Source organism: Oryza sativa, chromosome 4 (genome assembly GCF_034140825.1).
Source record: "Oryza sativa Japonica Group chromosome 4, ASM3414082v1".
Taxonomy (NCBI): domain Eukaryota; kingdom Viridiplantae; phylum Streptophyta; class Magnoliopsida; order Poales; family Poaceae; genus Oryza; species Oryza sativa.
Window position 1 is genome coordinate 2359824 of NC_089038.1, and position 72089 is coordinate 2431912.

At 46.7% G+C, this 72089-nt stretch overlaps 2 protein-coding genes and 1 pseudogene across 2 annotated transcripts; 1 reads left to right on the top strand and 2 right to left on the bottom strand.

Moving 5' to 3' along the window:
* Nucleotides 1–7734: 7734 nt before the first annotated feature.
* Nucleotides 7735–10910, bottom strand: LOC4335005 (peroxidase 5). The gene is made up of 2 exons (XM_015778864.3): nt 10661–10910; nt 7735–8559 (listed from the first exon to the last, which is right to left on the bottom strand). The coding sequence occupies exons 1-2, from the start codon at nt 10850–10852 to the stop codon at nt 7735–7737; spliced, it is 1017 nt and encodes a 338-aa protein (XP_015634350.1). The 5' UTR covers nt 10853–10910.
* Nucleotides 10911–17868: 6958 nt separating this feature from the next.
* Nucleotides 17869–28770, top strand: LOC107277043 (L-type lectin-domain containing receptor kinase IX.1). The gene is made up of 3 exons (XM_026025176.2): nt 17869–18778; nt 26469–27003; nt 27912–28770. The coding sequence occupies exons 1-3, from the start codon at nt 17911–17913 to the stop codon at nt 28561–28563; spliced, it is 2055 nt and encodes a 684-aa protein (XP_025880961.1). The 5' UTR covers nt 17869–17910; the 3' UTR covers nt 28564–28770.
* Nucleotides 21262–21918, bottom strand: LOC136356024 (growth-regulating factor 1-like; annotated as a pseudogene).
* Nucleotides 28771–72089: the final 43319 nt, after the last annotated feature.

A 72089-nucleotide genomic window follows, 5' to 3' on the forward strand; every position in this document is an offset into this window, starting at 1 on the left:
TCCACCGAGCGCCGCCCCTCCTCGACGCACGCCCACGCCGCGTCGAGCTCCGCCCGCTCTGCCTGCAGGACCTCCATCTGGATGCTTAACCCGTCCAGCACCGTGGTGTTCGCAGCGGCCAAGGCCTGCAGGAGGGGCTCCGCGCTCAGCGGGGCAGCGGACGGCAGAGGGGAGAGCCGCCTCGGTGTGGGTGCCGCGCGGCTCGGCCCGCCGATCGACGTGCCGGACTCGGGGGCGTCCCCCGAAGCTGGCTCATCCTGAGCGTCGCCCGAGGGGTGGCTTCGGAAGTCGTCGTTGCCTCGGGTGGAGTCGGGTCGGAGGTTTGGCAGGCCGCCTGGCGTGCGCGAGCCGCCTCCGTCTCCCGGACGGACTCCTTGGCCCGGCGGAGTCTGGCCTCCTCCCGAGCGGCCTCCTCAGCTTGGCGAACCCAGACGGCCTCCTGGGCAGCCTCCTCGGCTTCCCGGAGGCGGTCCGCGGCTTCTCGCCGGTCAGCTTCCCGCCTCCGGGCCTCCGCGGTCACCGTCCCCTCGGCCTCAGACCGGCCGGACTTGGAATGGCGAGGGGGGCACGACGGGATCTCGCTGAGGCAGAAGAAAAACCAGAAGACAAAGAAACTGGTGAGTGAAAACTCGCCTTGGCAGATGGGAGAATGAATACGGCCGCGTGGGCGCGGGGACGAACCTGCGGGGAGGTCGGTTAAACGACCACCTCGGGGGCGAGATGAGGTTCCCCCGGCATGACTCGGTCCCCCCCATCTTGCGGAGCCGTTTCTTCTTTCGCTCCCCCTCGGGCTGCGGCGTTGGCACGGCACTCTCCGGGCGCCTGCTGCTGGCACGCACCGCCCCTTCCCCGGGACATCGGCAGGGCGGCTGCCCCCCGGGCCCCCGTCGCGGGGCCCAGAAGCACGACCCCCTCCCGAGGTAGATTGTTCCCCCCTGCGGCTCCCGCCCGCGCCATCGTGGCCTCAGAGGGCCCGCTCCCCCACGCCCCGACCGCCTGCATGATGGTCAGCATGTTGGCGCGGTCTGGATCACAGCAGAGGGGGAGGACCCCTTGGGGGATGAGGGATGCCTCCACGGAGCTGAGATTCAGCACCCGTTGGACCACCATCCTGAAGTCCTCAGGGACCCAGTCCCATTTGCGCCCCTGATGGGTCCTCATGTGGTCCTCGGGCCCGGTGTACTCCCAGGCGCCCGGGCGCGCCGCTGGAGCGGCGCGATCCGGCGACGAAGGTAGTCGCCGAACACCATGGCCCTCGTAAGCCCCTGGGATCGCAGACCCGCCAGGCGGTCAAGAACGGCGTTGTAGTCGTCTCCCAGATCTACCGTCGCCCGCCAGCTGCAGGCCTGCGCCGGGGGCTGGCTCGGAAGTCGGAGGCGCGCTTCGTCGGTGAGGGGGTGTAGAACCAATCGCTCTTCCAGTCGTCCCACTTCTTGCGGAGGACGCAGGGAATGTAGCAGTGCAGCACTTGCCCCCGCGGCTGGAAGTAGCAGCCACCGACTACCGTCGGCGGCGACACCGGCTGTACGGTGAAGAACCACCAGAACAGCCGGAGAGATGGGCGCACCCCGATAAACATCTCGCACAGGTGCGCGAAGATGGCCAACGTCATTATTGCGTTGGGGGTGAGGTGCGCCATCTGGAGATCGTAAAACTCCAGAATATCCATGAAAAAAGAAGAGAATGGCGGGACCAGCCCTGCCATTGCGAAAGAGAGGAAGAAGGCGGACCGCCCCGGGTAGTGTGGCGCCGGGCGTCCCTCGCCCAGCGCGACCACCTCCCGGCCGGTGGCAGATTCCGGCATGAATCGGCGTGGCAGCCCGGCCTGCCTCTCGCTCACGATGCGGGAAGGCGGCAGCACGCTACCGTCGAGCGGTGCGGAGCTCCGTGCCATGACGCCGGCGGAGGAGGAGCTTGAGAGCGAGTGAGTGCGGCAAGGGTAGGGCACAGGAAACGAAGAGTTAGAGCTCAAGTGGCGAAGGCAAGGGGAAGAATGGCGAGAGGAAGGAAACGAATCTCTTCCTCGGCGTCTTTATACCCTTACCAACGCTATTCCCGGCTCCTCGTTTCCCGCGCCCACTACCTTGCCCCCTCGTTTCTCGCTCCCACGCCTCCACTAACCCAACTCGCCCGTTTGCGGCGCACGAGGCAGATGTGTGGCCGTAGCAGTTGAGATGGGACAGATCGTGCGCGCATTAACCATGCTCGCCAAACGCGAAAAGCGCCATCGTCACGTCTCCAGGCGAAGCGAACCGGCTCGTCCCGATTCGCGCGCTACTCGAGTGATGTAGCGGTCTTGAAGAGGCCGCTCATTATTGTCGGTCGGTTTTCCATTGCCGATGCGCGCGACTTGCGACCACTGGGTTCCTGCCCGCCTGTAGGGACTGGCCCCACCTGTCACCGGGCCTAAGGAGTGGCGTCACGCCCGAGCGCTTCCCTCGAAGGGGGCAATCGCCCTGGCATAACGCCGGGGGCTACTGTCGGTGACATGAGGCCGAGGGTATCATGACAGAGGCTTGGGTAGCCGCGGTCACCCATGTGGCCCGACTCCCTCGGGGGGGTCGGGCCCGAGGATGATTTGGCCACCCCTCCCTCTGTCTCCCCGAGCGCTTCCCTCGAAGGGGGCAATCGCCCTGGCATAACGCCGGGGGCTACTGTCGGTGACATGAGGCCGAGGGTATCGTGACAGAGGCTTGGGTAGCCGCGGTCACCCATGTGGCCCTACTCCCTCGGGGGGGTCGGGCCCGAGGATGATTTGGCCACCCCTCCCTCTGTCTCCCCGAGGGGTCGGGCCGCCCCTGTTTCGGCCCCGAGGGCTGGGGCGCCCCGACCCCCTGTGATTTTGGCGCCACGCGTATGGGTTAGGTGAACACAGCAGGGCTCACCTAACCGCATTTATTGCGGGTTGGACGAGCGCGCCATGCCGCATTTAATGCAGCGCAGCGCACGCTTATCCGGTCCATGATCGGTCGCAGTGTGTGACCGGTCACAGACCGGTCAGATCGCGGGTTAGGTGGCAACAGGCGGTCTGTCACACGCCTCGCCCCGTCCCGTCGGAGTGATGAGAGCCTCTAGGCACTCGTCCCTAGCCGGAGCCGGCGTGCTAACTCCTGGAGTTGGTATGTCAGTCCCGGCCAGATACGTACCAGGCTTCATCGCAACCATGGCAAGGAAGTCATTGTATGAAGAAGGGCAGACGTGCGGCATGCTAAACTGACGCGTGGTGGACAAGAATGACCGGTTTGTGACTGGTCTGACGCCGGTCACGTCGTTGGCAGACAACCGTGCTCCCACGTTGCATCTGCTTCCGGCGGAGTGGAGGTAGGTATGACCCATCCCATCGGAGGGTCATTCGGACGGCGGCCATTGCAAATCTCCGCCCATTAATGAAGGAATGACAGGGCTATCCCCTGTGTCAGGCGAGTAACGGCGCTGGGCCTCACTCAAGGACAAGCTGTGATTTAGCTTCCAGGCAAAGGCGCGAGCCAAGTTTTGGTCAAGATACGGTGGGTCCCCACCCAAAAGAAGAGTAGGTAGAAGTGGTGCATGTGGTATCCCCTTGAGATATAAAAGGAGGACCTTGCCCACCAAAGAAAAGGAGGAGAAGAAAAAGGGGAAGAAAAAAAAGAGGAGAAGAAAAAAAAAGGAGGAAGGGGAGGGGATTCTCAGACGACACTGAGATTACCTGAACTCTCTTGCTCTCTGGCTCTCTGTAATTCTTTCACACACAGATCCACCAGAACACAGGAGTAGGGTATTACGCTTCTCAGTGGCCCGAACCTGTCTACATCGCCCGTGTCTTGTGCATTTGCTCTCTTGCGCACATTCCACAGATCGAGGGTGAAGAACCTCACTTAGCGCCCCCGGCCGAACCGGCAAAGGGGGGCCTGCGCGGTCTCCCGGTGAGGAGCCCCACGCTCCGTCACTCCCAAACCGGACCTTAACTGTCATGATCACGACCATCAAAACTATGTGCTCACAACCTACTATTATTAAGTTTTAGTTGGCAATTAATTAATTAACCAATCACGATTTACCTTCGTGAGTTACCATTAAATATCCATCATCGAATAATAATGAAACATTACTAATGTTTCTAAACATGGCTAAGCAATTATATCTAATATATCTAGTTGAACCATTATATAAATCCAACTAGTCCAATTATAACCAAGGTATCAAGGAATAGGGTAATTAATGCAAAGTGGCCATAACAAAGTAATAGGTTCCCACCACCCGGTGACATTCAAAAATAAATGCACATTCGAAATAAATGGATAATTTAAATATAGGATCAACATGCTCAAAGGAATTTTGTTTGGGATATATGTGACTTGTCTTGCAATAATCGGTCTTCAATTAATCTTCTAGACACTTCCGACGTACTCACGAACCTTGCAAACGACGAAAACGACAAGTTAACACGCAAAACGTGGAAAAGAACTAATAAAAACCAAATAAATAGTACATTAAAAAGTAAACAAACATGTAGATATTGATTTTAGATGAATTTAGAGACATGAACGGCCTCATTCCGATTTCATATGAATTAATTACGAATTTTACAAGATTTAATTCCAATTAAACCTATTAAAGAAAAGACTATTCCAAATTAATTAAACAATTTACAAATAATTTATAACTAAGATAAAAGATTAGAGATCCTCCAGAATTATATCATAATTAGTGATGACATATATTAAAAAGGAATAAAATGTCATTGAAATGAGGGAAAAGATCTATATTGATTTTGGACGGCTAAAATTGATCTTGATGGAGAGTTGACTGAGATACAACAGATTATATTGAATCCGATCTAAGGTTTGGGTAGATATGGCACAGCACAGACAACAAGGTGGCTAGGTGGCAGCAGAGATACAACGACGTGGCAAGGACAAGTCAGCCACGCGAGTTCACTGGACGGCGGACACGGGAACGACGATCGCCGGCGAAATACGAAGCGACGGCGAAAAGGGAGGAGACTGGGAGAAGGAGCGCGAGGCGAAGGTCCTTACCAACATGAAGAAACTGGGAGAGGGAGCGCGTGGCGATGGTCCTTACCAACACTTACGCGATGACAGAAGATGGCTGGCGTCGAACTCCGAAGGGCAGCGATGTACTGGTCCACGGCGGCGATGCCTTTCCGGCGACGAGCGGCGGCAACAGAGGGGTGGCCGGGCTTCTCCTCGGCGCTGCGATCCCGGTGGTAGCAACGTCACATAGCGGAGGCGACCGAGGCGATGACGAGGTGCGGCTGGAGCAGGGGCCGGCGGTGGCGAAGCTTGGATTCACGTCGGCGAGGTACTTTCGGAGGTCTTCGGCTTCGCGGAAGGGGAGGCCGGGCTTGCTTTCTTCGCTGCGGTGCCGAAGGAAGTGGCAGCGCTGGACGAAGGCAACCAGGGAAGACGGCAACAGCGGCTGAAACGGCGGCTGGTGGCGGAGAGAGAAGGTGGCTGCGGGGAGAAGGTTTGCAGTGACGGCGGAGCGAGGGAGAGGTTGCAGCCGAAAGAGGAGAGGGAAGGGGCCCTATATATAGGAACAGGAGATCAGGATCGAGCCCACATCGACAGGAAAAACTCTGGGAAACTTTAGGGTTTTCGCCGGAAAAATGAAAGATTGATCCGCGAAATTGGAAAGAATTTCCACATAAATTTTTAGGGATTTCTTGGGGAAACGAAGAGGAGATTGAGAGGATTCCATCCCCGCAACTAATTTTGAAAGAGGAGGAACGGGGAGGCCGGATCCGAGGGAGGAGTCGGCGGCTGCATAGCACACGCACGCGAGAGAGGCGGCTGGAGGTTGAACATGGAGTACTGTAGCGAGGGATGAGAATTAGACGTTATGACTGGGCCGGAAGGGAGCAGCAAAGGACTTTTCCAATTTAAATTAACCAATTAAATAATCTTTGAATTGTTTAAAATACTTCCAATGGTCAAATAATTATTTCAATAAAAATCCTGAAAATACTTGGGCACTCAAAGTATTTAACAATATTAAAACCAGATCATTTAATGATTAATTTATTATTTAAATAATTGCTGAAATGTTCTTTGTATTATTAAAATTAGTAATTGAGTTATGAAAAATCCAAGAAAATTAGTAATTCATCGCTCTGTTTTACGTGTGGAGGGGAGGGATTCCCAACCCCTCCAAAAGAACACAACCTAGTGCAATGACGAAGCCACGAGGTATTGGGGTGTGCTTTTTTCTACATAATGGAATTTATTCCAGTTTTGCTTTGAGAAAAGCTGTATCTAATTACTCCCTCTATCCCAATTTGATCATTACCTAAGACTTTTGAGCTTTTCCCAAATTGATCATCATCTAACAAATTGTATTTTTGTTTATTGTGTAAAGAGTAAATGTGCATCGTGAAATGTCCCAGCATACATGCCTGCAACTAATGATCAATATTTGTAAATGAATTATTCTTGGATACGAAACGATGGAACACCTTGATCAATGAGAATTAATTTTAGAATAATAGATGCCTTGGGTGTTCTTAGTCTTTGGTATCCTTTGCTTAGAGGATGATAAAATTGGTATGGAGGAAGTATTATATAGGTTTTAGAATGATTGTGAATTACAAAATCACAGCTTGACTAAAGATGTGAAAACTACTTGAAATACCACCTCAAAGACAGATTTTTCATCAATAGTGTTGATAAGGATCTGTAAAACCATTATTTTCCCAATGGCGTATACAAGCTAATATATATTCCTTGTGTTTCCTCAAACTGTACTGCTGGTCAAGTTCGATAGATGTAACCGTTGACGACTAATGTCGAATTGAAGAGGAATATGGTATTGCAGAGTAACTTAGTAGTAAACAGTCAATCGCTAGATCTTGTCATCGCCTATATATCCATCGAAGTCCATCAAATAGGGACAATCATCAAGGATGCCTGGTATTCCTAGAATGGTGAACGAACAATCTTAATTTAAATGTGAAATCTAACGCTAAAGCTATCAAGCAATGATTTCGTCGCTTTGCTCAAGACTGAAGGGAGGCCATCAAGGAAGAGCTGACTAAACTTCTGACTGCTAGATTCAATAAGGAAGTCTACCACTCGGATTGGCTGGCTAATCCAGTTCTGGTTCGGTAGAAGATGGGACAATGTCACATATGTATAGACTACACATATCTCAACGAGGCTTGTCCCGAGGACCCTTTTGGGTTATCTCGCATTGACTAAGTCGTCGATTCAACTATCAGTTGTGAACTTATCAGCTTTCTCGACTGGTATTTGGGATATCATTAGATCAGCTGGCGTATATTGCTACATCACTATGCGTTTTGGATTAAAGAACGCTGGGGCCACATAACAATGCATGATTCAAAGATGTTTGCAATCACAACTCAGACGCAAACATGGACCCGGTTTCGCATGATGTTGCACTAGCCGCATGAAAAAAAAAAGTGATTTTCACAGACACCTGAGTGCAGGCGGGCCGCCCAGCCACTTACGAAAATCAATTTTGACCGTATGCAAAAACGATTTTCGTAGTAGTGGTTGAACTGGTATTCTCATTTATTTATTTTCATTATTTCATGGAGTTTGCTTGCCACACGTTTTAATTGAGTACGTATAGAACACTCCAAATAGCATACATATATTTTGGCGAGGTATTAATTAAACCAATGAGAAATACCGTACGTACGCTAGTATAAGTAGAGACCGTACGTGCATGCCTCTACTGTACTAGTATACGTATATATACTCGTATTTTAATTTAGTTGGTAGCCCTGCAGCTCTTCCTCATCTCGAAACGGGTCCCCTCCGCGGGGAGCACGCTGAGCTTGGCCATGGCGGCGGCGAACTCCATCTCCCACACGGTGGCGTTCTCCCTGAACGCGAACAGGCTGTCGCCGAGCGACGGATCGGTGCCATTCCTCAGCTCCCAGTCGGACCTGAGCAGCACCATGTTCTGCAGGTTGGCGTGGTAGAAGCTGTTGTCGAGCACGCCCACAGCCGCCATGTCCACGCCGGCGGCGTCGAACCCCGACGCGTTCCGGAACCCGGCGTCCATGTCGCGGATGTTGAACTTCTCGATTGGGTCCGTCGCGTTCTGCCGCCCCTTCAGGGTCTCGACGTCGCCGGCGAGCGCCGCCTGGTACCTCGGGTTGATCGGGGTCTCGGTGGTGGCGTTGATGCGGTCGCGGAAGGAGGAGAGGTGGCTGACGCCGACGGCGTGCGCGCCGGCGAGGGCGACGAGCTCCTCCGCGGTGAAGTTCTTCCGGGCGAAGTTGCCCGTGAGCTGGTCGATGTCGAAGGTGGACTCCGGGAGGGTGGCGTCGGCGGCGGCGGCGGACGACACGACGCCGTCCTTGCGGCCGGTCTCGACGGCGTAGGTGATCCTGCCGCGGCTCAGGATGGTGGTGGCGTCGCGCCCGGCGAGCACGACAATGTCGGCGCAGGAGACGGCGTCGCCGAGCTTGGCCTTGATGGCGTCGATCACGTCGAAGCCGCGGAGGCCGATGTTGTTCGCCGCCGCCTTCTCGACGCCGGCGCTGCTGTTGAACGGCGTCGTGTCCAAGAGCACGGACCCGTCACATCCCTGCATTTTTCATTACGCTAGTTATATGCATGTATATTGTAACGAGTTAGACCTATATATATTTAAAAATAGACTAAAGCAGGGATCTACTAGCTATATTTATGGCGTCATATTTTTCATCAAAAAATAGTCGGTATGTATTTACATTGTAAATCTCTAAATTACATATGTAATTTTAGTATATTTACAATGTAAGTCCTAAAATTACATATAATTACATATATAGGTCTTAAAATTACATATGTAAGTGATGTGTAAGTGGAGTGTAACTAGTATGTAAATTTGTATAAATACATAATTACAACAACAAAATTGACTGCTACAAACCCATAGCAATTCCGGATCAACAAATAAAGTAAAAAAATTGCAAAGGGATAAACAGGTGGAGAAACGGATGTGCATCGTGCACACGATGTCCAGCGCAGTGCATCCCAGCCGTTAAAATTCGACTGTACTCAGCCACATAATGTGGCGACACTTTTTCAGCAAATCCATCTTAGTTTCGGTAGAACCGAAATTTCGGGATTTTAGGCACTTTTCTAAAATTTTAACACAATGTAATTGAATTTGATTAAATTTTGACCAAATATAGAAAAATTTCGGTCGAGATATAGTGACTTGCACGGGTCTAAAATTTCTTAAATTTCGGACCGAAATTGTAATCACTAGACCAAACACACATAATTATGTAGCGACAATGGTTGTTTTTTGCGTACAAGCACACGCTGTGCATGTTAGGAGGGAAATGGAAAGGGGATATATCTGCTTTTAATATATATATAGTAGAGATAAACTGTGTTGTTAAGCAAACTATGGATGGGCCATAAATTAATTTAGGTCAGATTTTCGGCCCATCTATGAGAATGGGCCGGTTTGCTCTAAACCAGAAAACTCATGCATATGCTTTCTCGATTGCATGATGTGTCATATTCATCCATGACAAACGCTAAAACAAACTAAGGTGCTGTTCTTTTGTCCTGAAGATGAAGATAAAAATTAAGTTTTTTACGCAAGACGAGGTGGTATTAACGTATGATTGATTAAGTTTTAATTATTACAAACTTGAAAAATAGATTAATATGATATTTTAGACCAACTTTCATATATAAAGTACTTGCACGAAACACACCGTATAGTAGTTTGAAAAGCGTATCACGAAAATCTTAATCTTAATCCAACTCTTGTTGGAGAAAAAAACAAGACCTAATTGCGCTCCACCACTGTTTATCGTTGCATTTCTAGGATTAGTGCAAGTCATTTATCAACCAAAACTGAAGAACTCACATTTTCTTTATCATTTTAATCACGTGAAACAACAATGCATCCATCAAGCTACTTGAAAAGAAAAGCTATATAATTCAGTGAACCGTACGAATATGAAAACAATTATAATGTACCTAAGCATATGCTTGAGGTTCATAGGCATATATAACTAAAATTATAGTTCATAAAACTCCACATATTATGGTTTAAGTTACACAAAAACCATAAGAATTTTAACACATATTACATAACCCCTAATACTATGATCCTAAAGTTTCACAAAACCAGGGAAAATATGTAGTGTGAACTACATATGCACTGGGAATATAAAAACCACCATTGGATCCAAATATGAAATCTGAGATATGTCTATGTCACTAAGAGTAAAAGTTCACTCCTACATTTAATCATGAATTAAAGTAAAATATTTATCCTTGGTAACGTGGACAAATCTCAAACGTCCATTTTTTTATCTAACGATAGTTTCTAGGTTTCCATTATATTTATGGTTTGCATTATATATTTTTCCTCAAATGATACCGTTAACCATTTTGACATACTCATATATCAAAATTTAAAAGCAAACGTAGCATTTATACGATGGATGAAATCCTTATAAATTTAAGATACGATCGTAGAACTCAAAAGTGTGGTAAACCAAAATCAAAATGATCGTGTGACTTTGTAAAACTTTAGGATGATAATACCCGAGGTTACGTGCCACATAACAAAATTCCTGTGATTTTGTGTAACTTGGACTATAACAGATAGGGCGTTTTACGAAAATTACTCATCAAACCAAAAATTAATTTAAAGGAAAAACGGAAACACTACATACATTGACCCAGCAGTCGTGGAACACCAAGCGAATGAGGGCGGGGCCAACGCTGGGATCGGCTCTGATGGCCTTCACCACCTCCTTCCTCACCGTGCTCTCCACCTTGCCGCCGGCCGCCGCCGCCGGCTGCACGGCGAGCAACAAGCATAGTGATAGCACGGCGGCGCCGGCCAACGCGCGAGTAAGCTTCATCGCAATCGACAGAGATCACTAGCTACCTCCTCCAAATTGTTAATTTGATCAAGGTAAATTGGCTTAGCTAGAGAGGAATTGTTGTGCTTAATTAGGATAGATGAACTGTGGCTGTGTCGTCCAGGGGTATATATAATAGTGCTGGAGGTGATGATCACCAGCTTGTATATATTCAGACAAGCGTTTAATTATATTATTGGTAAAGTACTTATGTATACATATGTAAGAGATGAATGAATGCTTTTGCTTAACAACCAAGCATATGCATGCAGTTGCTGGACTGGATAAACTTCGATATCATCGTTTGACCATGTTCAAACATACAAGGTTACAGACTAGTACTAGTTAATTATGAAAGCATTATAGGTTGTGTACATCCTTTGTGTGTAGAGGCCGGTTTAATTCATTATCTAAAATTATAAAAGCATTAATTGTATATAGCTTCTTGCTTATTTTCTCCTTAATTACATGGAACACATATGGAGGTTAAATGCTAGCTCAAACAGATGGAGGTTAAGTACTCCCTCTGTTTCAAATTTACTTTGTTGTTTAGGTTAGTCCTATTTTTAACATGTATTTCTTTGAGCATTGATTTTTAGAATTCCATGTAGTTTAACAATATGTAAATCATATATTATAAAAATATTTCTCATGATGAATCTAAAATTATATATTTTATGATGTTAAACTATATGATTTTAGAGAAACTAATGGTGAAATAAAAAAATATTTGGCATCCTTAAAAATGTATGCTTCTTGAAAGCGTACAACCATATACATGCTCAATTTAGCCATCCGAGTGTAGACCCTGCTCGGTAGTCATATTCATCATACGTTTATTCGATACGAATTCAGTTTAATTTATTTGCTCGAGTATAGACTCTTACAATACAACAATTAAATTGCAATTAACCAACAAAAAGTTAATCCGTCGCCGACTTTCTCTTATATATGCTTCTTGGTTTCACCGAGCCGGCGAAGGCCGATGAAATTATTAAGGCAGGACAACAAAGTACATCAACAAAGTGCATACTATGCTGGAAAACAAAAGGAAAACAACAAGAATTTGACACTGCCAGCTCCGCTGAACATCTCTGATGATGAAACTACGACGTACTTTCACATATGTAGTAAGAGACTTCAGACTTGCAGGGCCCATTTCGATCAGACTGCAGGCTCGCCATATGGCCAGATCGAAATTAACCTTTGCTTGCCTGTGTGTTTCTTGTTAATTTCCGAGTCCCCCCGGCCGTTTCATTTGGATTTATGTGCGCGATGCTTATTATGATCTGTTAATGAGCTTGACATGAACTGTATTACAATGCTTTGTGCATGTCCTCTACTCACTCTGTTCCAATATTTAAAAACTATTCGGGAAAATTTGGGGGCGAGAGGGAATGTATAAATTTGCCTTCTTCCATTTTCACGGATTAAATTTGTTATTTTGTATTTTTTAAAAGTGAGCTTATATATAATAAATATGGACGATTGTTAAGAACTTCAATTTCCTAGCTAGATTATATTCTTGCTACCGTGTGATCGATCAAGCTTTATTAGCGTTTTAATTCTTCGTTCTGACAATAGCTAGAAAAAAAATCCCAAGTACATAGAAGGCCCAATTTTTAATTACTTGCTGCAATTTTTTCACACCAACTGCACTTAACAAACAAAAAAAACAATTAAGGCAACAAGTTGGCATGAATTAAATGAAGAAAGAAAAAAAATGCTTTGAAGAAAAATTCAATTTACAAACAACATATTACTACTAAATTAAACTTCCACGACTACAAATTTCACTTAGAAATTTTTGAATTTTCGGAAACTTCAGACCCGTCACAAAACGATTTTATCCAAAATTTTCAACTTTTTAATTCAGTAAAAAATACAAAATTGTGTGAAATTTTTGAGACCTCGGAAATTTCGGTGCCCTCAATGTAAATATACAAAACGAAGTTACAAACTCTGCTTCCATCCATGCTGGTCCATATGTGTCGACCAATGATATCAACATGATCGATCCAACAAAACTGTTACGAACTTGAAGGATGAAACGGGAAAGAAGAAGCAAGCAGCAGAGAAACAAATATTCAACTTGGGCGAGAAGAAGAAGGACTGAACTGGGGAATAGTCGTGTCCTCCTTCTCTCTCTGTACTCGGAATTTATAACCCATGCTGTTACACTTACAGCCCATTCCGGCTCACTCGCAACGAGCACTCGGCCTACCGAATGCCATTGTCAGGATTTGATACAGCAGACTGCTGCGGCGTAACATCCATACAATTTTTTCCCAAGTACATACAAGGCCCAAAAATTTTAATTACTTGCTGCAATTTCTTCACACCAAGTGCACTTAATTAACAACCAGTTGGCACGAACGTTAAATGATGAAAGAAAAAATTCTTTGAAGAAACAAAATCAGTTTAGAAACAACATATTACTACTAATTAAACTTCCACGACTTTCCACACAGTGATTCAAATTTCAGTTCAAATCTTTCAAAATTTCAGTAACTTCATACCTCGATCGACACAAAACCGAAGTTTTCGATTTTTTGAATTCAGTGAAAAACACACAAATTTTGTTTGAAATATTTGATCGAGATCTCAGAAATTTCGGTGCCCTCAATGGAAATATACAAAACGAAGTTACAGACTCTACTTCCAACCATGTTTGTGTGTTGACCAATGATATCAACAGGATGAATCGAACCAAACCGCACACACGTACATGATCATTATTTAGATAATAGGCCCACTACATTTCAAATGCAGTGGTCTGTATACAGATTAATTTTATTCTTCACACAAATACATAGTATAGAAGGCACGCACGTATTCATACCCGCTAAATACGTATAACGACCGTACACACATATGGATTCACGCACGTATACGCGTAATTGAAGTCCTCCCATTAAATTAGTTAATTTTATCAACAACAATCACCGTGCTTTTCCAGGAGCGTCACGTATTTCTTGTCCAGGTTTGTGTATTTGGCTTCCATCGCCTTGTATTTCTTGTCCTGGTCGGTGTGTCTGATTTCCAACGCTTTGAATTTCTTCTCCAGCTCACAGTAGTCTCTGTTCCTGTTCTGCCAGTACTTGTCCAGGGCTTGTATCTTCATCTGAAGGGCCGAGATTTGCTGGTTCAAACCGGCGATTTGGGCCTCGTACGATTTGTTCTTCACGTTTAGCCGCCTTGATGCTGCGTGTGTAAGTGCCTGCGCATGTGCGTCGAAATTCCGAAATTTCAGAAAATAAAAAGGGAATTTCAGAGAAGAATTAAACTGTTTTTTGCACAATTCAAACATGGTTGAAATTTCCAGGCAAAAGACCATCACTATATATGTATCATAAAATAGGACAACACAGCCGGGGTTCAAAATGGCTGTATCAATGATGACGGTTTTTGATTTGATAGTAGCTAGGTTGGCAACCGTGTTACCTGAGAGCAACACTCACTACTACAACAACGCACAAAATAGCTAGTATGTACTATAGGTACCAAAAATGCTATCCCTCGAGCGCTAATGACCGGTTCCTAACTAGGACCGTTGATGTTTTCCGTAGTAGTGGATTATCGAATACCGAACACGCACTGTTGTTTGGTGGTCTAATCCGGTAGCATCAATCTTTGACGGTTCACCTCCCGAACTGCCAGTGCTAACTAGCTAGTACCACCGACTGTTCTATGTGTTTTGGGTGGGAAATTTACTAGCTACTGACGGTTATATGTGGTCTGGGTAGGAAATCACGGTGAACCAGCGTACTCCCTCCATCCCAGAAAAAACTCAACCTCATACTACGACGTGACACATCCTAGGACAACGAATCTGGATATACTCTTTGTCCAGATTCGTTGTAATAGGATGTATCATATCCTAGTACTAGGTTGTCTTTTTTAGGGACGGAGGGAGTAGTGAATTAGTGATGGCTTACCAGTGTTGGCATGTATTGTATGTGGTAAGTTATTTCATACCAGGAGCCACTAGTAAACCCAAAATTTATATTTTCTTTCCTAAAATTGTGAAATGAGAACCCTAATCGATCGTGCCGATTGTGTATCTACATATTGATCAATGATTTAATTTGAGAGAGAGATGAGAAGAGTAATACCATTATAATGTGAGATCAGTAGTAGTTGAGTTGCACACAGCTCTTGCGCTAAGATCCCGGTCTTGAAATACCTTGGGTACTCTCGTTAACCTTTAGTTAGTGTTGTTCACTTGCTAAGATCCCGGCCGGCCGGACATCGCTTAAATATACAATGCAGAACGATTTCCAGTGTCTAATTAATTAATACGTGTTATGTTCTCCATTACAATATAATGTTCTGCTTTTTTGGACGGATTCGTCCTCAGCCCTTTCCAACAATAATATCTAGTTTTATAAAATGCATGCACTCTAACATATAATCGTTATAACAGAAAGGTAATATACGTATCATACATACATATACAAGTTTTACATACTCATGGCCGGCGCACAGCAGTCACAAAAAAATATAAAAAAGTTCTACTGCTATTCTCAGTCAAGAATTGATTGTATTTTACCCGTAATAAGAGAAAAAAATTGACAATTCTATGAGTATAAATTCATTAGAATTTTCTATTCCCCGCTGCTCTTTATGTGATGAATTACTACTCCATCTGTCTATACATTTATAAAAGATATTCTATAATAGTATTTCCCCCAACTAATTATCACCCCTCATTTAGTTTCCACCCAATATACCCCAACCATATATCATTCCATCCCCCATCCTTAATCCTAATCTCTCAAAAATTCCTAGGTCCATATATATATATTTGTAGAAGAAGATCAGAGTCACTACTAGAAAAATAATTTTTCCAGATGATGATATTTTTTTCTAGGCAGGTAGGGCTCTCGGAGCTAAATAACCGCCTGCGAAAATTACAACCGTGGGGTGAAATCGTTATCCGCCTGCAAAAATCTATTTTCGCAGGCGGACCACTTAAGCGATCCGCCTGCAAAAATACCTTTATTTTACAGGTGGACCTCTTAAGTGGTCCGCCTATGAAATTGGCGTGGCATATAAATAGACGCGACATCAATAATAGTTTTTCTAAGTCCTATCCTCTCTTCTCCCCTAGCTCTCCTCTCTTCCTCGGCCCTCAGCTCCCCTCTCCCTCAGCCCCTCAGCGACCGTGGGCATTCCGGGGGCAGCGACGGCAAGGTGCGGGGTCGGCGGACAACGGCGAGGCGTGAGGTCGGTGATGGCGAGGCATGGGGTGGGCGACGGCGATGCGCGGGGGCGGCGGCATCCACCCTCGGCGCGGCTCCTCTCCCCTCCCTTCTAGATGTGGCCGAAGAGGGGAGGGGAGAGCGGTGGTGGCTGCGGTTCCACTCCCTCCGAGATCCAGCCGGACGGAACGGGGAGGGCGGCATCGGCGGCGGTTCCCCTCCCTCCCAGGTTTGGCCGGAAGGAGGGGGGAGGGCGACGGCGGTTCCCTGTCCTCTCAGGTCCGGCCGGTAGGAGGGGGAGGGTGGTGGCGAGCGGCTCCCCTCACCTCTACTTCCTCTCCCTCTCCCTCCCAAAACCCTAACCTAGATCGGCCGGAGGTGGGTAGGGGCTTGGGTGGGGGTAGGCCCATAAGTTTGTGTACCCAAGCACTATATATATTTCACTAATTATCCTTGCCAACTCTTATCTAACTTGTGGCTAAGGATTACATAGTCAGATAAATTGTGACATGTCACACCTTAGTTGTAAAAGTTTGGTAAATTAAAACAAGCTTTCAAACAGCCCCTTCTTCAACAAAAATATTTCGTAGAGGCATTTAATTATTAGCCCTGTAGAATATCGAAAACTACAATTTCAATACAATGGAAAGTACATTTGTAGTTTGCTCTGTTTTATATTTTTACATTAATCTAGATGTATTGTTATGATTTTAAAAAGAAAATCATAATCTCATATTGGTAACAGTTTACAACAAGTAAACATTTTTTCCACTTTTAGGTTAGAACATTATTCGCTTCACCATAAGAATAGAGACATACAAGTGTGAGTTGTTTGTATTGATTTGGTGTTAAATAAATGATTGATAGATAAGAAAAATATTAGCCACTTGACAAGTAGACTCCCCCTTAGAATATTTAATTAACTAGATATGTTAAATATTATTTTATATTTAACTGTGCAAGCTCGAATAATTCGTAGCACCATAAAGCTATCCCTCATTATGGTAGCAACGCAAGAGTGCATTCATGTGCATCCCTCATAGTGGTTAGTTGTTGCTAGCTAGTTGCTGCATTCATGTGATTTGTTTGTGCTCTACATGTCTTACCAAGTTGAGGGTGAAACTAACATATGCTCCTATATCATATTAATTAGTATTATATATGTGGCTGGCTGATTGTATATTGGCATCATGGCCTGTATTGTCCCCTGTAACATGGCATTTGCATAATGCTTGGATCAACTTGGATTAGTGGATGCAAGTAGCTCAGGAAGCCAAATTATATCCCTGTGATTAACTTATGTTGTTGGTGCATGTTTCTCCACCACGAATTGGCTTCATCGTTTTTTTTTGTTGCTTTAAATTATAAATGTGTGTAATATTTGTATTTATACATACATATATATATACATATATATATATATATATATATATGTATTCTATACACATGCATAATATATATATTACAATGCATATATAAACAGGGCAATGCAAATAAAAAAAATGGTACATAGATCTTTAGTCCCGGTTATTTCACTCGGGACTAAAGATTGCTATCTTTAGTCCCGGATTCGTAGTCCCGGTCGGACAACCGGGACTAAAGGGGGTTACGAACCGGGACTACAGACGATTTCTCCACCAGTGTCATCGCTCTAGAATCCTTATACTGTGATATTTCAAACGGTTAGAATTATATTTGTGGACATGAGTGTTTGTGGCCTTTTTTTTCCCCCACTTAGTCGAGTTGGTATATCTACCTTAACTAATTGCTGCTATTTCGTATATATAAGTCCGTACTATTCATGATCGTCATATATGCGTACCTCGGCCAGCCTGCTTAATTAGTTCACACATCATGTTTGTTGTGACAATGTTGCAGCTTCTCCTCCTACTCCTCCTACTCCTCTCCATTTCGCTTGATGTTTCACACCTCATTGCTGAAGCAGCAGCAGCAGCAAAGCCACCTGTGTCCTTCAGCTTCAACTTCTCTGATCCATCCACCTACAGCCTAGATGACCTCCTGTTCGAAGGCGACGCGGCCAAGCCGAAAGACGGGCTGGTCGACCTCAACGCCGGCCGCAGTTGTTATCCCTATTGCCCCGCCGGCCGGATGTCGTACGCTCACCCGGTGCAGCTCTACGACGACACCACCGGCGGCGAAAAGGTGGTGGTGGCCAGCTTCTCCACGAGGTTCACCTTCACAATCAGACCCATCGACGACGGTATCAGAGGGGATGGTCTGGCTTTCTTCCTGGCCAGTTACCCATCTAAGCTGCCGGCCAACTCGTTCGGCGGCAACCTTGGACTCATCCCTGAAGGGACGACCACCGCCTTCGGTTCGGACCGGTTCATCGCCGTCGAGTTCGACACATACAACAACACTTTCGACCCCAAGAGCATCGACCACATTGGCATCGACATCAACTCCGTCGTCAGTTCCTTCAACACCACAATCTTGCCCAACTTCAGTCTGAACGGGACAATGACAGCCCACATCGAATTCAACGGCACAACGCGGATGCTGGTCGCCTCACTGTTGCTCGCTGGCCGTCCATGGTCTGCAGCGCCTGATTATCAGGTGAGTTTACGACTGCCAGATCCGATCACATCGTTGCTCCTGCCGCAGGTGGCCGTGGGTTTTACTGCATCCACCGCGGAATACAAGGAGCTCAACCGGATAATGTTATGGTCATTCAACTCAACTCTTACGCTAGTAAACCAAGGTACCTGACCATATCCCTACTGTTATAAAAAATTAAGATATTTTTGTCTATACTTTCATATGTCATTCGTATTTGAGTCAGTTTTACAGATTGTTTACTTTTGAAATCATTTTTAAAATACTGCATGCTAACTTGTGATGAGAATCGGACTCCTAATTGTTTTAGTATTCCTGCCAAGCCATTGAAAAGCAATGTACGTGATATGGCCAACATCCCAACCGGGATTCTGAATTACATATCAATACTTTCTTTAAATAAAAAATACCATATACTTTTTAGACAAAATAATCTACCAATAATATGTAAAATAGTATGCAATGTGTGTATATGTATATGATTCAGTTTTTCCTGTGCTAATGTCTTTCTTATCTTGTACTATTTTATTGTTTCCTTATTTTAAATACCATCTTTTTATTGTCTACTAGATTTTATGTAAATATGAGGTTTTTTTAAAAGAAAACAGAAATGTTAATGTCTAGACCAAGTGGGTCCTCGTTTGGCCAGATTCCATAGTTCGAAAGCCATGTCGTCAGAGCCTACTTATAGAGATGTAATTGGGTAGTCCTGTTACATATATAAAAATCTACTTGATAGTTTATTTTCTATATGATAGTACAAAATTTGGATGAAAAACGAATTAGAAGTGGAATAAGCGGATAAAAAAACCGCTTGTCCACCCCGCTTCCATCCCCCTATTTGTGGGCCAGCAGCCCAGCACCTCCCTGGCCTATGCCAGATTCAAGACACAGGGACGTCCATCCTCCATCCAGAAATACATTTTCAGAAAGCCCAAAAGTTTACACTTTGGTCGAGTCAACCGACCCTAGTCGAGGTCGTGCCTCCAAAGCTACTCGGAGGCAACCTTTCCTCTGCGCTGACGCATGGAGAATAAGTTCATTTGAAGTCCCTTAACTTGTCAACGAACTAAATTTTCGTCCTTCAACCTGAAAATCAGATACAACGGATTCCTCAACTATTAAAACCAGTACAAATGAGGTCCCTCGGTGATTTGGATGGCGGTTTTGGCTGACGTGGCGCTTACGTGGCTAATTTGACTCGGTTTTCATCTAATGTGGCGCTTACGTGGCAATTCAAACCGGAAAAATAAAAAAACCATGTGGGACCCACATGTTAGTGTCACACCCAAGTTAATAAAAATTTGGTGGGGCCCATATGTCATTCCCACTCTTCTTCCTCCTCCTCTCTCCCCATTTCCCCTCTCCTCTCTTCAGGCACGATGGAGAATCAGCAGCCCGGGGGGGGGGGGGGGGGGGGGGGGGGGGGGATATCAGCACCACCACCACCTCGCGATGTCGAGAAGGCGGCGGCGATCCCGACGAGGAACCAGATCCCGGCGTGCGGTACGACCCGCCGCTCTCGTCTGCAGATTGCACAAGACCAAACAAGAAGCAAATTGGATCATCAGCATGGCTTGCCATAAGAATCAAGAAACGGTTTTGATCAGTGGAGACGAAGGTTAGTACGTACCATTGTGGTAGCGAAGGTAGTGGTGATCGGGAGGTCGTTGGCGGCCATGGGGATGGACATGAACAGCTGTGTCTCACGTTCAAGCCCCATCCAGGCACTAGTAGAAAACTAATCTTTGCAGGCGGCCAAAACTAATCTTCGCAGGCGGGAGGGATGTCCGCCTGCATCACAACGACTGCGAAAATCGGGCAACGGCCCGCCTGCGAAAATGCAAAAAAAGAACAAAAAAAAATCGCCGCACGCGGCTCGCCGCTGTCCTCCCCCGGCCGGATCTGAGAGGGGAGGGGAGCCACCGCCGTCATCGTCGTCGCCGCCGCTCCATGCCGTTGTCGCCCCGCGCCTTCATCGCCGCCGCCGCCCCCTCCGGCCTCCCCCTTCCCTCCTCCGGCCAAATCTGCGAGGGAGGGAGGGAGGGGAGACGCCGCCGGCCGCCCCGCGCCGTCGTCGCCGCCGTCGCCCCCGCCGGCCTCCCCCCTCCCTCCTCCGGCCAAATCTGGGAGGGAGGGCGAGAGGGGAGCCGCCGCCGTCACCCCCGCCGGTCTCCCCCTCCCTCCTCCGGCTAGATCTGGGAGGGAGGGGGGAGGGGAGTCGCTGCCGCCGCCCGGCCCACGCCGCCGCCGCCCGGACTTCGGCCGCGCCTCCTCGCCGCTGCCGCCCTCCGCCGTCACCGCCCGCCGCCGGGGAGAGTAGAAGTAAGGGGAGGGGAGAGGAGGAGAGGGGAGGGGAGGGGAAAGGCCGGTGAGGAAGGGAGGAGAGGTGTGGAGTGAGGGGAGGACTGAGAGGTGTGAGGACATAGAAAAAAATTAGGGCCCGCAAGTCTATTTATATTCAAGTCTATTTTCACAGTCGGACCACTTAAGCAGCGCCTGCGAAAATAAGTGGTCCGCCTGCGAAAATCTATTTTCGCAAGCGGGCATCAAATTTCACCCCGATTTATATTTTTGTAGGCGGTCATTTGGCTCTAAGGGTCATGTCCGCCTACGAAAATAAGGCCCTCACGTTGGGAAAAATGCTTTTTCTAGTAGTGAGGAGCCCTTGCTGCTCTTCTCATGCGGCCACTCGTCGAAGAAGTGGCGGAGAGGTTTCTGCGCCACCGCCACGGCGCCGCATGGTCGTAGCCCGCTGGCTTCTCCAGCCGGAGGTCAGCGCCCAGGAGGCAGCAGTGCTGCTACTGTCGCCTCTCTTTCTCACCGTCCTCTTCTTTGGAAAGATAAGTGGCGTACGGCGACGCAGCGGTGTTGCCACAACTGGCGCCCTGGAAGAGCAGCGTGGTGTTCTGCTTGCGCTCCATGCCGAGCGGCTTGAACTGCCACTGGCCGTGTCCAGGCGTCGGCATGGTGGTGCTCCCTCTCGGTGCCGTCGGAGAAGAAGGCGTGCTCGCCATGCACCTCCTTGGTGGCGTGCCTCTACGCGTACTCCTTGTGGTCCATGGAGTAGTAGGACGGCGGCGGGTGAGGGTGGCTGGTGTCGAGGTGAAGGTGGAACGGGCTCACCTACGCGTGGTACGCCGCGGCGGCAGTGGGGGTGCGCGTGGTGGCCACGGCGTAGGGCCCGCCGCAGTAGGGCACTACGTCGTGCGCCGCCAGGCGGTCGTAGGACAATGCCGGGGAGGAGATGGTGGTGGTGGGGACGACGAGGACGACAGCGGTGGGTCATACCGCACACCGGGGTTCAGCTACTCATCGAGATCGCCGCCGACACCGCCGCACGGGAATACCAGCGCAGCCGCCGCCGCCTTCTCGCCGTCACATGGTGGTGGTGGTGCTGATTCCCCGGACGCTGACTCTCCATCATGTTTGGATAGAGGGGAGGGGAGATGGGGAGAGAGGAGGAAGAAGAAGAGGAGTGGGAATGACATGTGGGGCACATGTGAGCCCCACCATTTTTTTATTAAGTTGGGTGTGACACTAACATGTGGGTCTCATGTGGTTTATTATTTTTCCGGTTCGAATTGCCACGTAAGGGCCACACGGATGGACCTCGTCTGTTTTATGCATCTTTTGATTTAGCTTTTTCGATACCTCATTCACTTCAAGGGCACCCCATTGCAACTAATGAATAATGAATTTGTTGTCTTCTATCTGGGCCGACGCCGGGATTCACCAGAACCCTTTGTTGTATTCTTGAAGTCAATCCATAGTCATGAGTTTTGATTAAAGAAAGCAAGCCATACATACATCAGTGTGCTGAGAAGCAAACAGTTCCGCCGCCACTCCATGCTATATTTCCTGCATTGACCCTATCAAGCAAGAGAAGAGGGTTGGGGTGTGCTGTGATGGTCCTACTGATATAGAGCCCTTCCCTCATTGAAAAGAAAGATGCCCTTACCCGATAGTTCTTCTTGCTTTAGCTTGGATACCGGATAAGTTGATCTGATTCAAGATATCTTAGAACACAGCACATTCAGTGCATAGGCCGGCCATCATCTCTCTCCTCCATTTACTGCAAAAAAGTCGTCAGTCAAAACCGCCATCCAAGCCACCGAGGGACCTCATTTGCACTGGTTTTGACAGTTGAGGAACCCGTTGTATCTGGTTCAAGGACGAAAATCGGATTCGTTAACGAGTTAAGGGACCTCTGATGAACTTATTCATACGCATGGGACTGGTTGATCTGGCCACCCGGGAGCTAGGTCATGGCGCCATTATGGGATAGGGGCCCATGATCTAGGCTACCCAGGAACTGCTTGGTGCAACTTAACCATAACAGAAGCAGAGTAGGTAGTTCATCTCTTCCCAGAGCACGCCATATGGTTATGCTCGGAAAGGTGTCGGATCCCACACCCCAAGCATCATCTTGCGAGAACCCCTTGCTGACCCAGGAAGGATTATGTGGCGTCCTCGCAGGTCAGAGAAGGGTGGACGAATATCTGGTTGGATACCATGGCACCCCAAGATGTGGTACGTCAGCTGCAGAGCCTCGCATTAACTCCACATTCTCTTAGGGTGTGTTTAGTTCACGACAAAATTAGAAGTTTGATTGAAATTGGAAAGATGTGACGGTAAAGTTGGAAGTTTGAAGAAAAAGTTTGGAACTAAACTCGACCTTAGGATATTTCATAGCATTAACTCACTGGGATAGTGGGATACACCATATCGGAGTCCCTGTTTCACACGAACTGCACGCCGTGGGGTATGGAGCAGGAGGACTAGGAGACTACATATGGGCCCGGCGTAGAGACACGTCACATCCAGACCTAATTAGCAGGTAGCCTATGTGGCATATAAGTGTTGTGTGCACTTTATTGGTATCACCTTACTAGTTGAGCAAACATATAAGGCCTTATTAGGGTTGGCAACGGTTCAGGTTTGGGGTGAGTTGGGCTGGAGCGCCCCTAACCCCGACCCCCCTCCCCTCCCCCAAACTTCTCCATCCGCCCGTGTCCTGAGGTGAGATATCCGGGGTCAAAACACCTCATGGCTCTACCCCCGCAGGGGATCTGGTGGGTGAGCGGGCCCCGTATCACCTGAGTGCTCGTTTGGGATCAAGAGCTTCGTGGTGGCGACGTGTCACCGAGAGCGAACCATCAATTAGGAGATAGCAGGGAGTATAAGCAGCGGCACCAGGCCCTTCCTCAACTAGGTGGGCAGGGGGGCGGGGGGCAGAGGGGGAAACGAGGCAAGTGACGAAAAGAGGAGAGGGGAAAAGCAGTTGGCAGTGGAGAGGACGGCGAGTATGCGAGAGCGGGTGACATGAGCGTTGGCACCGCGCGAGTGCATGACTGTAAGGGCATTCATAGTGCGCCATATGCATTTGCTGTGCCTCACACGCCAGCTAGACCAGAAACAATGTTTAGCTACATGTACCATAGTGCAAGTGGCTTATTAGTGGGTCCCACAAGTACCAACTTTATCACTTTACCAGCTTTTCTTTATCCCCCTCTCTCACTACTTTTCCCCACCACATAGCGCCAAGTCGGGCCGAGCTCCTCCGCCGCCGACAAAAGGGGTGGCGGGGCTTGGAGAGCTCGCCGGTGCACCACCCTCCTCTCCCTCCTCCACCCCCTCCCCGAACCAACGGCAAAGTCGGCACTCGGAAGCGGGCGGCGGAGGAGCTCGGCGTCGGCTGGCGAGGGTGCCGTCGCTTCACCACCTCCGCGGGCTAGCTCCTCTCATCGCCGCCGGATGGGATGGCAAGCTCGGCGCGGATCTGGCTCGGATTCAGCGCCCCTACTCCTCTCCCTCTCTGGCGAGCTTCTTCGGCGCGGAAGTGACTTCTTTGGCGAGCTTCTTCACTCTCTCTCCTGCTCTGTGGCATGTGTGTTTCTCTGACAAAATTTGCTCAAGTTCTCGGAGCCAAAACAAGCCACACGAACCTGGTGAAAATATGGGCCCCACCTCCTTCTCTCCTCCACGCACACATTGTGCTTACATGGATAGACTTTGCCAGACGCCACGTGTGTGCACTGTGAACGCCCTAAGAGTTTATGTTGCTTATGTCGCGATGATGTCAACATGGTAGTACTGCCATACCTTGATGTCAGTACAACGTCAGCACGCAAAGTATTTTGTCGTTCCCGAATTTCTGCAATTCCATCTATGTCAATCCGGCGAGGGTTTCCCCTGTGGCTGTTTCGCTTGACTGAAGTATATACTACTGCTCGTTCAAAAATAATTCTAATAATTTATATGTGCAGATAGACGCAATAAGGCACTGCTTTTTGGAGGACTGATCATGGGAGGAGCTGTTGCATTGGCGTTAGTGCTGTGGTTCTTGATCTCTTGTTTGATGCAGAAGAGGGTACGTAATACCTTTGGAAAGGGCACAGGCGGCGCAGGCGATTCGAATACGACGATTTGGCCGTCGCGACTGGCAATTTCTCTGATGATCGCAAGCTCGGAGAGGGGGCCTTTGGGGTAGTGTACAGCGGATTCCTGAAGCGGTTGGAGCGTGAAGTTGCTGTGAAGAAAATAGTGAGGGAGTCCAACGAAGAGCACAAAGACTTCTTCGCCGAAGCCGCATCCGCATATACTTTAGAGCCTATGAAAATCGGCTATTTATACAGGTGCAGACTCAACTGCCCGTGGAGGGACCTCACACTGGTGGAGAAATTATCGATCTTTGGTCAGTCGGCTGAAATCCACAGTCCCGGTTCCACTAAAAACCGGGACTAAAGATGATCTCTCCTTAAAAAAAGGGTAGAAACTGCAAAACAAATCTCTCCCATTATATGAGAGATAACAGCACGAAGGTTTTAAGAACAACCAAAAAAAAAGAAAAAGACTAGGCTTCCAATCTTCTTCTAAGGTTCTAGCCATACACAGAGAAGAACTCCAACACACGCTTCTCCAGTAGCTTGCAATAGCTCTTAACTATTTCTTCGTCGACTCCTTTAAGAAGCAAAGACCAAGTCCTTGCCCAATGCGTTCCTATGAAAATAACATGCAAGAAAAATATAAGACTGGAGCCATTAAAGACCACATCGTTCCTATATAACCAAATTGCCCAAAGAATTAATGCAGCTATGCCCACAAACAATATTCTCTAGAGCCTAGGTTCAACACAATTCAGCCAATTCTCAAACATTTGAGACATGCTACATGGTTTCCTAATCCCAAATGTAGAAAGGAGCGCACTCCAAATATACGGCCATTGAACAATCAATCAACATTTGAGACATGCTACTGGGCTATATATAGAAGTGCTACTTTGTGACTAATTTACTTAAGTCATGTTAGCTAGGGAATGGATCGACGTTGATTTATGGCTGGATAGTTCTTGCTGTATTTTGGTAGCAATGATGGATGAACATCAATTTAAGGTTGGATAGCTTTTGTGGAATTTTGTTGTCAGAAGCAAATTCTAGGAACATTTGAACTGTAACTATGTGATGAATGCATGATTGCTTATAGCACTTTTTAGCTAGAAAGATGAGCAATCTTAATTATATATGTTGAACTTATGCTGGTTATTGTAACTAGCTAAGATTTCCATGCCATGTACACAATTTTCCCTACCATCCCAATTCCTAGGGAACCTTTGTATCCCTATGATTTTACAAAAGAAAACCTAGGGCACTTTCTATTTCCCCGCACATTGTTTTCCCTTGGAATTGTTTCCTACGAATCTCTCTAGGGGAACAAACTTCCTACGGTTTATTGCCCTTTCCCGAGTAAAATTTTTCTAGGGAACCTGGGGATTTCTAGTAGTGAAGAAAATTTCTGAGAGAGACTGATGAAATTTGACAATGATTTGCTTGTAGAGCGAAACAAAATAGCAGGCCTTCTTCGAGGATTAATAATTGGAGGAGTTGTTGTGTTGGCTCTAGTGTTGTGGATCTTGCTGTCTTGTTGGAAATGGAAAAGGGTCCAAAATTTCTTTCACAAGGGAACAGCCGGCGCCAGGAGGTTCGGGTACCGCGATTTGGCCATGGCGACAAATAATTTCTCGGACGTTCAGAAGCTCGGGGAGGGTGCATTTGGTAAGGTCTACCGTGGGTACCTACAGGAGTTGGGCCGTGATGTTGCTGTGAAGAAAATTGTGAAAGAGCTCAACGTAGGACACAAGGACTTCTTCACCGAAGTCACCACCATCAGCGAAGCCAGGCACAAGAATCTCCTTAAGTTCTACGGTTGGTGCATCCGGGGACATAGCTGGAACATCCTCCATTTCATGTGCGGCTGGTGTTGGAGTATGGAGAAGGAGCTTTTCCTTGTCTACGAATTGATGAATAATGGCAATCTCCATGAGTACTTACACGTGAGTAAGGAAGAAGCAGTACAGTCATGGTCTATGAGGTACGTAGCGAAGCACACGATTGTCAAATATTATGCTATTTCCGTTATCAACATCTATCCTAAAATATAAGGAGTTTTGGTTGAATTGGATACATTCTAGTACTTACTATCTGTGTCTTGTCGAACCTTAAAATTTTAAATCATTAATAGATTCAAAACTATTAGAGTTTGATATGAAAATGATACCAATACGTACATTAGTTAGGAAAAACACTTATATATATTAGTATATACCTAGGCATAAGAATTTGATTCATACCTATACCTAGCAACAAAACAACTCAAATTCAACATTATTTCACAATACATTATTACATACCTAACTAATTATATATTTGGATGCTATATACCTAGAATCAAAATCTAACCAAAAGATGTTCAAATCATACCTAAACACTTTAAAAAATAATTTCATACTCATTTGAATCTTGGTGCCCGGACACCATGGAGTACCAGTTATATATATATATACACACACACACACACATATATATATACATACATATATATATATATACACATATATATACATATAAAGTTGTTTATCATTTTCTATGAATATATTGGTTGGAAAAAGTAATGTGAGGTTTTGTGTATTGAATATTGTGTCGATACCCAGACGTCATGTAAAAAAATCTAAGCAAAGATCATTTTAGACAAGAGTGAGGTCAAACTTTAAAATCTTTGATGATGAATCATTTTTAAAACTTTTGTCTTTCAAATATAGTGACTACATATATAGATTAGTCTTAAAGAGCACTTTAATAAAATCATATATTTGTTTAATACTTATATATATATTATAAGAAAAATAATGGTCAAAGTTGTGTTTTGGAGATCGTGCCATTATCCAAAACCACAAGTATTATCAACACGGAGGGAGTAATTGGTTATATCCGATCGATCAGGTACAATATAGCCAAGGGTATTGGCTCAGCTCTATCCTACCTACATCACGACTGCAAGCCATATATCCTGCACAGAGATATCAAGCCAAAAAATGTACTCCTGGACAAAGAATATAATGTCAAGCTTGCCGACTTTGGTTTGTCAAGGATCGCGAAGCTTGACAATGATCCAACGTCGTTGCAAACAACTGTAGTAGGCACTGTGGAAGGGTGTGTATTGACAACTTCTGTAGGACCGGTAGATTACATGGATCCACAGTGCAAGAAAGATGGCAAGGTCAAGTTCAACCCCTACTCAGACGTGTTCAGCTTCGGCCTCGTCCTGTTGGAGATCGCGTGCAAAGACAGATCCAGGGAGCAGATCTGCAGCCTGTACCGAAGCAAAGGTGATGTCGTGGAGGCTACGGACCAAAGGGTAAAGATTGTTGGTGACTCTGAAAGGAGAGAGATGGAGCGTGTCATCATCTTGGGGCTCTGGTGCTCTGCTTCTGACACTCAGCGTCGGCCTACCATGCAGGAAGCAATGAAACTACTTCTGGAGCCTGATGCCACCTTGCCTGACCTTAACTTCATCACCAACTCTGCATCAGTCTCATCAGTCCATGACGCCTCCAGGGCTTCTATTGCCAATAGATACGAGGAGGCACCATAGGCTGCTCTTCTATGTAGCTAGTAAGAAACATTACTGCTAGTTTTGGCTTTAACATACCAAGCTTTAAGAGATATTATTATTTTCGAACTATGTAATTATTCCACATCAAAGTTGTATTACGAAGTTAGGCCGTGCGCATGCGCATGTATTTAATGTTGTTTGAATTTTTATTATGAATACTTCTGGGTGGGTGACTGTTTCATAAAATATCTTTTTACTCTATTTTGAAGTTATTTTTGTCAATAATTTGTTTAGATTGCTTTGAGCGTTGGTTTTGATTTTCGTCTAATAACCCTTCAACGTATAAACTCTAAACTAAAATTACTTAAACCGTGCAGTCTTTCATTTATGAGAAAAATATTGTGGCAACAATAGAGTTGATTCATATGGAACCATTATGTGTACTATGTGTATGTTTATATATCTTACGTTTGGAGATTATAAATTTTGATTGAAAAAAATTTCTTCTATATTATAGATGGTTTTAAGGATTTTAGAATATAATAATTGATAGAGTTACTAGTACAAGCGCAGCGTGCTAACTGCTACTCCAGGCATGCAACAGTCAGGTCACTCCACGTCTCGTTATCCCGCTCCCATCATTATTAGAGTAAACGATTCACTTCGATAAAAACAACTTTCCCGTTTCTAGTACACTTCCTCCATCCATAAAAGTTAGACATATTTCACATTGAAAAAAGAACGAATTACCCTCCGAACTATCGCGGTCGACCGAATTACACCCCTGAATCCAAAACCGGATATTATTCACCCTGAACTTTCAATACCAGACGAATTACTCCCTCGATCCAAATCAGAGCGGTTTTGTTCTACGTGGCGTACACGTGGCAACCCAGTCAGTATTTTCTATTTTTAAAAAATGTGGGACCCACATGTCCTTCCGTTTCACTCTCTCTCTCTCGGTCACGGAGCAATGCAGGGGCAGGATGTGGGCGGTAGCGCGAGCGGCAGCAGCGAGCCACAGCCTGTGAGGAGTGCTACGAAGGTACGTAGCACGTCAGGGTGCCATGTAGTAGTTCTACATACGTGTGTGTGTGTCTATATATATATATATATATATATATATATATATATATATATATATATATATATATACACTGATTCTCCCGTGACTCTGCAAGCGAGAAAAATTTAGGAATCGAGCGTCAATCTTGCCGTATAAAATACACAAATACTAACCTGCTGCTTTGGATGACCTGCACTACTGTGACTCCTCGATTTTGCCCCGGCTGCCCCGCTCCTGCATTCAGGCGACTCCAGATCGATGACTTATGCTCCTGGGACACCAACGGGTGGCAGATCCTTTAGATCGATTACCTCTACTTCAGTATCTCCGATTGGTGAAGGAGAGGAGCCATCACTGGAGGAAGGAACAAGCAGATTCAATGATCAGTATAGATCGCTTCTATGATCCTCCACCAGCCGCCGAGTCGCCGCTGAATCGCCGTGGGGACAATCCGAGGAGGAGTCGCCTCGTTGCCTCCCAAAACCCAGAAATTTCGTGATGCGCTGTTGGATCTGTTCCGATATTAGCGGTAAGATAATTTTGCCCTGAATAATTAATTCCATAATTCACGATGTACATACCGGGTCCGCTGAGTCAACACCCGTTAAGGTGTACACGGATTAACTCGTATCTGGTTGTTCGGATGAACGGTGGATGCAAGAGGGAGTACATACACCTGGGTGTATAGAACCATTTTCCTATATATATTTACATAGATATATATATACATACATATACATATACATATATATATATACATATATATATATACATATATATCAATATACATATATATATTTACATATATATCTATATACATATATATATATACATATATAGATAGATAGATAAAGACCTTCAAGCTCTCCACGTGCAACACGAACATGGGGACGAAGGCCGGGAGGAGGACGGATAAGACGACCACGAAGAAGCTCGTGGCGCCACGAACCGCCACCATTAGGATGAGCTGGTCGTTGGCGCTGGCCCTGCGCGCGAGGATTGAGGCGATGCTGTCGACGTCAGTCACCGACCAGCCGCCGCCCACCGCCCGCCCCCACGCGTCATCTGACCGTCCACCACCGCTAGCTGCCAGCCGCGCTCGCTACTGCCGCTTGCGCCGCCGCCCACATCCTACCCCTACACTTCTCCGTGACCGTGAGAGAGGGAGAGTGAAGAGAGAGGAAGAGGGGAAGGGAATGTGGGTCCCACATTTTTTAAAAATAGAAAATGCTGATTGGGTTGCCACGTGTACGCCACGTAGGACAAAACCGCTCTGATTTGGATCGAGGGTGGTAATTTGTCCGGTATTGAAAGTTCAGGATGAACAATATCTGGTTTTTGGGTTAAGGGGTGTAATTCTGTCGACCTCGATAGTTAAGGGGGGTAATTCATACTTTTCTCTTTCACATTTGAATTTTTCCAAATAAGTTGTTCATATTGTAGTCTTTATGCATTCAAGACTTAAATGAAGAGATAAATTAAATGTTTGATTAGAACCCAATGAGTTATCTAAATACGCATTGGTTGTATATACTTGCATTCACTCCTTGATTTTGTAACATCCAAAATGATTTAATTTCCCCTTAATCTTGGAGACAAAAGTAATAGGTGTAACTTTTATGGATGGAGGGAGTTTATTCTTTTTTTTTTACCCAACAAAGCACTTTCAATCCTCCTACTTCATTTTTTATCTTTTTTCTGTATCTGAATTCGATCCACCATCTCAACCCGCAGATCGGTGAGGGCACTCTGGCGGGGGTAAGGCTAATGGGCGGGTGATCGCTCCTAGCGATCACCGGCCCGCCCCTCCACTATACGCTCCCTCCTCTCCCCCTTCCTCCTCCCCTTCTTCTCTTCCTACTATAGTACACCATACAATTTAAAAAAAAATAAAAAAAAAATAAAGTTGGAAAAATTTATTTATAGAAATACAAATACTATATATAAAAAATATTTAAATTAAAATTCAAATTTGAACGGGTATATAAACTTTTGACTTATAAATTTTGGGTCTATAAACTAATATTTGAATTCAAATTCAAATTTGAAACAGGTATGTAAACTTTTGACTTATAAACTTTGGGTCTATAAACTTTAGATGTATAGAAATACTATATATAAAATATTTGAATCCAAATTCAAATTTAAATCGGATAATAAACTTTATATGTGTAAACTTGAGGGGATCATTATTGTTCTCAGTTTTCAGACGCAGGATTTTTTTTAGTGGAGCCACTTTGCCGGCTGGACATGTTCTTTTCCCTATAGATTTTACGTCAGCTTTTGTTAGCATGTTTTCCGAACTACTAAACGATGTGTTTTATGTAAAAACATTTCATATAGAATTTTCTTTAAAATATCAAATATATTCATTTGTCAAGTTTGTAATAACTAAAACTTACACTACAAGAATATGACCTTCTGTGACGAATTCCTCGTGACATCGGAGCTATTTGTCATTAGCACATTCCATTTTATAACGATTAGTATGAGATGGGGTGGATTAGTGACAACAAAAGGTGTTCGTCGTTAATACCAACTAGAAATCGTGATAAAGTATTTCAATGGGACATTGTGACAAATATAATTTGTCATAAGGGGCAAAAAGCAAATGTCATAGATTTATATAATGCATTTCTAAAAAATATATTAAAAGTTGAAGTAATTTAATCAAGTGAATTAATAAGGAAACTAAAAATTTCCTTTAAAAATCATGGCCGGCAAAAATTTCCTTGAATTTTCCGCAAAATTTTACGTGGTATAAATTATTCTCTGAAATTTTCCTTGAATTTTCGAAGCTCAATAACTAATTTAATACTACAAAATTCATTTAACCTATTAAAATAAATAAAAAATAAATTAAAATCCCTCTCTCTCCTTGGGCTTTTTGTGGCCCAAGTGTTACTCTCTCCCCTCCTCAGCCCACAGCCTCTCTCCCTCTTCGGGCCAGCTTCCGCTTCCCCTCCTCCCTCTTCGGGCCACCGGCCCAACCCTTTTGCTCTTCCCTCGCCTAGAAGTCTATTTTCCTCCCTCCTCTCAATTCTAATTTTTCGGGTACTAAATGATTTCAAACAAAGTTGTATAACTTATCAAGATCTACAACTTTTGTTTTGATCATTTTGCTATATAACTTTGTTTCAATAATTTGGATTTGAATTTTAAATTATGACAACTTCGAAAAACATTTTCAAATACTAAATGATTTCAAATGAAGAAGTCATCAACAACAAAATTGTATAACTCATCAATATCTACAACTTTTGTTTTGTTCATTTTGCTATATGACTTTATTTCAATAATTTGAATTTGAATTTCAAATTATGACAACTTCATACAACATTTTCAAATAATAAATGATTTCAACTGAAAATGTCATCAACAACAAAGTTGTATAACTCATCAATATCTATAACTTTTATTTTAGTCATTTCTTCATCTAACAAAATGATAGTAATATTGTTCACAAAATTTATATATCTCTCTTATAGTTTATAAAACCATATAAGAGACAGTTGCAACTGGACATGACTTTGCATTACATGAAAACAAAATCATTGAATACCAAGATCAATTACCAGTTGTAGATCCAGCCTGATCTTTTCTTTCAGAATCAATATTGTGTTTGTTGTAAATCACTATTTACTCCTTCTCTTTATTATCTAATTTTGTTCTTACCTTTATCACCTTTTCATATTCTTGCCATATTTTATTAGACCACTAAAAATCGTTCTTTTATCATCTTATCATATAGGACAGTATCTTGTATTGTAAATGTTTTCCTTTCATCAAAACCACCAATTGGTGTTTAGATGCACCTACAATAATAAGATCTCTAATTTTAAATGTGCCTTCGTTCTAGAAAAGCAAAGTTTTATTCAACCACTAACATGCAAACAACATATGTTTCAGCTTCTTTTATCATGGCTCGAATAACATCTGCTATGCTAAGGTTCACCCACTTGGATAAGGAAACTTTTGTAAGTACATATAAATACTTTTCGGTATTGCGCCAACATAATATCCTATTTGTTATTAATGGCAAAATATTTTATAGCCTCTACCCCATGAGATTGTAGGCAGCTGCAATGGACACCATGGAAAACATTTAACCTTAGTTACACGCCATAACACACCAGTAAATGCCAAGCTGGAAAAAAGAGGCCAGTCATTCTATATCTGCAAAGGCTGGAAAAAATTTGTTGAGCTTACTGGCTTACGTGTTGGACAATGTGTTAGATTCAGCGTTGCCATGACTGCATATTTGACAAACATGGAGCAACCAAGCTTCCCATGACTGCTTCATCAAAAGGACACCTCAAGTTCAAGGCAAAAAGGTCTATACACCAAAACAGCAAAGGTATTGTTATCACACAAACACCTTTCGTCCGAGATAATATGATTGTAATCTCAAACCAATCAAGTGAAGGAACTCATCTATTCCATTAGTTATACATCATTTAGAATAACAATTTTCTTACTAACGTGCTTCATATTTCTATTTCAGGCCATTCATCTAATACTGATCCAGAATCATCATGTGCTATCAATCACAGGGTCAACAAATCAGGTCAACTCAGTATCCATGTCTTTACTTTAAATTACGTTTCTCTTTTAATCCTAATCAAATTTGGCCACGTACAAATAACGTCAGGCCACGCAGCAACACCATGACTTAACCGTACAGGACAATCTACGCTACCACTGCTGCAATTAAATTGCACCTGTAATTACACAACTCTAATTCTACGCCTGTGTATGCATGTATGCTCCACCTTCAATTCAATTAAATAGCTATCTTTTGAATGAAACAAATAATATTTTATTAAGAGTAAAGTATACGGGCGGTCCTTAAACTTGTAAAGGTATGTCATCTAGGTCCCTAAACTCTTAAAATGCATATCCAAGTCCCAGAACTTGTCATAGTGTGTCATCTAGGTTCCAAAATCGCCACAACCTCTTCAGAATCCTACGTGGCATTGATGTGACATGCTACACGGACATGACATGACATTATTTTGACTGACAAATGGAACCCATTTAATTTTTTCCTTTTTTTTCTCTTTTTCCCCTTTCTTCTCCTTTCTTTGTGACTCGTGCAGAAAAAAGAAAAAAAAAGAAGAATGAGAAGAAAATGAAAAAGAAAAAGAAAAGTAGAAAAAAAAAGAAAAGGGCATGTCACAAGCATGTGGCATTGCCACATCAGTGCCACGTAGGATCCTGGAGGGGATGTGTCAATTTGGGAACTAGATGATACACTTTGACAAGTTCTAGGACCTGGATATACATTTCGAGAGTTTATAGACCTATATGACACAACCCTACAAATTTAAGGACTGCCAATGCACTTTACTCTTTTATTAATGTAAATAAAAAATTAGATGCTCATAATTAGCATGTTAATATAATAAGTAGCCCGTGCAACGTACGGATTGACGACTAGCTAGTGTTATGGTAATTAGTTTTGCGCCTTATAAAGACACTGTGGGCACTGCACTTACCCATCTATTATGCCACTTACATATGTAAGCACTGCTAGAAAGACCAAACAACCTCAATGGCTATGTATGAACTGTTCACTACCTTATGTGTAAAGGCATGCTATCCTCTTTTCAGTATTTTTTACCTTTTTAAAATGATTTGTTATACCTGCTATCCTGTTTTCAGTACTCTTTTTAAAAATGATTAGTTATAGATGTGCACATTCTTTGCTGTTTCCACCTGCCTCGGCCAGGCGGCACGCCCAGCCATCTAGTCTGATCAAATCCCCACCCACGCCACAGATCGAAACGAAGGTCACCAATCTTCTAGAACGCCGTTTTTTTTAAGATCTTAATAATTTGATTAACTGACACAAATGGTGGTAAGCATACCACCTGTTGTACTGTACTGGTATAGACTATATATAGTAATCACTTGATCAGTAGCCCACTAGCTAGCTACTCCTAGCGAGCTAGCACCGGTGGAGAAACCATTTTTGGTCGGTCGACCAGATTTCACAATAGTCCCGGTTATATTAAAAACCGGGACTAAAAACATCTTTAGTCCCGGTTTGAAAGTTCCATGCTACTTTTCAATCTTTAGTCCCGGTTGGTAAGATCCATGTATAGTCCCGGTTGGTAACAGGTTGTATTAAAAACCGGGACTAAAAACATCTTTAGTCCCGGTTTGAAAGCTCCATGCTACTTTTTCAATCTTTAGTCCCGGTTGGTAACACCAACCGGGACTAAAGATCCATTTATAGTCCCGGTTGGTGTTACCAACCGGGAAAAAATATCGCCATACGCTTTACTCCCGGTAACACCAACCGGGGAAAAAAGATCGACGCGGAGATCGGAGAGACATGCGCAACCGGGAAAAAAGATCAACGCAGAGATCGGAGAGGCATGCGCGATCGGATCGAGGTATTTCCTTCTCTCCTTTAACTCCTCTCTTCTCCTCTCCTCAACCTTATCTCCACAACCTTATCTTCCTCTCCTTCTCCTCTCCTTCTCTCTAACAGACCGAGGGCGGTCAGGCGCAGAGGCCCGGCCGGTGCGGCGCGCGGTGAGGCGGCGGCCGGCGCGAGGGCGGCGGGGCGCGGCGGGCCCGCCGGCCGGCGCGGCAGCGGCGCGTCGCGCGGTGAGGCGGCGGCCTGCGGCGGCAGCCGGCGTGAGGGCGGCGGGGCGCGGAGGCCCGGCCGGCGCGGCGGCGGGGCGCGGCGGCGGCGCGTGGCGCGGTGAGGCGGCGGCCGGCGCGAGGGCGGCGGGGCGTGGAGGGCCGGCCGGCGAGGCGGCGGCGCGCTGCGAGGTGGTGGATTTTTTTTTAAGAATTTGAGATTGTTGTATGATGTATTTGATTGGATCTGATTGTTGTGTGATGTATTTGATTTGTGTGTGATGTGAATATTTGATAATTTTGTAGAAGTTGTGATGTAATTTTTCTTTTGAGATTTTGTGATGTATTTGAGTATTTGTGATGATCGATTGTGGATTTGGAAGCAATTTGAGAATGATTGATTTGTGATTTTGGGACGGGATTGATTTGTGATTTTGATTAAAAACAATGAAGAAAAGAAAATAATAAAGGGCAACCGGATCTAGTCTTTTTAGTTCCGGTTGATGTTTTAAATATAAAGCATCTTTAGTCCCGGTTGGTAACACCAACACCAACCGAGACTAAAAATGGATTTTTACTCCCGGTTTTTTCACCCGGGACTAAAGATAGCGATCTTTAGTCCCGGATTCGTAGTCCCGGTTGGAAAACCGGGACTACAGGAGGGTTACGAACCGGGAGTAAAAACCCTTTCTCCACCAGTGTGGCATCGTATATTTATACTAGCTATCTTGCATATATTGTACACCCTCGTTGCACCAATTCAGCGTACGTATGCTACCTTTACCCGAGAAACAAAGATTGAGTTTATTTCTTCTCCCACCTTCCTCCCCTATTCTCATATAACTACTGACGCCGACTGCAGAAACTCGAGGGAGAAAACAACAGCAGAAGAATAGCTGCCTCTCCCTCTAATTCCCTCAACGGGATCTGATCACCAACCACAAATTTGCAAATCTCTTCTTTGAACATCAGCATAGGTGTTTCCTGTCGACTCAACAGGTTTTTAATGACTTCTCTCCCACTGAATTTAAACAAAGAGGTGATGTGCATCTCCTGCCATACAATGCCTAAAATTGAGTCACTTGGATACAAGCATGATAACTATTATTATAAACAAATTTCAAAAAGATCGAACACAAGTAACGAAGCCTACCAGAGGGGGTGAATGGTAGATTACGTCAGCGGAAGTCAAATAATCGAATTTTGATAGATCAAAATACACCCCAACCTCAAAAACTAATGGAATACACGTTCGGCGGTCTATCCGACCTACTAGAGTCGGTCTGACCGAGGCTTGGCCGATCTGACCGCATGTCACTCGGCGATCGGACCGTCAGCCCTAAAAACAGCGTGACAACGCTTTTGCAAAAACTCGATTTCTCTTAAACCAACCGTTGGATCGACTTGAAAATTTGATAGAATAAACAAGACAAACTAAGTAACAACTCCACCGGAGGGATTTGCAAACTAACAAATGGTTTAAGAGAAAACACACTCGAAAATCAGCTGTCTCAGAATGTCTCAGAATTTCAGCAAATCTGAACTAAACCTAAAACTTAAGCAAATTCGAATCTAGTAAAAACCAATCAACAAAACTTTCCAGATCTGATATATGAAGTATTAGAAAGGTTTTGGATGGATTAACTCAAGGCGAAGCTACGTGAAATCGTTGGGGTCAGTAGACCTCGACAATTTCTTAAGCTTCCCCTTATATCCATGTCTATTTTACAGCTATGACCCCAATCAACAAAAGCACTAAGACCCCGGTGATTTGTTTCATTCAAGCTCAATTGACAGCGAGGAACAACACTATTAGCACGTGGCAAATACAAAATTAGTTAACACTTATGATTATACGTCATTCCAGACAAATATATACATTTCGGATTTGAGTCCACAATGGTGATTTTTGAAAGACTAATAGAGTCAACAGTTCAAATCCAAATAATGATGTGGTCGTTTGCTTTCATATGTCTTGTGAAACTAGAATTTCTACCTACAATTCCGAACATTGATGTGTTGTAAATTGTAATTAACATGTACTCCCTCCGTTTCGAGTTATAAGATGTTTTGACTTTGGTCAAAGTCAAACTACTTCTAGTTTGAGTAAGTTTATAGACAAATATAGTAATATTTACATTACCAAATTACTTTCTCCGTTTCGTAATGTAAGTCATTCTAGCATTACCCATATTCATATAGATGTTAATGAATCTAGCTATATATGTATATCTAGATTCATTAACATTTATATGGATGTAGATAATGCTAGAATGACTTACATTATGAAACGGAGAGAGTAATTTTATTAAATTAATAATTAAATATATTTTAATAATAAGTTTATCTTTGGTGGAAAATATTACTATTTATTTATAAACTCGGTCAAACTTGAAACAGTTTGATTTTGACCAAAGTCAAACATCTTATAACCTGAAACGGAGGGAGTAAGAGATAGCCACTACAAGAACAATAATTTATTTTATCGTGCCTTCATTCCTATTGTTCCGTACGCTTTTCCAATGTCTAATCTCTCGTTTCCACGTGCACGCTTCCCAAACTGCTAAACTATGCGTTTTTCAAAAAAAATCTATAGAAAAGTCATTTTAAAAATTGTATTAATCCATGTCGCGTCCCAAAAAGACTCTAAAATACATCCTAGAAATTATGCATAGAATAAGTAAAATCTATGTGAAAGCCTCCAACAATTAAAACGTGCAAAGATAAAAGTCAAATAAGGCTTGGAGGATTTTTGTATATTTCCTAAAAAGCCTAAAATGTGTAAATAAATTTTAGTGGAATTTTCAGAGCACAAATAATAATTAAGAAGAAATAAACAAAGTTAAAAAGGTTTTATAAAAAGAAAAACCCTAAAAAGTCTTCTTTCCCCCCTTCCCTTCTTGGGCCGGCTCGGCCCAGCTCCCTCCCTCTCTCTCCTCTCCCCCGCGGCCCAATCGGCCCCCTCCCCGCGCGCGCGCCGCTCACGGCCGGGCCCGCCCGCCACCCTCGCTGACGGGTGGGGCCCACCCGTCATCCCCTACCTCCCGCCGCACCCGCCGCCTCGCCCGTGCCCTAGCGCCGCCGCCGCCGCGGATTCCGCCGCATCCCGCCGTCCCCGCGCGCAATAAAGAGGGGGAAATCACTCCCCGTGATTCCCTCTCCCTTTCCCCCCACTTTTCCCTCTCTCTCTCCCTCGGATTCGTTTGGAATCGCTCCCGCAAACTTCGCCGGCGCATCAATGGCGGCCGGATCTTCCGCGGCCGATTCCCCCTCATCCGGCCGCTCTCTCCCCCTCCCAACACTATATAAACACTCCCCGTGCCTCCCTCCTCCGTTTCCGCCAGTCGCCGCTCTCTCTCCCCGTCGGATTCGAGCTCGCGCCGTCGCCCTCTCTCTCCGCCGTCACCGCCGAGCTCCGGTCCGCCGCCGTCGTCGCCCCGGACCTCCTCCCGCTTCGGCATCGCCTCCTTCGGCTTCGCTGCGTCCTCGCCGACCTCGTCCACTCCTCCGTTTCGCCCGCCGACCGCCGGAACACCGCCGTCCTCGTCGACCCGAGCCGCGCCGCCGCCTTCCTCCGCTCCGGTCGCCGTTCCCGTCGTCGCCGTCGACCCGGGGTGAGCCGTGGACCGTCGTTTCACTTCCCCCTTCCCTCCCCTCTCTCGGGCGCCGCTCCGCCGCGCCGGTGGTCGCCGGCGGCGACCATCGGGGCGCGGGTGCGCCGCCTCCCGTCGGCTGTGCCGGCGAGGCCGCCTTCGGGCGCGCCCCGCGGCTGCCAGGTGGGGCCCGGCCGTCAGCCGCCCGCGCCCTCGGGTGCGGCTGACGCGTGGGACCCACGGTGCCGGCCGGCGTAAGCCGCGTGCACCCGGTCCACCGTGGACCGTGAGGCTGCCGCGTGGGCCCCACTCCCGTGGACCCGGTCCGCGCGCCCCTCCCCTCGGCTGACGCAATAAATCCGATTATAAATTAAAATTTAAATGAGGAAATTCGCAAATATCCATTTAAAGAGCATATAAACTTCAAATGGCCATAACTTGGCCATTTGAACTCGGAATTGGACCGTTCAAGTCTCTAATTTTTCCTTAAGAAGTCAAGAACCCATTTTTGTGTTTTGTTTCTGCTTGTTATATGGAGTTTATTAGAGTAAAAGCCTTTTCTTTTCCGTTGGTCGTGTAGACACTGCAGCTTCGGAAGATCCGCTCTTCGTGGAAGTTGAAGCCGACGTTTGGGAAAGCGAGCAAGGCAAGTCACATCATCTTTGAACATATTGAATCCCAGTTTATAAAATTATGTTGATTTAAATTATTGCATTATCGCTTTATTTAAATTCCCGCGTTATCACTGTTTTATTTAGCCATGCCTATTTACCTTTGTTATGACCTTATTATTATTGTTATTGTTATTATTACCTTGTTCACCCTAGAATAAACAAAACCCCAACTAGTGGACACTCTACTCATGGTATCACTAGTATGATTTTAGGTAGATGCTTCGCTTTTAATTAGGTAACATTAGGTGGTTTTTCAACTCTAGACTTTGGGAATATTCATATCACCTGGACACTTTGGAATGGTTTGGTTATGGTGGAATTGGCTTCATACCGCTCCTTCTATTCAAAATCCCCAAATTGGTTTTAGGCTGGGCTCGAGGTGCATGGTTTTGATAGTAGCACCTCGGCCATATAAGGACCGGTCTTCGGGCCTCTGTTGCAAAGCACTACCGTACTTCCACATGTCTAGTGGGTAAGGCTTAGTTTGTGGCTCAGTCTGGTTATAAACAAAAGTACACGGATGGAGATGGAAGAAGTCGGGGGTCGATGGACATCTCCAGGGCAAATGAAGGCTACACGAGCTGCGGCCCGGTAGTCGAGATGTCATGGCACAGGGCCGGTGTCCTGCTGCTAGGGGCTCAGTCCTGCCTGCCTGTCCCGGGGGTTCCGGCCGTAGGTGGGATTGGGTCGGTACTCTTGTCTATAGCTAGGATGGGTTGGAAACTATGTCACGTCTTCCGTCTGTATACCGTGGTGGTATGTGGCACGTGGTTGCACGTGAGGAAGATGTGTCTTGTGGGTAAAGATGTACACCTCTGATCAGAGTAAAAATCTATTCGAATAGCCGCACCCTCGGTTATGGGCAAGCCGAGCAATGTACCCAAGTTAGTGTTTTAATTCTTAAAACCTGCTTAACAACTAAAATGTGGAACGGTTGGCCTAGGTTGGCTTAGGACGAGCTGGGACCCAGGGTCGGGTTGCCAGTTCGGTCTGAATCATCATAGGCCTTGGGTTAAGGCAGGTTCGTGTGGGTTCACGGCCTTGATTAATAACATTGTATAGTTCTAGAATCGTGTTTACAAAATAGCTTTGAGCAACTGAATATCTTTAAATGCTATTTACTGCAACCCTAACCCTTTATAGTATAACTCCTTTGTACTCCCTTGCATTTATTCTGCACTTGTGGGTGTGTCTTGTTGAGTACGGTGGTTGTACTCAGTCTTGCTCAATTTTTCCCAAACCCCAGAAGAGGAGTTCCTGGAGGATGAAGGCTTTGGTGTCTAGGTCATGCCTGCCGTCAAGCGCCTGTGGTCGTCACCCTAGTCTTCCGCTGTTTCTCGTTTATCTCTGTGTGTGCTGGGCCTTCGTTGCCCATGTAATAAGTTAACTATTTACGCTTCCGCTTGTTAAACTCTGAATTGTATCAACTTTTGGTGTACCTTGCCTCCTGGGACAAGGATTAATGCACGCACGTAAGGAACGCCCGTTGGGTTATTTCCGGTCGTGACAAGTTGGTATCAGAGCCACCCTTGACCCTAGGACGAGCCGTAGATCCCAAGCCTTAGCAGTATTTTCGAAATAAAAATCCTTTGTTATTTGTGAAAACCCTCTAGTCTCTCTCTGTCCTGCTGCTTCATTTATCGTCAAAATCTGACCTTTTTAAATGTTGCTTTTCTTTTTGTTTTTGTTTGTAGATGGCCGGCAGCGTCACCCGTCGTGGTTTGGACATGACTGGCTTCGTCTTGGAGCTGCGGGGCATGTGCGTTGTCCTGGGGTATCCACATGGAGTGGACTACCAGGCCAGGCCGCTCCCAGAGCAGGAGGGTGACGATGCAGAGCCCCACGCTGGTTGGGAGGTCACTGCAGTGATCCTCGCTGGCTCTCCTGAGCGGACTTCGCTGGCAGTCACCGCGGGTGGAGATTCTTTCCCCGCCGCTTGCCAGAACGCCGCCCTCCTCGCCATCGGCACTCTTCACCAGCGCTACCCGGACGAGTTGCAGCACTCGCCCTACCGCTACCACCCTCGCCGCGAAGGAGCCCGCGACTACGCCACCTTCCGGGATGCTAGCTCGGAGGATGACGCTACTATCGTGCACCTGGCGCGCATGGTGGAGGCGTACGACGCGGCTCGTATCGACTTCCATCAGATGGTGCGCCGTGGGATGGTCGAGAACAACATGAAGATCCTGGAGCTGCGTCAGGAGAACCTGCAGCTCAAGAAGGACCTAGACGCAGTGGAGGCGTAGCTGCATCAGCTCAAGATCGCCCAGGGAGAGGTCTGTTGCCCCAAGCGTCGCCGCGTCTGCCGCAGCCAGAAGATCACCGCCCGCAAGAGCACCTCCAGCCCCGAGCTTGTTCGTCAGTCCCTGGCGTGGACCTGCTTCGTCGAGACCCCTCGTGCCGAGCCCGCGCCCGTGGTTCCCCAGGAGGGGGAAGCCTCCGGCGTTGGTAGCACGGAGGATGCGCTGTTGCTCACCTTCCGCCCTGGCCCGTCGCAGCGGTAGACGAGCAGTTAGTAGGCTTGCGCGTGTGTTCTTTCTCGTTTGTCTTCTTGTTGGGTTGTGTGGGGCATGGTTATTGTCACATCCTGATTTTCGTTTCAGGATTTATAAATTATTTAATAAATTATTAATAGAATTTATATTAAATGATCTTTAATTTGCAAGTGAAGTTAAATGTGGGAAATAAAATTTCTTAAATCTAAAGCATGGGTGGATTTAATTTTTGTTAAATTCTCCATGATTAAGTCAACTCTCTGAAATTTTCTCGGATTTTTCAGAGCTCAATTCTTAAATGATACAAAGAACAGTTCAGTAATTATTTGATCATTAATGATCTAATTATATTTGTTAAGAGTTTTTCTTGTTTAAAAATCCTTAAATTATAAATTGTTGTTTAAAAGGAATTATTAGAAATGATTTTAAAAGCCTAGAAGAGAAGATCTAATTTTAATTTGCTAAATCTCAACATAAAATTGGGCTAGATAAAATTTTGTTAAATACTTTGCTTAATTCTATAATTCCTAGATTTTTCTGGGATTTATTTGAGCTAAGGAAGTATTTTTAATAAATGGAATTGCATTTAAGAAATAATTTAAATTGAAAAAGGTTTTAAAAGTTCTCTTTTGGCTTTGGGCCGAAAGCCGGCCCAAAACCCTCTCTCTCTCTTTCCCTCGGCCCAGTCCGGCCCAATCCGCCGAGCCGCCGCTCTCCTCTCTCTCTGAGCCGCTGACAGGTGGGGCCCGTCTGTCAGGCCTGTCTTCCTCCTCGCGCCGCCGCCGCCCGAACCCTAGCGCAAGCCGCCGCCGTCTCCTTCCAAATTCGGCCGCGTCTTTCCTTCTCCGGCCGAATTGTTTGAGGGCAAATGATCCTTGAGATCTCCTCTTCCTTTTCTCTTTTGGAAACATCAGCTAATTTTCTTTGGAAACCGGTGGATTCGAGTTTGAATCGGATTCCTCTCTCTCTCCCGAACCCGATCTTTCCTTTCCGTCGCCGGCAGCCGTGGGCCTCCGCCGCCGCCTCCTTGCCCCTTTATAAGGACCCCCGAGCTCTCCTCTACCCGTCGCCTCCTTTGCCTTAGCCTGCCGTCGTGTCTAGCGCCGCCTCCGCGTAGCCCTAGTCGCCGCCGTCGTTGCTGTCGGTTCAGCCGCGTCGCGCCGCCGTTGCAGCCGCCGTCGTCGGTCGCCGTCGCCACCATCGGGTTCGCAAGGTCGCCGCCGTCCCCGTCCACCGCTTCGCCGCCGCCGAAGACCGCCGGAGCACCGTCGCCGTCGTCGACCCGATCTCCGCCGCCGCTTCTTCCTCGTCGCCGGCGCCGTCCGTTGCCCTTCCGCCGTTCCTTTGGTCACCGGTGAGTTCGCCGCGTCATCCTCTTCGTCCTGGTGCTCTCCGTTCGCGTCGCCGTGCCGTCGTTCGCCGGCGAGCATGCGAGCCCGAGCCGCTGAGCCGCCGCCGCCAGAGGTGACGTCGTCGCTGACATCATCGGGGTGGTCCGCCGTGAGCCGGTCGTGGACCGATCGATCTCGGCCGTCCGTTTTGGATAGGGTTGATCTCGGCCGTTCGTTTCCGTGAACCGCTGCCGTGCACCCGGTCCACCGCAAACCCTAGCCGCTGACGCAATAATCCTTCTTTTCCTTTTCAAAAATAATTCATTATTGCGTCATAATTCAATTAAAATCAATATAAGTGTTTTAATCCGATTTAATCTTTAAAAATTCATAACTAATTCATTTGAACTCAGTTTAATGTGGTTCAAGTTGCAAAAGTTGTATAAAATAAAGATCTACATATTAAAATTGTCCATAAATTGAATTAAATTTATTTAAATTCTTTTTAAATGGGCTTTAAATAGATTTAATCTTGTAAAATTCATAATAAATTCATTTGAAATCAGAATGAGGCCGTTCAAGTCTCATAATTCATCTAAAATTATGATCTACATGTTTGTTTACTTTTTATGTATTGTTTATTTGGTTTTTATTAGTCTTTTTCTTCGTTTTGCGTGTTAGCTTGTCGTTTCCGTCGTTGCGAAGGTTCGCGAGTGCGCCGGAAGTGTTCAAGAAGATTAATTGAAGACCGATTATTGCAAGGCAAGTCACACAGATCCTAAACACAATTCCTTTGAGCATGTTGATCCTATATTTAAATTCTCTATTTATTTCAACTATGCATTTATTTTCGAATGTCACCGGGTGGTGTGAACTTATTCCTTTGTTATGGCCAATTTGCATTGATTATTCTATTCCTTGATACCTTGGGTTATTATAATTTGACTTGTTGAGCTTTATATATTGGTTCAGCTAGATATTAGATGTGATTGCTTAGCCATGCTTAGAAACATTAGCACACTATTGGGATAACTTATGACTCTTTATTATTTAATGATGGTTTAATGATAGTTCATGATGGTTAATCGTGATTGGTTAATTAATTACTTGCCAACTAAAACTTGATAATGGTGGGTTGTGAGCACATGGTTTTGAGAGTCGTGCTCATGACAATTAAGGACCGGTTCACGAGCTACTGTTGTGAAACATTAACCGTGCCAACCACAAGCCAGCGTGGGCAACGGCTTTACCTTTTGTATAACATGATTCATTGCGGAGCACCAGACTGAGAAGTGGCGGAGATAAGCCCACGGGGGTCGCTGGGGAGTCCATGCCTTGTTTTATAAGGGGGTGATTATGATCCAGGAATGGTGCACTGTGGTGAGTTGTGTTGTGCAAAGGGTATTGTCACAGCCTCTATTCGGGTACTTTCCAGTATCGCGACGCATGGTAGACATGATGTTGAGGCTGTGTCTTGTGGGTACAGTGGTACACCTCTGGCCAGAGTAAAACTATTCGAATAGCCGTGCCCGCGGTTATGGGCGAGTTGAGCAATGTTTTTCGTGATTAGTCCCACACCTCTCACCATAACTATGGATGTTATAACTGGTAATAATTTGCTTAGCTCCTGGTTTGGAGATTAGATCTGTACAGCCGGGTATGGTTGTTCAGGATGGTTGGGCCTGTGCAGCATGGGTGTGCTGTTCAGTGATGATTAAAATTTCTGATTAATTACTCCACTGTTTTACTTCTCTTAAATGTTTTGCTAAATGCTGCTTTTGCAAATGAGCCTATATTATGCCATCCTTTGGTATCCTTGTGCACTTGCATATTTGCTGTGTGGCTTGCTGAGTATGTCATATGCTCACCTTGCAATAATCAATCAACCTCAGTTGAAGAAAAAGGATCCAGAAGGAGAAGGCATTTGGCTTATACCCCAGTTGAGCTGCCTGTGGGAGTGGAGCCGGAGCTTCGCTAGATTTTATTTTCCGCTGCAGTTTTCTTCTTGGTGAGGACTAAGTGCCTCTTAAGTAAGTATTTATCGGTTTAGTTAATTTGATGAATCTGTATATTAAATTGTCAGTTTGTGTACCTCAGCTGATTCCTGGACGAGGATTTTATGCACAAATAAGTTCGGAAATTACTTGTGAATTTCCGGGCGTGACAAGTTGGTATCAGAGCCATCTCGACTGTAGGATAAACCAAATGGTCAAACCTTAAGGACTAATTTTCCGAAAACAGGATTTGTGAAAATTTTCCTTTCTTCCTTCTCTAGAATTCTCTATAAATCATTTTATCATCCTCTCCCCTCCTCCTTTCAACTTGAGTAGTTCTAAGACATTGGAACTTGAAGACGCCAATGAGGTCTACTTATGGAGGTTAGTCAAGTGGATCGAGGAAGAACTAAAGTGTCCAGCTGTCAAGATGGAATGAAGTTTGGATCCTACCTTAGAACCTATGCCGCCAAACTATCCTTGGAGAATAGTTAGTAGGGTAGAACGCTTGTTGCTTGCTTGTGTGTAGGTATGGTTGCATTCCCGTCATTGGAGTAGTTCATTGATGAGCGTGTAACTATACTAGGTTGCTTGCTTAATCAACTTGAACAATATAATGGTCTACACACATCAGATCAGTGTTAACCTGGTTAAGGTCTTGTCTTTAGTGTAACCTCTCTCCTTCTATCTTCTCTAATTTGCAATAGATGGTGAACACTCGCGCCAGTGGGAGTGGAAACAATAATAATGAAGATAACCCAACTCTTGCTCAAGTTCTGGCTCAACAGACTCAGTTAATGAACATGATGATACAGCAGATGCAGAACCAGCTCAACCAAGGGAACAACAATGCTCCACCACCGCAGAACAAGCTAGCTGATTTTCTTCGTGTGAGGCCACCTACCTTTTCTAGCACTACTAACCCAGTGGAAGCAGGTGATTGGCTGCACGCTATTGAGAAGAAGTTGGAACTGCTCCAGTGCACGGATCAGGAGAAAGTTGTTTTCGCTTCACATCAGTTGCAAGGACCTGCATCAGAATGGTGGGATCATTTCCGGATGAACAGAGCAGAAGGACAACCCATCACTTGGGCGGAGTTCACGGAAGCATTCAAGAAGACACACATACCTGTAGGAGTTGTTTCTTTGAAGAAGCGTGAGTTTAGGGCATTGAAGCAAAGGGATCATACTGTGGCAGAGTATCTTCATGAGTTCAATCGTCTGGCACGTTATGCTCCAGAAGATGTGCGTACTGACGAGGAAAGGCAGGAGAAGTTTTTGGAAGGTTTGAAGGATGAACTGTCAGTTACGTTGATCTCTCATGACTATGCTGATTTTCAGCAGTTGGTTGACAAAGCAATTCGACTTGAAGACAAGAAGAACAGGATGGATAACCGTAAAAGGAAAATGACTGTTTTCCAGGAGGCACAAGGTAGTAGCCAGAGGCAGCGTATCGAGCCACTCCAAATTGGAGAATTTTCTTCCGCTGGTCAAGGACAGTCGCAACAGTTGAATATCGGTGGTGAGATCAAATCAGAGACTAATGAAAGCAATGAAGTTAACATCGAGCAAGCTAATCAGCCGGTGCCAGTTCAGCAGGATCAGTCTCAAGAGAATAACAGTAGTGGAAGGGAGCAGCAGGTATGTTTCAACTGTTACAAGCCAGGCCACTTTGCAAGAGAGTGTCCGAAGCCGAAGCATCAGCAGCCGCAAGGTCAGGTCAACAACATTGTCGTCACAGGAGCCAATGCAGTGCCAGTTGCGTCTTCAAGAGTTGTGCCTTCAAGTGTTACAGCTCAGCCACCAGTTTCAAAGCAGCAGTAGTTTTCTTTAAAGCCTTAGAATAATTATCGGAGTTATGGAATAAGATAGACTGCAGTTTACCTATTCCCTTTTTCTTTCTAGCCGTTCCGAATCTCGGGACGAGATTCTTTGTAAGGGGGGTAGTTTGTCACATCCTGATTTTCGTTTCAGGATTTATAAATTATTTAATAAATTATTAATAGAATTTATATTAAATGATCTTTAATTTGCAAGTGAAGTTAAATGTGGGAAATAAAATTTCTTAAATCTAAAGCATGGGTGGATTTAATTTTTGTTAAATTCTCCATGATTAAGTCAACTCTCTGAAATTTTCTCGGATTTTTCAGAGCTCAATTCTTAAATGATACAAAGAACAGTTCAGTAATTATTTGATCATTAATGATCTAATTATATTTGTTAAGAGTTTTTCTTGTTTAAAAATCCTTAAATTATAAATTGTTGTTTAAAAGGAATTATTAGAAATGATTTTAAAAGCCTAGAAGAGAAGATCTAATTTTAATTTGCTAAATCTCAACATAAAATTGGGCTAGATAAAATTTTGTTAAATACTTTGCTTAATTCTATAATTCCTAGATTTTTCTGGGATTTATTTGAGCTAAGGAAGTATTTTTAATAAATGGAATTGCATTTAAGAAATAATTTAAATTGAAAAAGGTTTTAAAAGTTCTCTTTTGGCTTTGGGCCGAAAGCCGGCCCAAAACCCTCTCTCTCTCTTTCCCTCGGCCCAGTCCGGCCCAATCCGCCGAGCCGCCGCTCTCCTCTCTCTCTGAGCCGCTGACAGGTGGGGCCCGTCTGTCAGGCCTGTCTTCCTCCTCGCGCCGCCGCCGCCCGAACCCTAGCGCAAGCCGCCGCCGTCTCCTTCCAAATTCGGCCGCGTCTTTCCTTCTCCGGCCGAATTGTTTGAGGGCAAATGATCCTTGAGATCTCCTGTCACGTCCTGATAAATTCATCCCGAAATAAAAATCATTCGCTAAAAGGAATAATAGAATTAATTAAAATTCGAAAAGAAAATTGGCAAACATTAAAATACGTACAAGAAAAATTCAAATGTGGCCCGGAGAATTTTTGTTAAATTCCCCTTGGTCTAAAAAGAGCCCTCAAATTTTACTTGAATTTTCAGAGCACAAATAATAATTATTAAGAAAAAAACAAAGTTAAAAATGTTTTATAAAAGAAAAACCCTAAAAGAAGTCCTTTTCCCCCCCCCTTCCCTCTTGGGCCGGCTCGGCCCACTTCTCTCTCCCTCTCTCTCCTCTCCCCGCGGCCCATCGGCCTCCCCCGAGCGCGCGCCGCTGACAGGCGGGCCCGCCCGCCACTCTCGCTGACGGGTGGGACCCACCTGTCATCGCCTTCCTCCCGCCGCTCCCGCCGCCGCCCGTGCCCTAGCGCCGCCGCCGCCGCGGATTGCGCCGCATCCCGCCGTCCCCGCGCGCATTAAAGAGAGGGGAATCATTCCCCGCGATTCCCTCTCCCGTTTCCCCCGTTTTTCCCTCTCTCTCTCCCTCGGATTCGTCCGATTTCACTCCCGCAAACCTCGCCGGCGCCATCAATGGCGGCCGAGATCTCCGCGGCCGATTCCTCTCTCTCCGGCCGCTCTCTCCCCCTCCCGGTGCTATTTAATCCACCCCCGTGCCTCTCTCCTCCGTTTCCGCCGCTCGCCGCTCGCTCTCGCCGTCGGATTCGTGCTCGCGCCGTGCTCCTCTCTCTCCGCCGTCGCCGCCGAACTCCGGTTCGCCGCCGTCGTCACTCCGGCCTTCCTCCCGGCTCGACGACACCTCCCTCGGCATCGCCGCATCCCCGTCGACCCCGTCCGCCGCTCCGCTTCGCCCGCCGACCGTCGGAGCGTCGTCGTCATCGTCATCCCGACCCGCGCCGCCGCTTTCCTCCGCTTCGGCCGCCGTTCCCGTCGTCGCCGTCGACCGGGGTGAGCCGAAGACCGCCCCGTTCGCCTTCCCCCTTCCCTCCTCTCTCTCGGGCGCCGCTCCGCCGCGCCGATGGTCGCCGGCGGTGACCATCGGGGCGCGGGCGCGCCGCTCCCGTCGGCCGTGCCGGCGAGGCCGCCTTCGGGCGCGCCCTCGCGGCTGCCAGGTGGGCCCGGCCGTCAGCCGCCCGCGCCCGCGGGTGCGGCTGACGCGCGGGACCCACGGCGCCGACCGCTGCCAGCCGCGTGCGCCCGGTCCACCGTGGACCGTGGGGCTGACGCGTGGGCCCCACTTCCCGTGGACCCGGCCCGCGCGCCCGCTCCCTCGGCTGACGCAATAAATGAGATTTTTAATTAAAATTTAAATGAAGAAATTCGCAAATATCCATTTAAAGAGCATATAAACTTCAAATGGCCATATCTTGGCCATTTGAACTCGGAATTGGACCGTTCAAGTCTCTAATTTTTCCTTAAGAAGTGAAGAACCCATTTTTGTGCTTTGTTTCTGCTGTTATGTGGAGTTTATTAGAGTTTAAGCCTTTTCTTTCCCGTTGGTCATGTAGACGCTGCAGCTTCGGAAGATCCGCTCTTCGTGGAAGTTGAAGCCGGCATTTGGGAAAGCGAGCAAGGCAAGTCACATCATCCTTGAGCATATTGAATCCCAGTTTATAAAATTATTTTGATTTAAATTAATGCATTACCGCTTTATTTAAATTCCCGCGTTATCACTGTTTTATTTAGCCATGCCTATTTATCATTGTTAAGACATTATTATTGCTATTGTTATTATTACCTTGTTCACCCTAGGAAAATAAAACCCCAACTAGTGGGTACTCTATTTATGGTTCCACTAGTATGAACTTAGGTAGATGCTTCGCTGGTTAATTAGGCAACATTAGGTGGTTTTATAACTTTAGACTTTGGGAATTCTCATATCATTTGGACACTATGGAATTGTTGGTTTATGGTGGAATTGGACATACACCTCTCTTCCTCTTTCAAAACCCCTAAAACCTGTTTTCGGTGGGGTTTGGGTGCATGCCAGTTGTGGGAAGTAGCACCCCGGCCACTATAAGGATTAAGCTCGGGCCTCTGTTGCAAAGCACTACCGTACTTCCACATGTCTAGTGGGTAAGGCTTAGTTTGTGGCTCAGTCTGGTTATAAACAAAAGTACACGGATTGGAGATGGATGAAGTCGGGGGTCGATGGACATTCTCCAGGGCAAATGAAGGCTACACGAGCTGCGGCCCGGTAGTCGAGATGTCATGGCAGAGGGTTGGTGCCCTGCTGCTAGGGGGCTCAATCCTGCCTACCTGTCCCGGGGGTTCCGGCCGTAGGCGGGATTGGGTCGGTACTCTTGTCTATGGCTAGGATGGGTTGGAAACTATGTCACGTCTTCCGTCCGTATACCGTGGTGGTATGTGGCACGTGGTTACACGTGAGGAAGAGGTGTCTTGTGGGTAAAGATGTACACCTCTGATCAGAGTATAATCTATTCGAATAGCCGCGCCCTCGGTTATGGGCAAGCCGAGCAATGTACCCAAGTCAGTGTTTTAATTCTTAAAATTTGCTCAACAACTAAAATGTGGAATGGTTGGCCTGGGTTGGCTTGGGACGAGCTGGGACCCAGGGTCGGGTTGCCAGTTCGGTCTGAATCATCGTAGGCCTTGGGTTAAGGCAGGTTCGTGTGGGTTCACGGCCTTGATTAATAATACTGTGTAGCTCTAGGATCGTCTTTATAAAATGGCTTTGGGCAGCTAAGTGACTTTTAAATGCTGTTTTCTGCAAAACTTAACCCCTATATTATTATCCCCTTGTACTCCCTTGCATTAATTGTGCATCTCCGGTGTGGCTTGCTGAGTACTGTGGTTGTACTCATTCTTGCTCAATCTTTCCCCCCCTTCAGTAAGAGAAGCTTTGGAGAAGAAGTCTTAGGTGGAGTCCTGGCTTATACCCCAGTTGAGCGCCTGTGAAGATGGAGCCGTAGGCCCGCTAGTCCGCTGCTGTTTATTTTTGATTGTCAGGCCTGAAGCGCCTTTGTAATAATGTAAATATTATCGATATAATAAGGATGTGCCTTTTGTATCATGTTTGTTTGGTGTACCCCGGCTTTTCCTGGGACGGGGATTAATACACTAGCGTTCGGGAAAAGGCAATTTTCCCGGTCGCGACAAGCTGGTATCAGAGCCATCTCGACTGTAGGATAAGCCAAGTGGATAAAACCTAAGGACATATTTTACAAATAAAACTATTTGCGAAAGTTCCTTTTTCTCCTTCCCCTAATGCTATTTGCAAAAGGTTTACTCCCTTCTTCCTTCTTTGGATTTCAACTAGTACTAGATGGTCAGGTCAGTGAAGAAGAAGACATCGTCAGTTGTTTGCCGAAGCTCCGGAAGACTGCAGGATCCGCTAGCGAAGTGGAGGAAGCAGTGAAGCCAGCTGTAAAGCAGAAGTGAAGATCTTGGAGAACCAGTCGCAGAACCTAAGCCGTCCTCTAGGGTAGAGTCGTTAGTCGTGTGTTTCCTTGCTTGTGTGTGTAGCGCGTGGTTTGCATCAGTGGGGTGTGATGTAACCATGCTAGGTTGTTTGTTTAATCAACTTGCAGAATAAGCAAAACAAACAACACATCAACAAAAAGAGTTAGTCCCTTTAAGGTCTTGTCCCTAGTTCTGGTCTATTCTTTTCTGGCTTGTTTCCTCTCTCACCTCAATCCCTGTCACAGATGTTTAAGAGAGAAAAAGGAAAGAATGTCAGCGGGTATACCTCAAGTAACTCAAGTTTTCAACTCAATCCACCCCTGGCCTCAAGAGAGTTAACCAGGGCACACCCTTGGTCCATTCCAAGCATGCTGCTTAGTTCACAGCTACCATTAGTTGGAAGTCAAGACCAAAATCAGTATGTGTTTGATCGAGCATTTGCCACCCAGGTCGATGAGCTTCCAATGCCAGAAGAGGATGTCCCCTTTTGTCACGATTGTAGAGAGCAAGGACACTATGCCCTGAATTGTCCATGGGTATATGCCAAAGAAGCCCCTTCCTTTGGTTTAGCAGGGCAGACATCGCTAAACCAGCCTCCTCGCACCAAGTCAAGCTTGCAGCCTAGTGTACAAAGGAGGGAGCCTAATGGAGAGAATCCATTGAATCCCGGGAATTGCTTTCCTCCTAGCCCTCCGTACCACGTGGGGTCACGTGCTAAGCAAGTCAAAGGCAAGAAGAGTAAGAATCAGAAGAGAAAAGCGCCGCTGCGAACTGAAGAAGAAGTACGTAAGATGACCATTACCAGCACCGAATGGCCTCCAGCAGGGATAACTATTCCTAGACGTCAATGAGGAAATACCTTCCGAGGTGCACGACAGTTGACCCAGCACCTCCTAAGCCATGGTGGCAGAGTGTCTGATAGTGAAGGGTCAGATCAAGTCTCCTCAGATGATGAAGATGAGTCTCCCCGACATCTCGGTGAGGAAGAGATGGAATCAAAAGCATGCACCCGTTGTGGAGAAATTGGACACGTTGCTAGCATGTGTCTCACACTCTGCGCTTATTGTGAGGAAGACCATCCACCAGGGGAGTGTCCCACCCGCAAGGTCACATGTTTTCTGTGTGAAGGTACAAACCATGTGCCCAAGGATTGCCAACTCAGTGTGTTGTTGACCAAGACCGCAGAAATCCAACGAACAACCCTACGATTGTCTCATCAGCTAGTCAGTTCCAACAACAACATCGACGATATCATCCACAGCACCAATGCTCCTCCTGCTGTACCTGACTCTGCAATAAATCATAGCAATAATACCTTCAGCACCAACCATTCTCTGCACCGACAGCCTCAGCAAAGAATTGTCGTCGATGGAAGAAGTTGTGTCTCTCCCCGACCTACTCCAGGCCGAGCAAAGGGCAATCAACCTCAGGAGGACGATACCAAGCAGAAGACCGTTATTCGCTTCAACCAGCAATCAGAAGGGAGCTTCTCCTGTGAATGATAGCAATATGCAGCCCTATCACATCATCACAGAACCAATCAAGGATGATGTAGTCACTAGAACAATGCCAGCTATACCTCTCCAGAATCAGAATGAGTAGCCATGTTTGTGATTTTCAGTTCGCTACTTATCACTGTAATCGGGAGTTTGCAGCAATCATGTAATAAATAAATATATTCATGATTATAAACAATGAGTTTGTTATGTTTATGGATGATTCATGTTGAGGATACAATGTACCGATGTTAAGCACCTTCCCTTTTTGTTTAAGGCAGTGCCTCGTATTCATGTAATCTGGGAGAAATATGTAATAAAAACAAGTTCTATGAGGACTCTTTCAGAAGATGCCGATATGGGATCAGGTGTATAATTGTTTACTGTCGAAGGAAACCTAGGGTCTCATTTCAGAGGAACTATGTTCTAACCTCGAGTTAATAACCAACCTGATGATAGAAAAGAAAATGCCGAGTCCGGGAAGATATCTGTTGCTTCAATTGTCAAGGAATGGGTCATTTAGCCGACAAGTGCCCCAGACCGAGAAACATAGCTGCCAGCACGTCAGTCCACGCAACTCCTTGCAATCAGAAGCTTGCTCCTCAGCAAATTGTCATCCATGCATCCCGAAGCAGTCCTATAGCCCGCGTTGCAACAGCTCCAACTCCAGCGAGTGCATTACCACAAGGTGTCAATGCTCAATTTCAGCCCCAGCCATCAGTTGACCAGACAGAGGCCAGTATCGGCATTGTACCTTTGGGCGTTCCAGCACAGCAGCCAAGAAATCAAGTACAAGATGAAGAACCCGAGCGTAAGAAAGTTATTGTCTGTTACAACTGCAGTACCTGTTAAGGAAGCAGACATGCCAATCGCCCAGTGGTCACTGGAGCAAATGCAGTACCTGTTAAGCCTAGCGCTAGTCAGAAGCAACCATAATACTCTTATATCAGTGTTCAAATACTTTTGTTTTATAGTTGTTCCCCGTCAATCATGTAATAACAGAGAAACATGAGATAATGAATGAGTTTGATAAGCTTATGAAGGATCCATGTTAAGAGTGCAAGTGCTGTGAGTTGTGCACATTTTGTTGTTGATTAGGGAGACCTAGGGTCTCATTTCCGTAAACCCATAATCTGTTAGGAATCAAATAGCCTAGCGATTGATGGCGAAGAAAATCAAGTGATCAACCAAAGAGGCATTTGTTTGGACTAAGAGTTTCAGATGTGTCTCTTCGGATCAAAGGCAACAATCGTCAGTCTAGCTTTTGACGAACTACTTCAAGGTTTCTCTGAAAGACAGCACGCCCAAGCACCTCATTGCCCCAGAAACATCCTCAACACCCGGAGCGAAGAGTACCTGGTTGAGAAAGGTCGAAAGGTGATTGATAAAAGATAACGAGAACCATGATTTGTGTCACTCGAGGAAGACTCCCGACAACAAACAACCCTACAATAGTTGCCCTGTCATTAAAGCAGGTAAATTCACGAGTAAGAGAGATGTCCACAGGTAGAAGTACTTCTATGGGGGACAAGGATGGAAACTTTTGTGACATGACCAAGAAGTCAAGAAGTAAAACCTAAACAGTGGAATCTAAAGCTCGGTTCAACCTTGGGCTTTGTATCAGATGCTGCTAGAATAAAAGCACTTGCACTAGTATCGCTCAACGCACTTCCCTAGCAATCGATCCATCGAGAAAGAACCCATCCATGCGGAAGGTGCAAAGGAATAGGTTGAATGCTAAATGATGACAACATGAAGAGAATAGTGGGAAGCGAACCAAATGTAAAGAAAGTGAATCCGAGTTGCTTGTTCGTGGGAACTATTCCCAGTTATGAACCAAGTGATATGTTCGAAGATAGTCTACAGAGGTCAGAGTAAAATCACATGCAACAGCGAAGCTTCAGATTTGGCAGGGTAACGATCAAACAATAACAAGTCCAGCAGTAAAGTCATCTGGAAAGGCGTCAAAGCATGTCAAGTGGGATAAGTTGGCTCTGTTGAGAAACATAACTGAAAGGCGAAAATTATCGACCCTTGCATCGAATAGCAGAAGTACCTAGCACCGGAGACCAGGAAAGCTAATATGAGACAGTTAATGGCAAGTCGTCAATCATGGTATCCTTAGTAAGCGGGATATCATAGTCTAAAGCCTATGGTGGTAAGCTGGAAGGAAACGCCAAGCATGGTATTCTCATGATGACAAGCATGGTATCCTAGTAATGACAAGCAGGGTACGACACATGACATGAAGTGGGTAACTTGTATGAGGTTGACTCCAAAGATATGAACTATGCAAAGCTCTGGAACTGAAGCCCCATCTTCAAGTGCCGCAACCCAGTCGAAGTCAGCTAAAGGTTCAACCAGGGACAAGTCAGGTGAAGAGAAGATTCCATCTGCAACAGGAGATCGAGCCAAGCAGTCCAGAGTGGAGAAGTTGTGCTAGGCAAGTTTGTTATAGAAGACGGAGCGGAAGAAGTCAGACAAGAAGAGAAGACCGCCCAACCTATCTTCTTGCTAGCCTCCTCGAATCTCGGGGACGAGATTCTTGTAAGGGGGGTGGATTTGTCACGTCCTGATAAATTCATCCCGAAATAAAAATCATTCGCTAAAAGGAATAATAGAATTAATTAAAATTCGAAAAGAAAATTGGCAAACATTAAAATACGTACAAGAAAAATTCAAATGTGGCCCGGAGAATTTTTGTTAAATTCCCCTTGGTCTAAAAAGAGCCCTCAAATTTTACTTGAATTTTCAGAGCACAAATAATAATTATTAAGAAAAAAACAAAGTTAAAAAGGTTTTATAAAAGAAAAACCCTAAAAGAAGTCCTTTTCCCCCCCCCCTTCCCTCTTGGGCCGGCTCGGCCCACTTCTCTCTCCCTCTCTCTCCTCTCCCCGCGGCCCATCGGCCTCCCCCGAGCGCGCGCCGCTGACAGGCGGGCCCGCCCGCCACTCTCGCTGACGGGTGGGACCCACCTGTCATCGCCTTCCTCCCGCCGCTCCCGCCGCCGCCCGTGCCCTAGCGCCGCCGCCGCCGCGGATTGCGCCGCATCCCGCCGTCCCCGCGCGCATTAAAGAGAGGGGAATCATTCCCCGCGATTCCCTCTCCCGTTTCCCCCGTTTTTCCCTCTCTCTCTCCCTCGGATTCGTCCGATTTCACTCCCGCAAACCTCGCCGGCGCCATCAATGGCGGCCGAGATCTCCGCGGCCGATTCCTCTCTCTCCGGCCGCTCTCTCCCCCTCCCGGTGCTATTTAATCCACCCCCGTGCCTCTCTCCTCCGTTTCCGCCGCTCGCCGCTCGCTCTCGCCGTCGGATTCGTGCTCGCGCCGTGCTCCTCTCTCTCCGCCGTCGCCGCCGAACTCCGGTTCGCCGCCGTCGTCACTCCGGCCTTCCTCCCGGCTCGGCGACACCTCCCTCGGCATCGCCGCATCCCCGTCGACCCCGTCCGCCGCTCCGCTTCGCCCGCCGACCGTCGGAGCGTCGTCGTCATCGTCATCCCGACCCGCGCCGCCGCTTTCCTCCGCTTCGGCCGCCGTTCCCGTCGTCGCCGTCGACCGGGGTGAGCCGAAGACCGCCCCGTTCGCCTTCCCCCTTCCCTCCTCTCTCTCGGGCGCCGCTCCGCCGCGCCGATGGTCGCCGGCGGTGACCATCCGGGCGCGGGCGCGCCGCTCCCGTCGGCCGTGCCGGCGAGGCCGCCTTCGGGCGCGCCCTCGCGGCTGCCAGGTGGGCCCGGCCGTCAGCCGCCCGCGCCCGCGGGTGCGGCTGACGCGCGGGACCCACGGCGCCGACCGCTGCCAGCCGCGTGCGCCCGGTCCACCGTGGACCGTGGGGCTGACGCGTGGGCCCCACTTCCCGTGGACCCGGCCCGCGCGCCCGCTCCCTCGGCTGACGCAATAAATGAGATTTTTAATTAAAATTTAAATGAAGAAATTCGCAAATATCCATTTAAAGAGCATATAAACTTCAAATGGCCATATCTTGGCCATTTGAACTCGGAATTGGACCGTTCAAGTCTCTAATTTTTCCTTAAGAAGTGAAGAACCCATTTTTGTGCTTTGTTTCTGCTGTTATGTGGAGTTTATTAGAGTTTAAGCCTTTTCTTTCCCGTTGGTCGTGTAGACGCTGCAGCTTCGGAAGATCCGCTCTTCGTGGAAGTTGAAGCCGGCATTTGGGAAAGCGAGCAAGGCAAGTCACATCATCCTTGAGCATATTGAATCCCAGTTTATAAAATTATTTTGATTTAAATTAATGCATTACCGCTTTATTTAAATTCCCGCGTTATCACTGTTTTATTTAGCCATGCCTATTTATCATTGTTAAGACATTATTATTGCTATTGTTATTATTACCTTGTTCACCCTAGGAAAATAAAACCCCAACTAGTGGGTACTCTATTTATGGTTCCACTAGTATGAACTTAGGTAGATGCTTCGCTGGTTAATTAGGCAACATTAGGTGGTTTTATAACTTTAGACTTTGGGAATTCTCATATCATTTGGACACTATGGAATTGTTGGTTTATGGTGGAATTGGACATACACCTCTCTTCCTCTTTCAAAACCCCTAAAACCTGTTTTCGGTGGGGTTTGGGTGCATGCCAGTTGTGGGAAGTAGCACCCCGGCCACTATAAGGATTAAGCTCGGGCCTCTGTTGCAAAGCACTACCGTACTTCCACATGTCTAGTGGGTAAGGCTTAGTTTGTGGCTCAGTCTGGTTATAAACAAAAGTACACGGATTGGAGATGGATGAAGTCGGGGGTCGATGGACATTCTCCAGGGCAAATGAAGGCTACACGAGCTGCGGCCCGGTAGTCGAGATGTCATGGCAGAGGGTTGGTGCCCTGCTGCTAGGGGGCTCAATCCTGCCTACCTGTCCCGGGGGTTCCGGCCGTAGGCGGGATTGGGTCGGTACTCTTGTCTATGGCTAGAATGGGTTGGAAACTATGTCACGTCTTCCGTCCGTATACCGTGGTGGTATGTGGCACGTGGTTACACGTGAGGAAGAGGTGTCTTGTGGGTAAAGATGTACACCTCTGATCAGAGTATAATCTATTCGAATAGCCGCGCCCTCGGTTATGGGCAAGCCGAGCAATGTACCCAAGTCAGTGTTTTAATTCTTAAAATTTGCTCAACAACTAAAATGTGGAATGGTTGGCCTGGGTTGGCTTGGGACGAGCTGGGACCCAGGGTCGGGTTGCCAGTTCGGTCTGAATCATCGTAGGCCTTGGGTTAAGGCAGGTTCGTGTGGGTTCACGGCCTTGATTAATAATACTGTGTAGCTCTAGGATCGTCTTTATAAAATGGCTTTGGGCAGCTAAGTGACTTTTAAATGCTGTTTTCTGCAAAACTTAACCCCTATATTATTATCCCCTTGTACTCCCTTGCATTAATTGTGCATCTCCGGTGTGGCTTGCTGAGTACTGTGGTTGTACTCATTCTTGCTCAATCTTTCCCCCCCTTCAGTAAGAGAAGCTTTGGAGAAGAAGTCTTAGGTGGAGTCCTGGCTTATACCCCAGTTGAGCGCCTGTGAAGATGGAGCCGTAGGCCCGCTAGTCCGCTGCTGTTTATTTTTGATTGTCAGGCCTGAAGCGCCTTTGTAATAATGTAAATATTATCGATATAATAAGGATGTGCCTTTTGTATCATGTTTGTTTGGTGTACCCCGGCTTTTCCTGGGACGGGGATTAATACACTAGCGTTCGGGAAAAGGCAATTTTCCCGGTCGCGACATCTCCTCTTCCTTTTCTCTTTTGGAAACATCAGCTAATTTTCTTTGGAAACCGGTGGATTCGAGTTTGAATCGGATTCCTCTCTCTCTCCCGAACCCGATCTTTCCTTTCCGTCGCCGGCAGCCGTGGGCCTCCGCCGCCGCCTCCTTGCCCCTTTATAAGGACCCCCGAGCTCTCCTCTACCCGTCGCCTCCTTTGCCTTAGCCTGCCGTCGTGTCTAGCGCCGCCTCCGCGTAGCCCTAGTCGCCGCCGTCGTTGCTGTCGGTTCAGCCGCGTCGCGCCGCCGTTGCAGCCGCCGTCGTCGGTCGCCGTCGCCACCATCGGGTTCGCAAGGTCGCCGCCGTCCCCGTCCAACGCTTCGCCGCCGCCGAAGACCGCCGGAGCACCGTCGCCGTCGTCGACCCGATCTCCGCCGCCGCTTCTTCCTCGTCGCCGGCGCCGTCCGTTGCCCTTCCGCCGTTCCTTTGGTCACCGGTGAGTTCGCCGCGTCATCCTCTTCGTCCTGGTGCTCTCCGTTCGCGTCGCCGTGCCGTCGTTCGCCGGCGAGCATGCGAGCCCGAGCCGCCGAGCCGCCGCCGCCAGAGGTGACGTCGTCGCTGACATCATCGGGGTCGTCCGCCGTGAGCCGGTCGTGGACCGATCGATCTCGGCCGTCCGTTTTGGATAGGGTTGATCTCGGCCGTTCGTTTCCGTGAACCGCTGCCGTGCACCCGGTCCACCGCAAACCCTAGCCGCTGACGCAATAATCCTTCTTTTCCTTTTCAAAAATAATTCATTATTGCGTCATAATTCAATTAAAATCAATATAAGTGTTTTAATCCGATTTAATCTTTAAAAATTCATAACTAATTCATTTGAACTCAGTTTAATGTGGTTCAAGTTGCAAAAGTTGTATAAAATAAAGATCTACATATTAAAATTGTCCATAAATTGAATTAAATTTATTTAAATTCTTTTTAAATGGGCTATAAATAGATTTAATCTTGTAAAATTCATAATAAATTCATTTGAAATCAGAATGAGGCCGTTCAAGTCTCATAATTCATCTAAAATTATGATCTACATGTTTGTTTACTTTTTATGTATTGTTTATTTGGTTTTTATTAGTCCTTTTCTTCGTTTTGCGTGTTAGCTTGTCGTTTCCGTCGTTGCGAAGGTTCGCGAGTGCGCCGGAAGTGTTCAAGAAGATTAATTGAAGACCGATTATTGCAAGGCAAGTCACACAGATCCTAAACACAATTCCTTTGAGCATGTTGATCCTATATTTAAATTCTCTATTTATTTCAACTATGCATTTATTTTCGAATGTCACCGGGTGGTGTGAACTTATTCCTTTGTTATGGCCAATTTGCATTGATTATTCTATTCCTCGATACCTTGGGTTATTATAATTTGACTAGTTGAGCTTTATATATTGGTTCAGCTAGATATTAGATGTGATTGCTTAGCCATGCTTAGAAACATTAGCACACTATTGGGATAACTTATGACTCTTTATTATTTAATGATGGTTTAATGATAGTTCATGATGGTTAATCGTGATTGGTTAATTAATTACTTGCCAACTAAAACTTGATAATGGTGGGTTGTGAGCACATGGTTTTGAGAGTCGTGCTCATGACAATTAAGGACCGGTTCGCGAGCTACTGTTGTGAAACATTAACCGTGCCAACCACAAGCCAGCGTGGGCAACGGCTTTACCTTTTGTATAACATGATTCATTGCGGAGCACCAGACTGAGAAGTGGCGGAGATAAGCCCACGGGGGTCGCTGGGGAGTCCATGCCTTGTTTTATAAGGGGGTGATTATGATCCAGGAATGGTGCACTGTGGTGAGTTGTGTTGTGCAAAGGGTATTGTCACAGCCTCTATTCGGGTACTTTCCAGTATCGCGACGCATGGTAGACATGATGTTGAGGCTGTGTCTTGTGGGTACAGTGGTACACCTCTGGGCAGAGTAAAACTATTCGAATAGCCGTGCCCGCGGTTATGGGCGAGTTGAGCAATGTTTTTCGTGATTAGTCCCACACCTCTCACCATAACTATGGATGTTATAACTGGTAATAATTTGCTTAGCTCCTGGTTTGGAGATTAGATCTGTACAGCCGGGTATGGTTGTTCAGGATGGTTGGGCCTGTGCAGCATGGGTGTGCTGTTCAGTGATGATTAAAATTTCTGATTAATTACTCCACTGTTTTACTTCTCTTAAATGTTTTGCTAAATGCTGCTTTTGCAAATGAGCCTATATTATGCCATCCTTTGGTATCCTTGTGCACTTGCATATTTGCTGTGTGGCTTGCTGAGTATGTCATATGCTCACCTTGCAATAATCAATCAACCTCAGTTGAAGAAAAAGGATCCAGAAGGAGAAGGCATTTGGCTTATACCCCAGTTGAGCTGCCTGTGGGAGTGGAGCCGGAGCTTCGCTAGATTTTATTTTCCGCTGCAGTTTTCTTCTTGGTGAGGACTAAGTGCCTCTTAAGTAAGTATTTATCGGTTTAGTTAATTTGATGAATCTGTATATTAAATTGTCAGTTTGTGTACCTCGGCTGATTCCTGGACGAGGATTTTATGCACAAATAAGTTCGGAAATTACTTGTGAATTTCCGGGCGTGACAGTTATGCCGGTGTGTGGCATAACTATGTCGGAGCCTGTCTTTATTTTATTTGTCTAAGCAACTTGAACTTTAATGAACCCATTTAATAGCAGTAATAAATTCAAGATTTATGGTAGTCGTGGGTGGTTAGTTTTAATTGTTAGCTCTCTCTGTTTGCTGGTCTGTGTGGGGTTTTCAGATGGTGACGACCAGGAGAAATGCTAATACCGGTGATGGCAACCAACCTGAAGGCAGCAACCACAACCACCAGGGCAACCCACCTCCACCTCCTCCTCCGCCTCCACCACCACCACCACCACCAGATACCAATGCTATTCTCACCCAAATCCTCGCCCAGCAGGCCAACATGATGACTGCTTTCCTCCACCACCTCCAAAATCCGCCACAACATAATGCTCCACCACCACCTCCCCAACACTCTAAACTCGCCGAGTTCTTCCGCATCCGCCCACCCACCTTCTCTAGCTCCAACAACCCCGTGGATGCGGTTGGATTGGTTGCATGCCGTGGGGAAAATGCTAGACACTGTGCAGTGCAGCGATGAGGAGAAAGTCATCTTCGCCGCCCACCAGCTGCAGGGGCCCGCATCTCTATGGTGGGACCATTTCCAGGCTACGCAGCCAGAGGGGCAGCCTATTACTTGGGCCCGTTTCACCGCCGCTTTCCGGAGGACCCATGTGCCCGCCGGAGTCGTGGCCCTTAAGAAAAGAGAATTCCGAGAGTTGAAGCAAGGCAACCGCTCTGTGATGGAGTATTTGCATGAGTTCAACAACCTGGCCCGTTACGCTCCGGAGGATGTGCGGGAAGATGAGGAGAAGCAAGAGAAGTTCTTGGCAGGAATGGACCCTGAGCTGTTTGTTCGTCTAGTCTCCGGGGACTATCCGGATTTCCAACGTCTGGTGGACAAGAGCATCCGCTTGGAAGCCAAGCACAAGGAACTGGAGTCGCACAAGCGCCGCTTGGCGAATTGCCGCAGTCAACAGGGTGCTAACCAAAGGGTCCGCTACACCAATCCCTATCCAGGGGGATCCTCCTCGCAGCAGCAACAACAGCAGCAGCAACCTCGCTCCGCGCCTCGACCTCAATTCGTGGTGCGCGTCTGTAACGTCCCGCCTTTCCCCAGGTCGGGCCCGCTTACATCTGATAGCTTTCATAGGTCATAGACTGCCCTCACAGACCAACACATGCCTTTTCTGCACACTTTGTCCTCACTCGTGTGCACCCGGGAAGAATTTCCCGGTCGGTCACCCATCCCAAATTTCTCCAGGCCAAGCACGCTTAACCCTAAAGTTCTTTGGAGATTGGCTTCCGGAAAAGAAGTTGCAACTTGTTGATATGAGTATTCTATTAATCCTATTAAGCCCTAGGCCGGGATGTTACACCCTCACCCCCTTAAGAGAGATCGACGCCCCCGTCGATCAACCCTAGGCCAGGAACGTCCTCTCTTGGCCACGTCCATGTGTCCAGTGCCAGCGCATGTGCCATGCGCCATGCTGTGTAACCACTCCCGGTCTACACCAGCCATGCGCACCATGCCTGCGCAACTGCGACACACGCGCCCGTGAAACCGCGAGAGTCGGCTCTGATACCATTTTGTAACGTCCCGCCTTTCCCCAGGTCGGGCCCGCTAACATCTGATAGCTTTCATAGGTCATAGACTGCCCTCACAGACCAACACATGCCTTTTCTGCACACTTTGTCCTCACTCGTGTGCACCCGGGAAAAATTTCCCGGTCGGTCACCCATCCCAAATTTCTCCAGGCCAAGCACGCTTAACCCTAAAGTTCTTTGGAGATTGGCTTCCGGAAAAGAAGTTGCAACTTGTTGATATGAGTATTCTATTAATCCTATTAAGCCCTAGGCCGGGATGTTACACCCTCACCCCCTTAAGAGAGATCGACGCCCCCGTCGATCAACCCTAGGCCAGGAACGTCCTCTCTTGGCCACGTCCATGTGTCCAGTGCCAGCGCATGTGCCATGCGCCATGCTGTGTAACCACTCCCGGTCTACACCAGCCATGCGCACCATGCCTGCGCTACTGCGACACACGCGCCCGTGAAACTGCGAGAGTCGGCTCTGATACCATTTTGTAACGTCCCGCCTTTCCCCAGGTCGGGCCCGCTAACATCTGATAGCTTTCATAGGTCATAGACTGCCCTCACAGACCAACACATGCCTTTTCTGCACACTTTGTCCTCACTCGTGTGCACCCGGGAAGAATTTCCCGGTCGGTCACCCATCCCAAATTTCCTTTCCCCAGGTCGGGCCCGCTAACATCTGATAGCTTTCATAGGTCATAGACTGCCCTCACAGACCAACACATGCCTTTTCTGCACACTTTGTCCTCACTCGTGTGCACCCGGGAAGAATTTCCCGGTCGGTCACCCATCCCAAATTTCTCCAGGCCAAGCACGCTTAACCCTAAAGTTCTTTGGAGATTGGCTTCCGGAAAAGAAGTTGCAACTTGTTGATATGAGTATTCTATTAATCCTATTAAGCCCTAGGCCGGGATGTTACAGCGTCCCACAGCCGCAGCAGCAGCAGAATCAACAAGGGACTCGTGCGCCCCGTCCTCCTACGCCAACTGTGCAGCCTGGTCAAGGCCGCAGGGACGCTCAAGGTCCGCAGCGTCTGTGCTTCAACTGCTTCGAGCCCGGGCACTTTGCGGATAAATGCCCAAAGCCGAGGCGTCAGCAAGGCCAAGCGCCTCCCCGCTCCAACAATGGTGGGAAGGATGTCATTCGGGGTCGTGTGAACCACGTGACGGCCGAGGACGTGCTGACAACTCCAGACGTCATCGTTGGTACGTTCCTCATTGTCACGTCCTGATAAATTCATCCCGAAATAAAAATCATTTTCTAAAAGGAATAATAGAATTAATTAAAATTCGAAAAGAAATTGGCAAACATTAAAATACGTACAAGAAAAATTCAAATGTGGCCCGGAGAATTTTTGTTAAATTCTCCTTCGTCTAAAAGGAGCCCTCAAATTTTAGTGGAATTTTCAAAGCACAAATAATAATTGAAAAGAAATAAACAAAGTTAAAAAGGTTTATAAAAAGAAAATCTTAAAAGAAGTTCTTCCCCCCCCTTCTTTTCTTGGGCCGGCTCGGCCCACTTCTCCCTCCCTCTCTCTCTCCTCCCCCGCAGCCCATCGGCCTCCCCGCGCGCGCGCGCCGCTGACAGGCGGGCCCGCCCGCCACTCTCGCTGACGGGTGGGACCCACCTGTCATCGCCTTCCTCCCGCCGCGCCCGCCGCCGCGCCCGTGCCCTAGCGCCGCCGCCGCCGCCGAATCCGCTCGCTCCCGCCGTCCCCGCGCGCCTTAATGAGGGGGAAATCATTCCCCGTGATTCCCTCTCCCGTTTCCCCCGCTTTCCCCTCTCTCTCTCCCTCGGATTCGTCCGATTTCCTTCCCGAAACCTTCGCCGGCGCAATCAATGGCGGCCGAGATCTCCGCGGCCGATTCCTCCCTCTCCGGCCGCTCTTTCCCTCCCCCGGCGCTATTTAAACCCTCCCCGTGCTCCGCTCTTCCGTTTCCGCCGCTCATCGCTCGCTCTCGCCGTCGGATTCGTGCTCGCGCCGTGCTCCGCTCTCTCCGCCATCGCCGCCGAGCTCCGTTCCGCCGCCGTCGCCGCTCCGGACTCCCTTTCCACTCGGCGACACCTCCATCCGCTTCGCCGGGTTGCCGCCGACCCCGTCCGCCGCTCCGCTTCGTCCGCCGACTGCCGGAGCACCGTCGCCCTCGGCATCCCGAACCGCGCCGTCGCCTTCCTCCGCTCCGGTTCGCCGCCGTCGTCGCTCCGGCCTTCCTCCCGGCTCGGCGCCACCTCCCTCGGCATCGCCGCATCCCCGTCGACCCCGTCCGCCGCTCCGCTTCGCCCGCCGACCGTCGGAGCGTCGTCGTCATCGTCATCCCGACCCGCGCCGCCGCTTTCCTCCGCTTCGGCCGCCGTTCCCGTCGTCGCCGTCGACCGGGGTGAGCCGAAGACCGCCCCATCCGTTTCCCCCTTCTCTCCGCTCGCTCGGGCGCCGCTCCGCCGCGCCGGTGGTCGCCGGCGATGACCATCGGGGCGCGGGCGCGCCGCTCCCGTCGGCCGTGCCGGCGAGGCCGCCCTCGGGCGCGCCCTCGCGGCTGCCAGGTGGGCCCGGCCGTCAGCCGCCCGCGCCCGCGGGTGCGGCTGACGCGCGGGACCCACGGCGCCGACCGCTGCCAGCCGCGTGCGCCCGGTCCACCGTGGACCGTGGGGCTGACGCGTGGGCCCCACTTCCCGTGGACCCGGTCCGCGCGCCCGCTCCCTCGGCTGACACAATAAATAGGTTTTTTAATTAAAAATTAAATGAAGAAATTCGCAAATATCCATTTAAAGAGCATATAAACTTCAAATGGCCATATCTTGGCCATTTGAACTCGGAATTGGACCGTTCAAGTCTCTATTTTTTCCTTAAGATGTAAAGAACCCATTTTTGTGCTTTGTTCCTGCTGGTTGTTTGGAGTTTATTAGAGTAAAAGCCTTTCTTTTCCGTTGGTCGTGTAGACGCTGCAGCTTCGGAAGATCCGCTCTTCGTGGAAGTCGAAGCCGTCGTTTGGGAAAGCGAGCAAGGCAAGTCACATCATCCTTGAGCATATTGAATCCCAGTTTATAAAATTATTTTGATTTAAATTAATGCATTACCGCTTTATTTAAATACCCGCGTTATCACTGTTTTACTTAGCCATGCCTATTTACCTTTGTTATGACCATATTATTATTGTTATTGTTATTATTACCTTGTTCACCCTAGATTAAACAAAACCCCAACTAGTGGACACTCTATTCATGGTTCCACTAGTGTGAATTTAGGTAGATGCTTCGCTGATTAATAGGACAACATTAGGTGGTTTTTATAACTTTAGACTTTGGGAATTCTCATATCATTTGGACACTATGGAATGGTTGGCTTATGTTGGAATTGGACACACACCTCCCCCCTCTATTCAAAACCCCCAAAATGGTTTTAGGCTGGGCTCGAGGTGCGTGGTTGGGTTTTGTTAGTCGTACCTCGGGTACTATAAGGATTAAGCTCGGGCCTCTGTTGCAAAGCACTACCGTACTTCCACATGTCTAGTGGGTAAGGCTTAGTTTGTGGCGAAGTCTAGTGATAAACAAAAGTACACGGATTGGAGATGGATGAAGTCGGGGGTCGATGGACATTCTCCAGGGCAAATGAAGGCTACACGAGCTGCGGCCCGGTAGTCGAGATGTCATTGCAGAGGGTTGGTGCCCTGCTGCTGGGGGCTCAGTCCTGCCTGCCTGTCCCGGAGGTTCCGGCCGTAGGTGGGATTGGGTCGGTACTCTTGTCTATGGCTAGGATGGGTTGGAAACTATGTCACGTCTTCCGTCTGTATACCGTGGTGGTATGTGGCACGTGGTTGCACGTGAGGAAGATGTGTCTTGTGGGTAAAGATGTACACCTCTGATCAGAGTACAATCTATTCGAATAGCCGCGCCCTCGGTTATGGGCAAGCCGAGCAATGTACCCAAGTCAGTGTTTTAATTCTTAAAATTTGCTCAACAACTAAAATGTGGAATGGTTGGCCTGGGTTGGCTTGGGACGAGCTGGGACCCAGGGTCGGGTTGCCAGTTCGGTCTGAATCATCGTAGGCCTTGGGTTAAGGCAGGTTCGTGTGGGTGCACGGCCTTGATTAATAATACTGTGTAGTTCTAGGATCGTCTTTTAAAATTGGCTTTGGGCAACTAAGTGACTTTTAAATGCTGTTTACTGCAAATCCTAACTCTTATATTATTATCCCTTGTACTCCCTTGCACTCCCTTGCATTAATCATGCATCTGCCGGTGTGGCTTGCTGAGTACTGTGGTTGTACTCATTCTTGCTCAATCTTTCCCCTCTTCAGTAAGAGAAGCTGTGGAGAAGATGTCTTAGGTGGAGTCCTGGCTTATACCCCAGTTGAGCGCCTGTGAAGATGGAGCCGTAGGCCCGCTAGTCCGCTGCTGTTTATTTTTATTTGTCAGGCCTGAAGTGCCTTTGTAATAATGTAAATATTATCGATATAATAAAGATGTGCCTTTTGTATCATGTTTGTTTGGTGTACCCCGGCTTTTCCTGGGACGGGGATTAATACACTAGCGTTCGGGAAAAGGCAATTTTCCCGGTCGCGACAAGCTGGTATCAGAGCCATCTCGACTGTAGGATAAGCCAAGTGGATAAAACCTAAGGACATATTTTATAAATAAAACTATTTGCGAAAGTTCCTCTTTTTCTCCTTCCCCTAATGCTATTTGCAAAAGGTTTACTCCCTTCTTCCTTCTTTGGATTTCAACTAGTACTAGATGGTCAGCTCTGCGAAGAAGAAGATATCGCCAATTGTTTGCCGAAGCTCCGGAAGACTGCAGGATCCGCTAGCGAAGCAAAGGAAGCATTGAAGCCAGATGTGAAGCAGGAGTGAAGATCTTGGAAAACCCATCGCAGAACCTAAGCCGCCCTCTAGGGTAGAGTCGTTTGTCGTGTGTTTCCTTGCTTGTGTGTGTAGCGCGTGGTTTGCATCAGTGGGGTGTGATGTAACCATGCTAGGTTGTTTGCTTAATCAACCTGCAGAATAAGCAAAACAAACAACACATCAACAAAAAGAGTTAGTTCCTTTAAGGTCTTGTCCCTAGTTCTGGTCTATTCTTTCCTTGTATGCTTCCCCTCTCAACCTCTACCTTGTGACAGATGGATAATCCTGGTAACAAAGGCTATGGGAATGATGGATCCGATGACTCAAGAACCCAAGCCAATGGGAATGAGAGAAGCATCAACGAAACCTCACCAGAGCTAATCCAAGTTGTGGTTAACCAAACCCACATGTTGGCAACAGCCTTTCAACTATTACAGAATTGGAACAACCCAGCAGGGGCAACCAACGTTCAAGTGCCTACAGTCCAGCAACAGTGCAAGTTATCAGAATTTCTCAAAACTGAGCCTCCAACCTTTGCCATTGCCGTCGATCCTATGGAAGCCAGTGATTGGTTGCGCACAATCGAGAAGAAGCTAGGGTTGATTCAGTGCACCGACCAGGAGCGGGTTGGCTTCGCAACCCATCAGCTGGTTGGACCGGCTTCAGAGTGGTGGGATAGCTACGAAGCATCACGGCCAGAAGGACATACCATCACCTGGAACGAGTTTTCATCTGTATTCAGGAGATCACATGTTCCCGCAGGAATGATCACACTAAGAAAACGAGAGTTTCGCTACCTGAAGCAAGGAGATTTGACCGTCACAGAGTACCTGCACGAGTTCTATCGTTTGGCTCACTATGCACCAGAAGATGTGGAAACGGATGAAGACAAACAAGAGAAGTTTCTCCAGGGGTTGAAAGATGAGCTTGCAGTGCAACTACTTCTAGAGGATTATGAAGATTTTGAGAAACTTGTGGACAAAGCCATGCAACTTGAAAGTGAGCATAATCGGATGACGAACTGCAAGAGAAGGATTGTCAACATCCCAGTATTCCCAGGTGGTAACCAAAGACAGCGCACTGAGCCACTTCAGATCACCGGATCTTCTGTTGTGTATCAAGAGTTCCTGCCCCAAGAGGATGAACGCAATGCAGACAACAACAATAGCAATACTAATGCTGATGATACCACCAACAACCATGGTTCTTGCCCCATTCATGACCACCTAGATCAAGCGTGCAATGTCAACATCATTCACCAAGATATCGACGATAGTATCAATGAAGGCACCCAGAATGACAACCCTAGCAATTTTGACTCTGAGAAAGACTCCAATGGTGATAGCAATAATGGTACCACTGATGCCAATGTTAGCAAGGAATTCCAACCACCAATTCCAACTCCAAGTCAAAATGATCGTCCTCAGACGGATAGCTCAGCAAAGAAGACGTTGATTTGCTACAATTGCAAAGAACCAGGGCATTACTCGAGGGACTGCCTGCAACCAAGGCAAAATCGACCTCCACATTACCGCCAATTTACACGAAGCAGACATTCCAATCGTATTGTGGTCACTGGAGCAAACGCCGTACCCGTGAGGCCTCGTGTTAATCAGAACCTATAGCAGAAACAATGCACCAATGCTCCTCCTGCTGCACCTGACTCTGCAATAAATCATACCAACCATTCTCTGCACCGACAGCCTCAGCAAAGAATTGTCGTCGATGGAAGAAGTTGTTTCTCAACCTACTCCAGGCCGAGCGAAGGGCAATCAACCTCAGGAGGGCGATACCAAGCAAAAGACCGTTATTCGCTTCAACCAGCAATCAGAAGGAAGCTTCTCCTGTGAATGATAGCAATATGCAGTCCTATCACATCATTACAGAACCAATCAAGGATGATGCAGTCACCAGAACAACGCCAGCTATATCTCTCCAGAATCAAAATGAGCAGCCACGCTTGTGGTTTTCAGTTCGCTACTTATCATTGGGTAATCGAAAGTTTGCAGCAATCATGTAATAAATAAATATATTCATGTCTATAAACAGTGAGCTTGCTATGTTTATGGATGATTCATGTTGAGGATACAATGTACCGATGATAAGCACCTTCCCTTTTTGTTTACGGCAGTGCCTTGTATGCGCGTAATAAGGGAGAAATGTGTAATACAGACAAGTTCTAAGAGGATTCTTTTGGAAGATGCGGATATATGATCATGTGTATAATTGTTTACTGACAAAGGAGACCTAGGGTCTCGTGTCAGAGGAACTATGTTCTAACCTTGAGTTAATAACCAACCTGTGGATGGAAAAGAAAACCAATTAAACTGTGTTGGGTTAAAAAGCCAGTGAGACAGTAGTTGAGGATAGGAGTTTGGATACGCCTTTTACAGATCAAGATAAGGATTGTTGGATGAAACCCCTAAGGGTACCCGCCATGCCTCTACATTGATAGGTTCGGATACACCTGCAAACAGTTAAGAAGATCCAGGAGACATCAATATTTGGGAACATAATAGTCGATGGTTGGTAATTAGTCTATCAGGTATCAGAAAAGGGTCAAAGGTGATATGGCAGAAGAACAATATGGATGCTCCCCATCTCGAGGAAGTACTAAAGATGATCATCGGCAATTAAACCCTAATGACATAGATACAGATAGCAAGCAATGTATTTCCCTGAAGGTAGTCAGTGCAGCTTTTTGACGAACCACATCAAGGTTTCACTGAAAGGCAGCAAGCCAAAGGACCTCATCGTCCCCAGAAGCGTCCGCAATCCACATCAAAGAATACCACCTGTTAGAGATAAGCCGGAAGATGATTGATAAAAGAGATGGGCAAAGATGTTCTCTAGCATGAAAAAAAAAAGTAGGCCGAAAGGTGATTGATAAACAGAAACATGCTCTGCATCGCTCAAGGAAGACCCCTGATAGTAATTGCCTCGCAACAGTCACCTTGTCATTAAGTAAGCAAGATGACCTAGGTAAAAGTGTTTCTATGAAGGCAAGGAGTGAAATCTTCAACTCGGTATCAGATGTTACGCGGAGTGAAAAGTGCAAGCACCGGTTACCAGGTAATGCCATGTCTTGGGAGATGATCCAATGGGAAAGAACACATCAAGGTTAAAGGTGTAAAGGAATACTTTGAATACTAAATGATAACAACATAAAGAGAATAGTGGGAAGTAGGCTAAATGTAAAGAAAGTGAATCCGAGTTGCTCGTTCATGAGAGCTATTCCCAGTTATGAATCAAGTGATATGTTCGAAGATAATCTACAGAGGTCAGATTAAAATCACATCTAACAACGAAGCTTCAGA

Excerpts from the sequence above, each read along its gene's own strand:
- LOC4335005 (XM_015778864.3), bottom strand. The coding sequence starts at position 10,852 with ATGAAGCTTACTCGCGCGTTGGCCGGCGCCGCCGTGCTATCACTATGC. Across the intron at positions 8,560-10,660 it reads TCCACGACTGCTGGGTCAAT|GGATGTGACGGGTCCGTGCT; the intron begins GTATGTAGTGTT and ends TGAAAAATGCAG.
- LOC107277043 (XM_026025176.2), top strand. The coding sequence starts at position 17,911 with ATGTTTGTTGTGACAATGTTGCAGCTTCTCCTCCTACTCCTCCTACTC. Across the intron at positions 18,779-26,468 it reads TCTTACGCTAGTAAACCAAG|AGCGAAACAAAATAGCAGGC; the intron begins GTACCTGACCAT and ends ATTTGCTTGTAG. Across the intron at positions 27,004-27,911 it reads GTACAGTCATGGTCTATGAG|GTACAATATAGCCAAGGGTA; the intron begins GTACGTAGCGAA and ends CCGATCGATCAG.